Here is a 72089-nt window from a genome sequence, read left to right as displayed (position 1 = left end):
TATGGCAGTTTAAGTCCGCTTGATACTGTAAGGCGTAAGCCATTGGTTTCCAAAGGAGATTTTATTTGTGTCGCCAGCATAGCCTATTGACAATTTATGTTGTAAATAGGCCTACCTTATAAGCCTACCTGTTGCTTAGGGAAGCTAACAGCTTTCTATAGGATCTAGTTTGTTAGTTACAGTTTTGTCATAACTCCCTGATGCATTTTTGCATTTAGAATAGCCAGAGCGTGGATATCTCAATCGGAAAATTAAACAATATCGGGTGCCATGGACTAGGCTGGGTGAACCCAGCCTGATCTGCCCGCTATTTATTTTTTGATTTCTTAAAAGATTGAGCTTGGTCTGGTGAAAGCCAGACTAGCCATGGACCTCAGTTACACAATGCAAGGGAACATGAATCAGCCTATATTTGCACGAACAATAACGGACAACAGTTCTTCAACTTTGGCCCGTTAAAATGTGTATTGAACAGTCTAGCGACGCATTTCATCAAGGCCCATTTGGACATGTCAGTTATTTGCACCACTGGTTACATGTAAAACAGCATTTCGTTTCAGACTACTGTTACTTAATTTGTGCATTAACAATAACGTTTCAGACTACTGTTACTTAATTTGTGCATTGACAATGAAGTATTACATGAACTAAAGATGACTAAAATCTTATGTAGAAGAAGAAACATTCACAAAAAATCCATCCATCAAAAAATGACCTTTGTTTTTGATAGCTGTTGAAAACGGCATGGAACTGACAGAGATGTTTTTGTTCATAAACAAACAAACAAACAAATAAATACATAAATAACATGCTGATACCTTTTGCTTTTCCCAAATACAATGTAGCCTACAGGTGTAAATGACCTTTCATCAATCAGTTGCAATGGATGAACTGTGATGAACTGCCCTACTTGTGAATGTTTAGAGATTTTAAAGGTTTTATAACAATGCTACATCTTCTTTGGCTATTCTACAATCTATTCAACTTTTCAGCACCAGTAGGCTACTTTCTGTGCAGCCGCACACACACACTCAGGCATGCCAAACAAGCATACACAAAAGTTTCAAGAGTGGGGGATGGAGTAAAATATGGAGGCAAATTGAAGTGTGATTTATTTTCGCGGAACGGCTGTACAGGACTGAGCGGCGGTCATATTTTGTACCGCTATGCGGTACATCTAGTTTAGTCTATGTCCAGTATTTAATCCTCATTCTCGAAAATGATTTTTTGACATTGACATTTTTTTCAGTTTACGCCGACGTAAAGGCAACTGCATTGTGTCGACGCAGAAGCATTCTATTCACCAGCACATCAGTGAGGGTGTTTACGTCGTATGCATCCACGCACAAATGTATGGGCGTACAAATAGCAGTCGCTTTCAAAATAAAAACAACGATATTGATTTGCATGCATTATCTCTATGCTAGGCTCTTGACTATTGTTCTTTCACGGACCTTACGCGGGCCGGTCAGGGAAAGCCCACGGGCCGTATGTGGCCCGCGGGCCGTATGTTGCCCATGTATGGTCTAACCGTTCATGTGCCGTTAAAAACGGCGTAAATACGGCGACCCATCAGGCCAGCACTATAACTCAGAGCGTGGTAAACAAAATCGGATATTTCAGGTAGTAAATGCTCCCGTTAAGAACCAAACCAGATTTGGTTCAAATCTACACACCTATGGCTACTGAAAAATGTAAGGTTCATTTGGCAAATGTTATTTTGAAGTGTTAAAAAACATCGTTGTTTTAGAATTTCTGAACAAAAGTGGTGATAATTGGAGGTGTTACGATAGCCTTGAAGCTAATCTTCTTTCCACTTTTCCGACATACGGTCAATACATTGAAAACCTCTGAAATGATTATCGTTAGTGCCGTTTTTCATACAATGCTATTGTAGGCTACATAGCTTTGTTCATGAGTTTCCGTGCTGGCTGGACTGAGCTTCTTATCCAAACAATACGGTTATCCCCCTACGGTGCATTAGCTTCACTACAACCGGTCATGCTAAACATTATTTTTACGGGAACCTAACGAAATGTACGAGGTAGGCGAGTCTTGTTTTGCCTTTTATTGTTTATGTAGATAACACAGAAGCTACAATATCGGCACAGGATATATGCTATATAAAGTTATGGTATTTCAAAAAAATCCTAAAATGAATGGGCTTCTATGGGGGTTAGCAGAGAAGTGGTCCCTCAGCCTCCATTGATATCTTCTACTTCTGGGAATTCGCCTGCCCCCTTGGTCCCCACTCATAACGGTCAAAAAGTGTGGAACCCTGGACACTTTTCGCCCTCAACGGACGCCATTTTGGCTACATAGCGGAAGGGGAGGGAGCATTTTCAAACTCGTGGTAATTGTGGTTGAGAAAGCTGAAGCAGCAGCAGTGGAAAACACACTTTACAGAGGTACAATTAAGTTATAACATAAACTGTTCATGTTTTGACACAGTACGACCATGTCACTGTGGAATAGAGGAAACCAATTAAGTTATATTTAAATGTAGCAATCGTCATTTCCGTTAAGTGCACGGAGTTGGTGTTCGATATGAGATGACACTATTCTGTTAAAATTCATGCACTCTGCCAGTAAGCACACAGGGCGCTGCATGAAAGTGTACTCACAGAGTACGCCATTTGAGACACGGGGCCCTATCGTAAAAGTCAAAAGCGCATGGTCACTTGTCAAAAGCTTATTTAATTTTAGTGGGATGTCCAGTCCACATTGGAAGTGTTTTCGTTATCAAACGTTGGGCGGATGACGCAACAAGGCGTTCTTAGGTTTCTTAAACAGTTATGGGTGTGTTTTGGGTGTAACATCATTTAAACCAATGACAATGACATCTGTCATTCCCTTTAGTCAGCGGCGCATTTGAGGGAATCTGCTTGCACGCGAGACCGTATGGAACAGTTAAACATGTTACATACTCAACGTTCCCGACCGGTAGTGCGACAATGTGACGTCAAAATGACGTAGATCTTTCTGGCGCGCCAGGATTTTGGCCGGGTAGCGCACACAGGGTTGGGTAGTAGGGGATTACATGTAATCTGGATTACGTAATCAGATTACAAAAATCAAGTAACTATAATCAGCCCAGATTACAGTACAATAAAAAAATTGTGTAATCAGATTAGTTACATTGTTCGGGATTACCTGATTACATTTTATCATGTAAACAATACAACTTTTTTATGATAGCCTAGCTATCTTTTAATTTGACAAGACATTCACTTTTTAGACTTTTTTAAGATATAGTTAAGAACAAAATTATTCATACCCCTGGCAAATATTAATTTCCTCTTGACCAATATGTTTGTTCTTACTTAAAATTACACTTGCAATACTACACTACAATGTGGTAAAAACATGGAATAAAAAAAAAGTATTTTTATCTTTTTTAACATTTTTATGAAAAATTGCGTATTCCAAATTTTTCATACACTTTTTAAACAATCACTGGAAACATCTTTATTTACCACCACAGCTCTCAAAATGGTTCATAATACCCACCAAGCCTCTTCATGTCTCCACAATGATTGTAGACTGCACCTTTTTAGCAATCTGCTCACTTTTTTGATGGATTGAGGTCCGCTCTAAAATGTTGATATTGTTCTCTGTTAACCATTTCTTGCCTTGTTTGGCTGTATGTTTTGGATCATTGTGTGGTTTAATGTTCAAATGCTGCCTTTTGGGGCAGCCATGGCCTACTGGTTAGGGCTTCGGCCTTTGGGCTTGCCGGTTCGACTTCACTAATTCACGGATTGGGATAAATGCAGAGACCAAATGTCCCTCACGGGATCAAAAGATATACTTACTTACTAACTTACATACTTTTGGGGCAGGTTTCTCGGCACACTGCCTGATCTTTTCCTCCTAATCTTAATTTAGCCTCTTGTTTTAGTGCTACTGTTTACTTTGATAAAGTCACCAGGTCGCCCTGGTTGAAAAACATCCCAAAATAATAATTTTCTCACCCCCACAAATGAAATGGACATGGTGTCATTTGGGTTTAATGCTTCCCTTTTTTATGCCAATCTCAGGCCCTGGGTCAAAAAAATCCAGCGAAAGCTAAATTCTTTGTCCAGGTGTGCCCTTATAAAGGTTAAATTGAGTTGTGCATGTTTGGAGAAGAGTGGAGAAAAATAGAATGAGAATTCTTTCATCAATTCTGTGGTGGTGTCTTTTGGGCATATTTATTGAAGTAATCTAAAAGTAATCCTAAAGTAATCAGATTACGTTACATGTTTTTGGTAATCCAACTGATTATGTTACTGATTACAAAAATTACCATGTAATTTGTAGTCAGTAATGGATTACATTTCAAAGTAATCTGACCCAACCCTGAGCGCACAGTAGCGCACCACTCTATTTTTTTCAGCTGAGCGTGCCAAACCGGAAACCGGAAGATGGACTGGGTCGAGGGCAAGCGAGAGTTGCTGTTCGGAGGACTGTTTTGTTACAGATATCTACTAAGACCTGAACAAAATATCTTTCCACTTTAGGAAACGCAGCCAGCTGCTAGCTAGCTAGCCAGCTAACTAAAATGTTTAAAGGAACCGTATGTAAGAAATGTAATTCAATTAATCATAAAATGGCCCTGATTTGTCACTAGACATTAGGAAATCATGCTAATTTCAAATACTTATATCACTGACAACAGTAGTCCGGCCAGGATATCGTCATTTAAAAAAGTGAAGTTGCAGCCCTCAACTGATGTTGATGTTTACATATTTGTGTTTTAGCCTGATCCGCCACCCTCCACCTATCTATTAATCACAAAGTCAGTTGCCAGCTCTGCTCTAGTTACCACATCTGCGGTGTACACCGCTCTACAGTATTTTGAAAGTGATTGTAGTACCAGTTTTGGCCAAAATCCTACATACGGTTCCTTTAAATTATTACAATTTCCCTCGGGGTGACTAAAGTATAGATTTATATATCCATCTATCTATCTACAGTATCTATCTATCTATCTATCTATCTATCTGCACACACCTTGGAACAGATGGTAATGATGTTAGTTGTGAATAGCATCAACCGAAGTCTGAAGTACCATCACAGAGGATAGCTTTTACCATAGACAGTGGTTTTTACTGCCATTGACGCCAATGAGAGGGAGTTAAGTCATTTAGAGATGAGTGACCGTCGCAGAAAGTGCATCATAACAAAGGGACGCCAGACCCTCTTGTAACCTAACAGCTGTACTCGGTGATACTGCAGACTCGGAAAATTAGTTAGAAAATAAGGCAGAAAAACGTCAAGTTTCCTAATTACTTCCTTATGTTGGAATGTGTAAAAATGTACAAAATAATCAAGAGGATGCCTTCTTGTATGTGATTTCTGCAACAGTGATAGCCTACTGCAAACGTGTTGATAGCCTATTGTTGATTTTTATGCTGTAGTGTATGTCACACAGTAGCCTAGCCTACAGAAAACACTTAATTGATGTGATATAATGATAACTTGTTAAATGTATGCCTACAATGGTTTATGAAACATCATAGTCATTTATTTCGTCAGTCATCATGTTCATGTTAATAAATAGGAAGGACATTTAAACCATAGCCATAAACCAAAATTTTGCGTATTATCTGCCGTGAGCCCTATGCGTGAGTCACGAGCTCCTCCCAGCTGACTCTGGCAGATCACGTGGACAGTGAGTTTAATAAATAAATGTGAAAGTGAAACTAACTTCACCGTGGTGTCAGTCAACGACAAAACAGTTATACACAGTTAGTTACTTTCACTATTGACTAATGTAACAGAGGTCGTAATTCGTCCGCCGCTCACGGCCCTCGAACCCGCCACCTCAACACACACCGGCATGGGAGTCGAACGCTCTAACCACTGAGCTAAAAGCCCAGGCTTCCAACTCAGCAGTTAGTTGCCTTTACTGCTTCAGAGTGGCTGCCTACCCAGATAGCAATTTCCTATGGGCCGGATCCGCATAAAAGCCTTTAGATCCGCCTGTAGCGGACATACGGTATCTGACTGTGGGCCAGGTCTGCTCCTGATACAGGTTTCAGCTCTGCTAGCAATGCTGTTTTATCACCGGTTTACAGATTTGTCCCAGGTCCAATTTCCGCAACTCAACTGGAAGTCAGGAGATGCTTTTAAAATACAAAACACTGATTTGGCCCAAACCTGTGATACGGATATGAGCCGAAGGACCATTTTTTCACAGCAGACCCAGGTGGTAATGATATTAATTAAGGTGCTGATTCTGCTAAATTGACTGTCCTTTCCCTACTTCATTGTCAACTGGCTGCTAAAGAAAAAAAAGGTATTTTGGAATGGCACAAATTTAGAAACCATGGGGGTGCACTATGTTCCCATGGCCACTTAATTTCTACAGTAAGGCTGGAAAAGAAGATATAGTTGGCTCAATATTGATCATATGTTCGTTTCATTATTTTTATTATTACCTAGCAGTGGTAAAAGTAGTCAATTGTTGTTTGTGTCAGATCTAACAGTGCTATGAGACAACCCCATATTCTTTCCACGCATGCAGAAGTCCAAGCAGTAACGTTAATCAAGGTTCTTTGGTTTGCTCACTATCAATCTTTTGACATGATTTGCCAGCCTGGGGTTGGACTAGGACAGCCCAACTTTTCAAGGTAGGTTATCTGCTTTTTATCTCTGTTTTATTCAGAGACAACAACAAGCAACCGAGCGATTGATAACTTTAAGGTTATACTATTATTTTCCAGCAATATGGGCTAGCCTACTACCTTAGCTTAAGCAAAACAGCCATCACAATAACTATTTTGGAAAAAACATTGATAACGCTAAAAGGATCACTGATGATAAAAAACGAGTGTAATTGTGACTACCTATTTTCAAAAAGGAATAAATGGCTAATGTTTATTTTGTGTTTCAGATTGACCATGGAGATGACTGAGGAAGACAGCCTGAATATCGATGGGAACAGTGGAATTAACACGACTTAAACTTTGTCTGGGATTGCACTTCTACAGCCAGGTTGTTGAATAAAAAAATAATTAGACAATTAGGGAAAACGTTACGAACTTTAGCCTGGGTGAACCTATAACGAACCTGTTAGCAAATGTGTAGCAAACAGATTTTTCAGGATAATTAGGCCTAATTACCAATCACATTTCACATGTCAAATAAAGCCAGCTGATGTCTGATAAACGGGTCCGTACCACACACAATAAGCGGACCCGTATTGCATATGATAAGCAGATCTGGAACACGTCAGTAACACAGACTACCATACGGAACTGGGCCAGTCTTAGCCCTTATTGGTACCAGATCCGTCAAACGGATCCAGACCAATTTTGGACCGATGTGCGTTTGGACGCCGGATCAGGTCCATTATGCAGATCCGTGCCGGACGTTGTGGTAGGTGTGGCCCAGTTCCGTTCCAGTGTTTGTTTGCTATCTGGGTATGGACACGCACAAACATGTCCTCCTTAAAACAACCCTTAACGTTAGTTTTCAAAACTGTGTCCGAGTGGTTAGTGGTGTTCGTTGATTATTAAAATCAAATATATCGGCGCAATGTATGATTTCCAGCCGTGTTATTTGCTAAAATCTAAACCTCCGCTCAATATTTGAGCCTGAAGCATAGATAGTAAAAGAAGGTCTCGCGGAAAGTCTACAAACCAAATGTAAACAGCCCCCGTTTCCGTTTCCGGTGGAGCAGTAATATCAATGTGCAATGAGTCTTCCAACAGAAATCAATGGGATTAACACGACAGAAACTGTATTTCACTACGCTACTTGTTTTGGAACATCAACGAACACCACTAACCACTCGGTGAGTTGCAGTTTTGAAAAAACGAACGTTAAGGGTTGTTTCAAGTACATGTTTGTGCATGCCCGTTGGCAGCCACTCTGAAGTAGTCAAAGGCGATTCAAAACGAGTCAGAAAAGTCGAGACAGGACCCATCGTCAAAATTTCTATGTCCACCACTCTAGTTCATCCAAAACAAACCAGAAAAGGGACTCAATGTGCTAAATACCGGAATTATCCTTTAAGGTTAGGGGTGTGAGGATTTACACGAGCAACTAGCATGCTAGCTCAGTTCGACCTCCGTTACACTCACCTCCCTAAATCCTCACGAATTTGAGTTTAATGTCGACATGTCGAGTTTAATCTCGTCATGGCAAAAATATTTTTTTTCTTCATGTGTGGCCCTAATACTCCGTCGTAGTTGAACTCGGGCACGGTACGGTTGGGCTTAAGATCGCGCCTATGCAAAGATTCTAGATCACAGCAGCTCAACTGCGCCTGGGTACAGTTTGATAGTATGCAGTGTGAGTGTAGACCAAGAACGGGAGAGAACCGTACTCCGGCATGGTACAGGTGAACTGTTCCCAGTGTGAGTACACCCTAACTCTGTCAATGACAGCCCAGTTACTGTCACCCCAAAAAACATAAGCCAGTGCTCCGTTAACAATGTTTTGATGTTAGCAAACGAGACCACATGAACTTTTTTTACATATCGTCAGTGTTATCTGAATGCATAGGTGACCAAAACTTAGCTTGACATCCGCCGCCCCGATGATATCTATGTTTCTGTCAATTAAAACTTGCAGATGGATTTCGGGGGTTGAAGGGACAACCAGTCGCTGCTATTAGCTCAGAGCAGTTAGCTTGCTAACATTTCAGACATTCAGGCTGTACCATTGTTGTCAGTGAAGTCAGTATTTGAAAATAACATGTTTCCATAATCTCTGACAGGGGCGCTGGTAGATCATTTGGGCCCTGTGACAGACAATAATTCTGGGCCCCCTGATAATATATAGTATTATTGGGGGGGGGGGGGGGGGCAAGGTTTCATGTCTAACCCTTTCGACTAAAGGAAAGGCTCCTTGAAACCCCAGGAATCTTACCACACAAGACAACAAGGGTTCTGAAAATATAAACACCCAAAGCCACCTCTTTCTCGGCTGGACAAAAAAACAAAGTCTCGGCTGGGCCTATTTGGCCTGCTTCTGATTTACTGGATTACCTATGGCAGGAGCAGCAGACATTGCTGGCGTTGGCTCTGTGTGTGTTCTGCCCGGTCCCTGTAGTGTTCTCTCATTAACACAGTACCCACTCGAGCTGCTGTCCTCAATCACAGTGAACACCCCAGATTGCACTACCTCCGAGTAATGACTCATGTATTACTTAAGTCGCCACAACACCACAGGTTACTGTTGCATGCACTACCATTGAGTCTAATGAGTCCTCTATAATAATGTCTGCTGGATTCAAAAAGTGGGAAGAGAGAGAGAGAGGAAGTGGAAGGGAGGTAAGGAGAGGGAGGGAGAAAGAACAATGAGGGAAAAAAACACTTCCTCTGTAACCTCTCTGAACTGGCTGAGCCAGAAACACATTAAAAGCTAATAAATCTGGTACCACACAGGTATGTATAAGGTTATCGTAAACAAACATTTTTATGAAAGGAAAGAAGGCAGTCAGTTGTATAAGAGTAAATTGAAAGAGCATGGATAAACTGTGGCGTCACATGCATTGTTTTGACTCCAGGTCATACTTGCCCTGGATTAATGTGGCTGAAATGCTCCAGGTGATGGAACACTGAAATTGAAACTGCTGAAACAAAAAAAATTACTTACAACTCAGGTGCATCACTTGTGTTGTGTAGAATACATCTCTGTCACTGATGAAAAAAAAATACAACATGATCTTCTCATCCAGTTTATGAGCTCATATCGACAAAATGCCAAGGGTAAATTTGATTTAAGAAAATGGCCTAAAAAACAACATAACAGTTTAATGCTGGAAAAGGCTCAGATGTTGAAAAACATTTTTAGAGTTTGGCTCAAAGTGAACATTTCTGCTCTTTGCCTGTTTACAGGTCCTTTCATGATGTATTTAATAATGTTTGTGATATCATTGTTTTTCCATGAATGCAATTTCCATGATGACGTGGAAAGCAATGACATGTTGTATGTACTGTATACCATGGAGATGTAGCGCTAGATTCTGTGTTGGACAAGGCAGCTGTCACCTTTGTGATTATGGATAAGACAAGCCATCTGTCAGTTTGAGGCCCTTGTTGGGTGAGGACAACCATCACAAATGCCTATGCGTTGCAGTTGAGAAGAATCTGTTCTCCACAAGACTGTTTTGGATGATTACTGACTCAGTCGCTGGAAACTGTCCAGATGAATCATGTGCTCACTGAAGGATCTAGGGTAGCGAGACAGACATCCTGCCTTCACTGCTGAAAGAATATAAATAAACAGTATTAACATATGGATATAATGGGGCTCTCCACATTGGGTCATCCTGCTGAATGATTTTCAGTGCACAGAATTTTATGACAGTATTTCCATAAACGTAGTGTGAATGTACAAATTAAAGCTCTACAAGGTATAGAATGGTTTGAAATAAAGCAGGCAAATTCTTTTCTCTTGCAGCCAGACTTTGTTATACAGAAAAGCTGGTTGTATGTTGATGTTATGGTCAAAGACTTGGCTTAGGAGCTAAACAGTGGAGCACATTTTTCAAGTGAGTAAGTTGGTCAGTTATTATGACACTGAATAGGGCAGTAGTTGTATGTGAGGGCAGATATGTAAAACCATCATGGAAACAGAAAGCTTCATGTGTGTACGTCTAAGACACTAATTTATTGGTGTGTTTATTGAAGCTAAAATAATAGTTGGTTGACAAATATGATTTTCTCCTTTTTTGGATCACAGTAAAAGAAATCTGGGAAAAATCTGCTGCTTGGCTATGTAAAAGTTTTATACTACTTCACTGTGTAAAAATATCACATCAGGTCCCACACATATGGGGAACATTTGGAGATGTCCTGGCACCAAATCATAAACCACAATAAAGGGAGATAGGCTCTGCTCATTCGTCTTTTTGGCTTGCTGTAAATTTTGTGCACATTTAGTCCTAATTATTGTGTGACATCTCAGGTCATTGGAAATTTGGAATCCAGGCTTCACATACAATACAAAGGGGTGTTTATACAGCCCATGCATACATCTAGATGCCATTTTCTCCTGATTTGGAATCACCATGAAAGAGACACAATTAACAGACTAAACTGAATGTACTTCTTTTGAAAAGGGGCATACTCAACAGAAGTCAAAATATTGCAAAGAATAGACTAAAAAGACAGCACATTCACATTGCTGTATTCAATCACTTTTACTCTAAATTCCCATATCTCATAGCTCAGTCCTCATCAGTAAATCATATTAGTATATAACAAAATGAAATGTTTTGTTCTCAGGGTCAAATTATCTGGTCAGTGGAGACCTAATCATTTAGCGATCAGAACTGATTTTGATTTCCAATTATAACAGTCCACCAAGGAATAGCTGAAGATGTAGGTTAGCTCTATGGCACAAGGTTAAAGATGCCTTAGACAGTTGATACCAGAGAGACCAGACTCACTCTTTATCTAGTTTGGTCTGATTGTGTGGTAGGTTGTAGGTGTCAGAGACATTTTCAAGAACAGGGTTCACATAAATATTCTTTGGACCTGATTCCCAGATCCATGCATGAATAAAAGTCAGAGGGACGTCTGGAGTGGGTTTCTGGCCAAAGTGTGATTTCCCCTCTGGCACAGATTGCTTGCCTCTCTTCTCTGAGAATGAAGGTGATCCAAAGCCATTACCCTCTCAGGCAGGATAAGTCTTGAGTCCACAGCAATGCTCTTCTATTTCACTTGAATGCCCTATACAAACTACCATAAACTTATGTCAACATCAGAAAAGCATTTGCTTAATGTGAGTTTGCTATAAAATAGTGACAGCATGTTCATTTGTACTCCTGACATACTTTAAGATTGTGGCATCCAAGCCAAATTCCCATTGAACCATTTCAGTCCTGCACTGTCCCCAAACGCAGTAAACCTCAACAGTTTGTTGGCACAGGATGCAAGAGAGCTGTGCCATCTCATTGGTGTGAAGATAGCAGCCATAAATTAGCCACATTTTGTGCAATTACCCACCAAGGTAGTGCCAGCACATTTTTTCCAACCATTATCAGCAGGGATGCCTGTTAAATTTTAACACTGAAAATAGTGGATGTGTTGGGTTTTTGCAGGTCTGGACAAAGAGTCCCATTGTTGTTCTGCTTTTGGAAAAACCTGAAGCACATGGCAGAGTGGAGCCAGACCCCAACACTAGCGGAGCGGCTATTCTGTCACAGAGTGCTGGGGGTTGGTGAGGGATCTCAGTGAGACGGGCATACAGTATACAATCCAGTCTAGGACACAGGGCTGAGAAAGAAACAGACTGAGATCAATGATAGCACAATGTGATGTCAGACATTGCTGGTTGCCTTGGTGGTCTCATTGTGTACCAGCCTGGGGATTGAACAGTTTTTTTTTTTTTTTTTTTTTTTTAGTTAAATGTAATCTTCTCACTGAGCAACACAAGGAAGGCAGCAATATGGAATTAGACTGTTTTCCATTTTGTCACTTGTAAACTGTTTCAAGTCTTCAGAAGACGGGGATAAAATATGGCTCTTTGACAGGCAGCTTGTTCAAATAAACGCTGCAAAAAATCTTGACAAGAAAACTGTACAGTTGAGAAAAAAAGTATTTACTTTTTTTGCATGACAACAGAAAAACAAGCTCCTGTCTTTGAAACTAAATTTCATGCAAGAAAATAGACAAGACAGATTGCTCCTTTGTATTCGTACATATATGTCCCATTTAATATCCCTTTATAGCATGTATGTATGTCACTGTAGAAAGTCCCAGACACAGCAGAGCTCCTGCCTTGCCTCATGTACATGCATTTTGGCAGATTAAATTTGAATCCAAAATGGCCAAATGTCTTATATTGCATATTATATATTCAAATGACTATCTTAAAACAGAACTTTATGGTAATATTGCTTTTTTTATTTAAAACCCCTACCTTAAATCATACTTTAAACATTGTATTGTCATACTGAACTCCTAGAAATGTAAGTGTGTGACTAAATGTCTCACTTAAACTGATTTTGACATGCAGCATAATTTGTTTTATGTAGCATAAAAATATGCCTTTTCCTGTCTAAGCAGATTAGAATAACAAAGTAGGACATGTACAAAATCTCCACAACCTTATCATGTCTTGTTAAACTACATATGCGTGAGGCATGGGAAACATTTCTGAGGCATATGTTAGTGTGAAGCAAACTTAAAAACACACAAAGTCAGAGAGCCAGTCTCGAAAACAATATTATTTACACTTTATAATTAAGTTTACTGTAAACGTTTCCTGGCAAAAATATTTCCAGGAGTGTGTGTAACAAAAAAATGAACTGACACAAAAGAGTCTACATGACATCAAAGTCTGGTGAAAACCACAAAGGCATGTTTTGAAACATTCTAATTAGGTTTAGGCTGTCCTGGATGGTAAACAGTCTACTAAGAACTCAACGTTGGTGTATGATACTAGAGGGCCACTGTCAGCCATGCCGTAGAGCGTGGATGTCTTGCCTAACTTTAGCACGGACGCTGCTAGCTTTAACAATAACTTTAGTATGCAAATATGCAGTTCTACAGAAGTAGACACTTTCGGCACCAGGTTTCTAATTAAAAAAATCAGACTGAGCAGAATAGATCAGGCATAAACACTTTAATCCATACAATCTTTCTGCAGTCATTTTTGTTCCCAAGTATATGGACTCTAATGGTAATTTAAACCTCATCGGGAGTTACCCAGAAAGGTGAAGATGAAAGGAAAGTCTGTTGGAAATATTTGATCTATTGTTTGAAGCTGCTGTTAATCAATGATGGAAAGATGGCACCATCCCTATTCAAAATGTAGTGGGATGTTCAATCAATACTGATATTAGCATGTATTTATGTATCACAACAGTACACAGTTCTTAATGGGTGTTGTTGTCCAAAACAAGTTGAGCATTCTTCTCTTTGTGTGCGTCTTGGGAGGTTGTTACCATAAATATAAAGTCATAACAACTATGCAGAACAGTTTGTCTTTAGTTACTCCTGATATTCTCATAAAATGGAATGTGGAGACACACTATCTAATAATAAGGGTATTGTGAAATAATAGCACTGGAGACATTTTCATTATAGCGTTGTGCTGTCCTTACCTACCTAAATGATTCATTAACGGAACACACATTTAGAGGGTGTGCTGTCACAGGGAGTGGAGGAGGAAAGAAAAGAGTCAACTGTGCACTTTTATTGAACTGAAATGAACTGATTCATCATAAGCTCCAGGATCAGCTCCCCTTGGGCTTACCTTTCACAGTGGCCTGATGCCAAGTCTCCATCTTAACCCAGTATAAAAATAAATGAGAAGCAAAGGGGCCAGAGTCCAAAGCCAAAGGATATTGTTTGATTCAACCTCAACCCTCTAGGAGGCAATTTAAACAACTCTGCATGCTAATCAGCCTCTTATAAAAGCACACGCTGGAAGCAGTCCCACTCCCTTCCAGTAGCGACAGAGCCGAGGGGAATTGAAAAGATCTGAAGTGAAACTCAAATTGGGCCCCTGTCTGTGAAAACATTACACTCCAAAGGGGAGACAAACACAGAGTATGAGGTGGAAAAGGAAATGGGTATTCGTATTGTCTTAAATATGCGCTCTTTGGTGTATTTCTGAGTCAGTTCTGTTCAACTGTACTCCCTGTTCCAGAGTGTTCTGAGGGGGGACGTGGTTGCCCTATATGGGGTATGTCGAGCTGTATGAGTGATTGTTTGTAGAATTGGTAACTGCCACACTGTCAGCATCCTCTAATATTATTATTAATGTTCGGTAATCATGTTAGATTAAATACATTTCCAATCACCTGCATCCCATTCATAAATGAGCAGACTGTAAATCTTTATTAGAATGCCTGGATGTGATTGGGTTTTGATTAATGATACATCATACTAATTCAGGCACTCCCACATTGCTTTTAAATTGAGAATAAGTGGCCATCTCATATCTCTATTTTTCCAAAGCCCTGGATTTCCAGTGTACAGACTTCACTGACACTGTATAAATGTTTTTTGGATTGATCCATGACCATCTTGAAGAATGGACATGCACATTAAGAATAAGATATTTTATGTTTTGAGGTAGTCTAACTATGGTTTGGGGGGAAGAGGTGTGAATTCACACATTGTGAATTCAGGTGATGGAAGAAGTTCAGCACCAAACCATGGAATGCCTTCCTCCTCCTCCTCAGTCACCACCCCCTGTGAGCAATGAACAAGGTCAGTGGAGAGCCACATTTCTGCCCATGCGTACCAGCTCCCCAGCTAATTCAATAAATGAATATTCCCCTGGTATTTGTTGTGACCACTGAAATATGATAGTCTTCATCCTGCCCAGCACACTGGACCCACAGGTCAGCTGGTGGGAGATCAGAGACTTTCTTGACTCCTTTGAGTTAAATAAATTGGGTCTGACTGTTCCTAAAAAAGGCTTCCCCCTTTGGAAATCAATACCACCTTGTTGTTTTGTTTTAGATGGACCTCCTGTCTTGTTCTTTTCATTAGCCCCTGAACTCAGGTCTGTGCCGCAAACTGAATTGTTTCTTTGTGCATTGTTAGGAGTGGCCCAATCCCCTTCATTGTGAACATAACATTTGTCAAGTTAAGGGTCGATGACAAGATGTAGGAGTTACCAATATAGACTAATTAGGTGTTTAAGTATCTCTAATATCTCTTGTCACCATTGGGCAAGTGAAAAATTATAGCTGCTGAGCCAGGTGAAGGGAAATAGTTGTGATATTTCGGTTTCGGTTTACAAGAGACGGGTGCTAAGAATCCTTATATTTTGGCCTTCTCACTGATTTTTCTCTATGCTCCCTTTATAAAGTCCAGTAATATTTTAAATATGACTGTAGAGGAGAAACAATCCCACTTCAGAGTTCCTGAAGCCAGCTATCAAAAAAACTTACAGGGCTAACTCTTTCAGGAACCACTTCTACAATTTGCTATTATAAATCTGCTTATCCGCTTTATCTGGGAACATCTACAGGATCATACCACACCAAGGCTTTGACGGAAGATTTATTTATTTTGACTTTGTAACACAACGATCAGTCCGTCTCCAGGAAGTGTGAGCTTTGCTTTTGTTTTTCATCTTCCGCAAGGGACATTTTCATATGATCATATGTCCTATCTCTTTTTAGTCTTGTGGTTTGCCTTGTTTTACTGTTTAAAGAGATTAAGGAAACAATTTAAATGTATCACACACCACATAAATGGGGATATGTCAGCACTGACCAAGATGGCATGATCTAGACCGCATCAAGAGGATTTGTGCCCAGTATCATGTTCATCTCCACACTAACACTGGCACCGCTCTCTGCGTTATCATGAGGAACGAAAGTCCAGAGGCCTTTTCCTTATGAAAGCTGTCATGCCTCACGGCATTAGAGTTCAGAAATGGCATGGAAATATGACGGCACACTGACCCCTACTGTTATAACACAGGGACTAAAAACTGAACTAAAGGACATGCATTGGACAGAGATGGCTTCATGGTGTACTGCTTTTTTCTAATGGGTTTGTCCTTCAATTCAATATCACATCAGTAAATGTATGATTCTTCTCTTGATGTCAATTATGGTTTAGTTGGGAGTCTTTGTTAGTGTGTGTGTTAGGATTGTGGTGGTGGTAGTGGTGGTGGTGGTGGTGTGTGTGTGGTGTGTGTGTGTGTGTGTGCGACTGCGTGCGTGTGTGTGTGTGTGTGTGGGAGGGGGGAGTTGGGTGTTGTTGGGCAAAAGTCACCTGGGAGAAAACAAACACACTTCAAAAACATGAAATGACAAAACTTGAAAAAGGTTTCCCTTTTGTTCCTTTTAAATGGTTGACATTTGCTGAAACAAAGCAGCGTCATATCTGAGACACATTTACATCAAATAATAATAAGCCAGTCTGAATCACATGGCTCTACTGGGGAAAATTAGACTTGGTAAAGTGCCATTGTAGATCCATCTGTCATAGTACGCCATGAGACTGGAGAACATCAAAACTCTGAAATGTTCCCTTTGAGCCTCTGCCCAGCTCCTCATAATTAATATTATGTTATACTTCACAAAGCTCTGAACCCATCAAGACAGTGACAATGTGAGTTACATTAGATCTTGATTGCTGAAAAATAATTTAGGGACCATCCCAGAAGAGCCTCTTTCTTGCCGTTGACTTTGATGTGGCTTGGGGTTACCCAGAGGAGGGATTCTTCTTGGATGGCTGTGCTCAGGAGACAGAAACCAGAGCAACATATCACACAGCCTTGGGGTGTGGTCGCACGCTAACCTCTCCATGGTGTAACAGGCATTCAAATGAATGTCGCAGTTGGAGACACTCATAATGTGGAATGTCAGGCCTAATGCAAGTGGATGTCTCTCACTCCATGGAGGTCATGGACACGCACAAATACACAAAAGACACAAGACAGCACGACACATAAAGACTAGAGAGCTCATTATATTTGGATAACATCAAGGAAAATATTTGTTTGCATTAATATGACACTTGTACACTTGTATACAAAATATAATCAGTATCATTAAAAGAGCAAATGAGCTCTGAATAAATTTGTTCCCTTCAGAGTGAAAATTAGAGGCCCAAAACAAGCACAAATGCTGCTATGATCTAAATCGCATCCATAAGGCTGGATGTACACTACAGGCCTGCTGTGATCCAGACTGATCTAAATGCCATCCAGGCTGGATGTAAACTGCAGGACTGATGAAGCACAAGCACATAAGCATAAACAAATGTGAAGGTCATGTCTTACAGGAACACAGCGCTCTAGTGAAGGACACACTCTAGTGGAGGAGGCAGGAACGGCACAACTCATTATTTGTTCAATTGAATCACATTCAGAGAACTCACACGATAACCTTCTCATGGACATCAGTGAATTATTGTATCCACTTGTGTGTGTGTGTGTGTGCGCAATATATATGGAGCAGGCTTGTGCACAATTCAGAATTGAATTGAGAATGACTCCTAAATTCCAATTCAATTCTTGAATTTGAATTGAATTTGAATTAAGGTCAAAAACAGGATGTAGAATTACAATTCGAATTTGAATTAAAGGAAGTAGAATTGAAATTCAATGAAATTCGAAGAAATTCATATAATTTAAGGGTAGTGTTTTACAATGAACCCTCACAGTATATGTCAGATATGATAGCATTAAACACACAACTTGTAACTTAAAACAGTAACAAATTATATTTCCACACTGTAAAACATAATAGTTTTACTTACTTAAAATGTTATAGTAAGTAGAATTCAGGTTTTGTCTTTTGTTGAGATTACTTGCGTAAAATGAGTGTTACTTCATTTTGAGGTAGAAAAGTGAACAATAAAGTAAACTATACTTGAATTGCTGAAGTTTGTGCTACACTGTAAAATTAGTTTATAATCTTAGTTAACCTGTTAACAAAAGCATGCAAACTGATTGTCTATGCAATTCCCATTCCAGATTTGTCTGTAATGTCAAGTTGTGCAAACAAATGCTCACTTAGTGTAGTGCACTTACAGTACAGTACACAGAATTGTTATTTAAACTAACTTGGTCATTACAATTACAAGTAGAGTATACTGTATGTTTATTTAACACAAAAGGTGTATTGAAGTTGTGCTAATGAAGTTGTGCTAAACTAATGTCACAGTTCAGCTAACTGATATGACAAAAATGCATTTCCAGAATACCACAGACCCCGCCTACATATTGTTTAAGGGATCACATATTAATCTTTCCTGAAATTCAATCTTAAGTTACAATAACAAAGTGACAGTGACACTAAAGGCTATATATAGTGTTGTTGTGTAATTGATATGTGATTTATATTGATACATCACCCCATCAATGACTATCCAAAACAGACCAAACCTGTGAGTAGAACTAGTGCTGACAGTTATAGACAGACACAGATCTGTAGCTGGAAACCATACATACAGGTACCCTGTCTCTGCTAAGTTACTGAGGCTAAATGTGAGCTTGATTAGGATTTTTATGGGTGCTCTCCTTGCAAACGTATGTTGCTATTTGACATGGTGGTATTAGTGGCTGTCCATTACATGCACTCTCCTCTCTGGTCAGGATATTAATATCAAACCCAATGCCTTCACAACATCATGGATACACTGAAATGCCAAAATCAGGCCTTTGAATGAAGTGGTAAAACAAAGTCCTGACTCACTGTGGACATCAAAGATTAGGGGGTTCCCTGAACCGCTGGACAAACCCAGGTGTGTGCCACATATTGGTGGTACATAGTGAGGTCTCCCCTTCATTGTGCAGTACTTTCAGAGTGTAGTAAAACAAAATACCAATGTAACATGTTGCTGAAGTTCTACCCACAGCATTAGAGTGGTTTGGATAGTCATCCACATAAATTACACACCAACAGTATATATTTGTATATTTGTCACTGTCACTTATAATTTAAGATTGAATTTCAGTAAGGATTAATATGTGATATCTTTACAAATATGTGGGCCAGGGCAGTGGCATTCTGGAAGTGCAGAATGTAACATCAGTTAGCACACCTTGTGTTTACACAATATACTTTACTTGTAATGACCAAGTTAGGTTAAATAGGAATTCTCCTTAGTGTAAGTGTACTACACAAAGTAAGCATTTGTTTGCACAACTTCGAATTCCTATCCCAGATTAGTCTGTAATTTCAAGGCAATCGGTTTGCATGTTTTTTTTTTTTTAAACTACAGTTAACTAACAGGTTAAGTAAGGTTAACTAACTAACTAACTTCACAGTATAGCAAAACTTAAGCAATTCAAGTATAGTTTACTCAATTTAAATGATCATGTTCACTTAAATTACTCCTTTTAGCCAAGTTATTTAAAAAAGCAAAATCAACATAATCAACAAAAGACAAAAACTGAGTTATACTAACTAAACATTTTAAGTAAGAATAGCTATTCAATTTTACAATCCAAAGTAACTTTCCCAAAACTGAATGCATGTGATATTCAAAACATTCTTCCTGTTGTTTGACTGTGGAATTGCATTGAATTGCCATGAATTTAATTCCACTTCCTGTCATTCCAATTCCAATTCAAATTCAACTTCCTGTGGGGCGGAGCCAATTCAATTCAAATTCCAATTCGTGAATTGAATGGAGATCCATTCTAAAATTCGGAATTTTGCACAAGCCTGATATGGAGTAGAGTATAGAGTAGAGTGAGAAAACTGCAGTCAAATAGATGTGAAGACAAACAATAATAGTTCTGTGTAGGAATAATTCTGCTCCTGTGCCAATTGCATTATAATGTGTCGTTTATGAACATTTACAAACATCAAGACATAGATTGTTTGCTAATTCTGTTTTTCAGCACTGTGAGATGAGTAAGTGAGATGATTTAAAAATCTGTCACCTTTGTGCATTGTGTCCTACAAAGATAAATGTGTGCCCAGAGGATTTGAGAAGGAAACCTAAGATCTCTCATCTGCATAGTATACTGCACTGGATCAATAGAGGGGCAACAAGCCCTGCACTTCAAATGAGCTTCTGTTCTGGCTGTGAGATCCAACAATGCCTTTAATGGTCGAGTGCCTTACAAGCCATTCAGAGTGTTACAGATACAGTACATGTTGTCAAATGTCGTTAATGAATTTCTGTTCTGTTGGCTTTTTGATCTTTTTTAGATCAAAACATGCTGATTCAAGCCTGCAAGACATGGATGATACAGTATTATGCACGCCACAAATAGCAGTCAATTAGCACATATTGTCTTTCATAGATCAACACCTGTAGGAGATAATTATAGAATGTAAAGTGAAGTATAGCTCATGGATTTCACACATAAACCATGTTGTATTTTGTATCTCTGCTTCATACCATTTGAATAATAGATCTACTACAGTTCCGCCAAATATCATGTTGAGTCTTAAGTTATTTACAAAGACCAAGGAAGTAGTACGATTATGGATTTTTAGGGGAATATTGTCTGAGATCCTCTTTGGATAAATATCATCACATCAGTCAAAATCTTTATCCTTTATCAAACATGAATGTGCTGGGTAAATGATAAAAAGGTTTTTTGTAAGATGAAGCAGCCATGGAGCGTGCAAAAGTGTAGTGAAATACTTCTGTAATACACAAAACCTGTGGAGCCCTTGTGCTTACAGAAATTATGTGATAAGTAGTTCAACATCAATGCATCTTGATGTTTGCACAGCAAAAATCAAACATTAATGACCAACTTCTAAACCCCTTATCTTTAAGCCCTCACCAATTTAGTGCTTTTTTAAACCACTGTCTTGATTGTGCCTTTGTCCAGATGAAATAAAGATTGAACCCATTTTTCATCCACTCATTCTAATTCATCAAAGGAAAATGATTCGAGCATTTTAGTACCATTTTACAACTAATCTGAAATAAATGGCTAATTTTATCCTTTCAGATTTTGAAAAATCTTTCAAATGATCTTCTTAAAGCACTATAGACTTGATGTGTACCTGCGAGTTGTGAAGACAGCTGGGTGTGTGTCCTAAAGCCCAGTAGTGGCCTGTGGCTGAGTGCATTTGGCCTGTCAGGGGACATTCCCCTGGATGGGTCTGCTTCTCTATCAGTGCTGTGGAGCTGTCACCAGGGCTCCTTTTGCCTTGATTCATAGGCAGTGGAGGATGTCAAGCCAGCTGTGAGAGCATGGCTCACGTCTAGGAAGCTTTCATTTCAGGGACCAAAAGAGGGCAGCATATCTCCACTGGCTATGTGAGATAAACATGGTAAAACATGAATCATAGTAAAACATAAAACCTTCTAAAATAGTATTATTTGTACAACATGACATGTATGATGTAGGGAGCATATATGTGAAACTTTTGTGGATTCCAAGTCTTTCAAGAAATGATACAAAATAGTAGCAATGATGCACTCAAGAGATTGGTTTGGAAATGATTTACATGACTCTAACTCTTCAGATCGTTCTATATTTTCTAAATAAACATTTTCAGTAAATTTTAGTTTATAGCTGTTGGCGTGGTAATATTCTTCCTATTCTGATCTTTTCCCCCTGAAATGTTTTCAATTAGGTGTTCCTGAGATGCAGTGAGTCATTTCCATTTCTCATGAAATCTGTAAAGATGTATGGAAATCTAGCGTTATTAGACCAGAGGGCGAGGATGAGAAGCCAGGTTTCTCAGTGAATTTTTGTGCGCTCTCTCCAAAGTAATTCCCAGACCCCGAGAATATCTCCGTTCTTTGATTCTTCCCGTTAATACCACTGCATCCACACAGCTCTCTGGTCTGGGCCAGACAAACCAGACAGAGTCCAGTGACTGTCCATGGTTGTGAGGCAAGAAGGGTTCATTTTCACCACTGAAAATTCACTCTGCATGGCAGTACATGTAGAATTAAATTGATTTTAAAATATAGTTGTGGCTGGCCACATCAGATAAGGTCAATGCACATAACGAATTGATGACTTTTGTGGAAAGCCAGCTGTTATCCCAGATAAGCCATTCACCTCATAGTAGAAGTTGCATTGCCGGAAAGACTGGACTGTGGTTCCTAAGCAACAGCAAAGTTCTGACAGCTCATTGGTTATCCAGCATTCATTCAGACTTCATATCTAGTTATACTGAAGAAAAATTAAGATAAAATGTGCTCTCATTAACTTTTCAAATAAATGAATGACCCAGAATAATGACCATTATAACACACACAGAACATGAAATTATTGGTAATGGCCCCCTGTTATGCCTCTCCTCATACATTCTGGGAATTATTAAAAAATATATATTTTTGACTTTATACCTTTATTCATCTCTCCCCCACAATATCTCTCTCTCTCTCTCTCTCTGAAACTTAGCAGTAGTCTGCAGAAGAGGCTGCCTATCACTCTGATACAACTCTCTAGCCTTGTCTTGCCCTGTGCTTTGGCCAGTGGGACCATTCAGACACAGTTTAAGTCAAAAGGCACAGCCAAAAGGAACGAGTGCAAATCAATACATCCCTCTCGGCAGCCCGAGTCAGCAAAGCGGCTGTTAGGGGCTCAGCCCAGCACCGCCTCAGTGCTCAATCTCTCTGCCACTTTACCCAGGAACTTGCATGTCCTGCCTCCTCCCCGAGACAGGCACATCAGGACCCTCCATCAAACCGACAGGGGAAATTCTCGGCGAGCCTCCTCTTCAGCAACAGCCTTTTAAATTACACAACCGCAATGCCTCCTCAGGTGCCACTGAAACAGCTCCTCTGCTCTGTGTGCCGCTGAAACACTTCTCAGCCTCCACCATCACTCTGCTCCTCAAGCCTGTGTGTGTGTGTGTGTGTGTGTGTGTGTGTGTGTGTGCTGCTGCCTGTGGATGACTTATGAATGGCCTGCTGTCGCTTTTGTCATTGTGTTTGATTTACTTATTGATGTATTGCATTTTATGTGAAGTGCTGTTAGTGCATGTGAAAGTGCGGTGCTCAAACCTACTGTACAGTAATCATGTGGTGAGCTTTATGTTATGTTTATGTATGTTATGTGTGTATTTGGCTGTTACAAGTCTCCCTGATTAATGTTCATATTGCTTATCTCTCTTTCTTTGATATGTGTATTGTCATGTTCTTCATTGTACTTGGCTCACATATCCATCTATTCTGAGGAAATGGATTAATTGCCTCATTAATTTACCAAAGAGCAGCTGGTTAGATCCCAACTTAGATAATTACCCTGGAGCTCCTGAAATTCATTTAAGAGTGGCAATTAGTAAACGGCAGCTTATCCATCTCTTTAGCAATGCCAGCAACAAATGTAGTCAAAGTTTTAAATTCATACTTCTACGTAAATCATCCACTCACATACATTGATACAGGTATTGCTGTCTTGTGCAAAGTCAAAATACATTTTCACAGTGAGCAATGAGATGTCCCATTCTAAAGATATGGTTAACATATTGAAGGAAATCCGTCTCCTTTAAAGTCCATATCTGAATATGCCAAAGAGAAAGCAAAGAGACAACTACACACCACAGCAGCCCGAGGCCAAACTCAGGGTTTTCAGATGACTGGTGTACAGATCTGGGCAGTTCCAGCAGTAAACCATTGCATGTTTATGCAGCACTGCAGGGGAGCAAAACCCTTTCACTCGCCCTGTCTTTGTGACAAAGGGAGGAGGCCCCTCTAAGCTACAGGGGAATTGCCTCCTGCAAGAGCTGCATGCACTAAACAGTAATCAAAATGATATGTACGGCACATTTCGCCACTATAAATCTCTACACCATAGCTACTTCAGCAAATGGCCTAGTTTATAACTGGCCACAAGAAGAGCATTTCATATTATTTTATGTATATACAAGCCAGTGATTGATGATAAATTGAAGGTTTGTTATGGTCTCTTATATATTTCATCATTTTTCTTCAAAGAAGGCAGAGCCTTAACAACCTCCCCTGAGTCTGGAATACAGTCCTGTTAATCAATCATAGACATCCCAAACATGCCCATCTCAGCCAAGAGACTGGGCTAAACACTTCTGTTCTCTTCTAGTAGAACGGTCCAGCTGAATAATTTAGTCATTTTTAGACTCAAAGGCATTGTGCAGGGGATGTTACACATAAAGGCTTGAGTAGGACTTAAGTATAAGTATAAGTATATATACTCTTTTGATCCCGTGAGGGAAATTTGATCTCTGCATTTATCCCAATCCATGAATTTGTGAAACACACTCAGCACACAGTGAGGCACACACTAATCCCGGCGCAGTGATCTGCCTGCAACCACAGTGGCGCTTGGGGAGCAGTGAGGGGTTAGGTGCCTTGCTCAAGGACACTTCAGCCGTGGCCCACTGGTCGGGGCTCGAACCGGCAACCCTCCTGTTACAAGTCCAGAGTGCTAACCAGAGTGCTAACTTCACACCATCATAGGAAACAGAAGGTGTGTTGAGTGCTTTATTTACAAGAACCCAGAGTAAATATATATGCAAATAAAGTTGTATTTTTAAAATGAATTTAAATATATTTCAGCTCCAGTCTAGTCGCGTGTCCAGTCTATGGGAATACTTTTACCATATGCAGTAAAGGTTAATGCCACCAAGTCATGATTGTAATTGGTGTCAAAGAGCCTCGGAAATTCCACATAATTTAAGAGCTTAATAGAACTTAGAATTACATTTTACATCCATCATGATTTATTTTATCATCATATAAAACATATAATTCAAGGAAAGACCAGGATTCTCTCTCCCAAAATGGTGGGTCAGTTTTTCAGTTATTACCAGCACAACAGCTTTTCGATTTCAGCAGGGTTATCATGGGAAAAAAACTACCTTTTCGCTGGTTGTGACCACTGGTATCCACATTGCTCTGGATTATGTACAAGGTGTTATGTCCACTTCACATCCACTTCAAAGGCAGAGCGTAAGGCAGCAGCCTTTAGTTTAGAGGCAACAGTTTGGATGCAAACGCTTTGGAAGATTCTCTCTCTCTCTTCTCTCTCCCTTCCTCTCTTTCTGCTTATCAAAAATGCCATTCCTATCATAAATGAGCAACAATCGACAAGAATAATATTTTCTCTGGATGTATTAAATTGTGCCCAACTGATAATCCATCATTCATCCAGCATCTTGTAGAGGAAATGGAAGATAGCTTCATTAGTTGGAACTAAAAATAAAATCGCTAAGCACATGAAAGAGAAAAATGTAAGTGTATTACAACACATCATGCTTATACACATATTGTGAGCAGCCAGACACTACCTGTCAGTCACCTGTTACTGTGCTGTAGGGCATGTACTAAGTGTGATGCTTTTCGGGTGAATCTGCTGACGCTGTGAGTGAACATTATTCTCTGTCCAGCATGTCTGAATGTGTCCCTCCCCAGGCCCTTTTGCACACTGAGAGGAGAGCTGAGAGGAGGCAAGCCAGAGCTTTAAAGGGGGTACACAGACTCAGTCTGCAGCCATGCATCACTTAATGGCCGGGAGTGAGCAATAGCCAGAAGCAGGATGTAAGATCTGTCAGCGTTGATGCCATTAGTGGCAGGAAGAGAACCCTGCATATTTAGACGTGTTGTTGTGTACTGTGCACTCCCCCAGCAGACAGCCCCATTGAAGGCGAGGTCGGTTGACTTAATTGGACCACATGGTGAAACAGCGGAGGCCAATTACAGTGCCGCCGGGGTGCACTGAAAGTCAGACCTTACTTATGGATCCATGGAGAAAAAGAGTCCCTATTTCTCTGTTTTGACATTCTAAACTTCAATGAAAACCTTTTAAACAAAATGAATGCTCACTTCTCAGATAAACACGATGTGGACATCTGATGCTCCAATAATGTGACGACCTGTGTCTTCAAAGTTTGGAGTATGAATGTTTTATGTACATTTTCATTTCATGTTCAAGGACACTGAAGAAAAGTTTTACTTAAGGAAGCATATTTTATTTTTACTACATGGCATATAGAGCCTCCTATTTCATAAATATGATCGAGATTACTCTTATCATAGGCATGTAAATGAGAAGATTCTTAAGATGTCAGACAGCTGATAACCTCACACTTAATTAGATTACAGAGGATAGGGCAGATGCTTGAGGAGGTTTTACTACCATTTAGCACTTACGTTATGAACAAGCCTATCATTTATAGGAATGTAATTTAGCCCCAGTGCATTTACCTCTTTCATCTTTCTCATGCATGGGCAGAATTAAAAGTAAAAATTCTGTTTTGCCGGTAGGTCACATAGAATGTCACATACTCAATGTAGTCTCCTTCACTACTGCCTTTGATTCAGTGACTTTAATATCTCCTTATACATGCAATATCACATGCCTTTAATAGCCAGTGATTTAATTACCAGCAAAGACAAATAAAAATAATATAGCCAATTAACCTTGTAGTTATCTTGGAATGCTTGGCATGCTAGCAATATGTGTGTTTTGACAGGATCAAAGCAGATCAGCTAGTTTTTTTGCGTAGATGGAGCTATCCATTATATTTGATGCATATTTTAACTGCCCTGGACTGGTACATGTCTCTGAAAACAGCTGCAATACCACCAAAAAATTGCAGATCCAGGGTTTTAGAAATAGTGTGGGTGCTTATTTTTCTGCAACCCTTCCATTTGACTTGCGTCTCTCTGAACTAGGAGACAGCTGCTAAGAGAATTGACAAAATGTGGGGTAGAATAACAAACGACGGCGTGCTGCAGCAGTCCTCTGACGTGACGTGTGTTCCCAAGCACCAGTGTCAGACCGCATAGCCGGAGCATTGCAATTCACATGTTGCTAGTCACCACCTCTACATCAGCAACGGCCGCAATGCATCCACAATGAGTGAAGTCCTTGTTAATCTTAATGAAGCTCTGGGGGTGGGGGTGGGGTCCACAGCCACTGGGATGGGTTGAGCATGTTTCCCACTTATAAGCCATGCCTGCCGCACTCAACCGGGGTAGCGATCACAAGGAATAATGAGATTAATTAACATCCCATTCACAAGCATATATTAGATGTGAAAGGGGGGAAATCAGTGGCTGTTTATTCTATTCCCGCTTTGTGATGTGATGTGGTCTGTTGGTTTAGTTGTGTCATGGAGGTGACATTGAGGTGATTATGAATGATTCATGTGGCACTGGACGCCTTATGAATGTCAGCCACTGTTTCCTCAGGCAGTTCAGGCTGGGCCAAGGCTTCTGAGGGCATCTCCCTCATCATCAACACACACACAAACACACACACACACACACACACACACACATGCACACACACACACATAGAGAGGGAGGGAGAGAGAGACAGTGATGAAGGAAGAGGAACTGAATAATAGACTGAAGGGTGACATTATATGGTCACAAACACTGTGAACCACAGGCAAGCATGCCATTGATATAAATTACCACATCAAGCCATGAAAAAGGACATTTTGTACTCTGACTGATGATTTCATTAAATGATTCATCGTTGATCTCTCCATGTATGCTTGATATTTATGAATCATTTCCAGAGCTGTACATTTGCCTTGGAATTTAGGCAAAGTATAGTTTTTTTTAATCAAATAATTAGCATTTATCATACTATGTTCTCTCCCTCCACAAAAGCACACAATATCCTGTCCTAATACCAATGATAAAAGGTTATGTGTCCCCCTCAGCCTGCTCTTGGCTGGCTTATCATTTAAAAGATAGGGCATATAATCTATCACTGTCGGCCCTCTCTCTCCCCCCGATGTCCTCTTGTGTTACTGTATCTTCACCAGTCGTGCATTTCTCTGGCTGATCTGTCCTTTGTGCCCCTTTCCTTCATTTTCAGCTCTCTGCTCTGGCAGGGGAGACGGATAACTCTGCATCAAACACCCAAACGCAAAACTTGGGTGGTGGCGTGACTGTGCTTCTGTCAAAACAGTTCTGTTTTACTGACAATTTTGCATTGACTTTATTGATCTACAGTACCCAGAATTCTTTTTGGCTTGTGTATATCTGAGTACATTGTGTTTTTGGTCAATCTAATTCAGTCAGCTAATTTAATTCCGCACCAAATTATTTAAAGTTCTAAAGGGGGAAAAGAGTCCATTTAAAAAAAAAAGAAATGATGAAGCTTTTGTAATAGTGTGGTACAGAATATTTATCAAACAGAATGGAATCACTCCAACAAGTTCTACATAGAATTGCTCAAAGCTGCAAGATTATTTTAGAACAACTGTCAAATTTTTTTTTTAAAGATTTACAGTAATTTGTTAGCCTGGAATTCCAGACCCAAATCTAGAAAGATGTAAGGGTCTGGCTACGAGTAATGAAAATGGCCCAACTTGAGGGGCGGCACCAAGCATGCATTTGAAAATATCACTGCACGCAATTGGATAACACAACGACCAATGTTTACTGACTGATTCTGGACTTCGGCGTTGCAGCGCTGTCTTCATCTGTTTAGCTCGCCTCTGGCCTATATCAGATACAGCGATGTGATTGGTGCAGCTCGGCTCCATGAGCATTGCTGAGCAAATTCAAATTGTGCTTTCGCGAGAACTCTGGATTACCTGGGTAGTAATTTGTTGCATTATAGGCAGTATTTCCTTATTTCCTTGTTGCATTATTGGCAATATTTCCTTCACAATTTCCTTTTCCGCACACAATATAATTAATCTCTCATTTCTACTAAAAGGACATAACAATAGGACATGACAACATGGCTTATGTGTTCTATATAGCCATCCCATGTGTAAGACTCTTCATCTAGATTGCCAGCACTCGCTGCATGGTAAGAGGACATACAGTAATTGGTTGTTAAGCCATCTAAGCACACAGACTTGTGAGGCTGATGAACTGATGAGAGATGCACATCTAATCAGGAGGGAGGGCCTCTCAAGCGAAGGATGCACTGGGAGTCGGATGAGGAGACTGACTGACATGGAGACCCAAGGGAAAGCCTGCTCTGAAACCCAGGCAGACACCTGCAGGATGATAGTGTCTATCAGCCAAGAGCAGACTATAGAAATGAATCAGGACTCATTCTATTCTTCATTAGTCTACCATTTAAAAGTGAAAGGGTTTTATACAATCAGTGAGACATCGTATGATAAATAAACGCTGTGTGAACGATGCAGGACTTATTATCATCTCTGGAGATCAAATACACAGAGGATGTCATTGTTGGGTCTGCTCAGCGCTGTCCCTTCTTGGAGGCAAACAGACCAAAGAGATAAGCTATAATGGAAGTCATTGCTTATTTGAATTATGCTGTTGTTGATGCCTGCAGGCAAGACATTGACCTATTGTGTATGATGATGTCATACCACTGAAGGTACCTTCACACTGGAATGCATCCCAGAGAATCTTTTGCTTTGCTATAAGTGGGGCTGTTGTGCATTTTAGTGTAGAGGTATGAATCCGCACACCGCTGTGGTTCACATTTTTACACAGGGTTAGCATACATATTTAAAACAAATGGCAGATGCGCTGGTTCGAAATGTTTTCATCATGTCAAACACAGTAACACTGGATGTGAACGACCCTCCCTCTCACATACCCCAGCTGGGTGTGCTGCTGAGCGCTTTAATGAGCCATCAAAAGAATTCAAATGGACAAAAACTATATCCATAATCTCCCCCCATTAATTAGATGGGAACCACAGTCATCAAAGCAAAAGAGACGACCTCCCCTCTGTGGGAACTTGAAATAAGTAGGGAAATTCTGTTTTAAGGCCCGTCGGCCATTTCCCTGTAGGCAGAAATGCATAAATGGTAAAGATATCCACAGGCAAGAAATTAAAACATCAGATCCTCTAATATTAAATACTGGATATGAAAGACAGTCCTCTAGATGCCCAGTCTTAACTTTCCCTCCAACAATTCACAATTTTTAGCTCTAAAAATTTGCATCATAAAGAGTAGCAATTATTGACTATGAATGCTAATTTGAAAATAAATGATTAAAATAGTATTAAAAATCCTTTCCCTTTCCTCTGTTCCAGAACAGAATTGCTATTCTTTGGAACACCCTGCTGTTTCAGAGGGAAATCTACACCCTGCATTTCCCTGGAGCCTATACAGCATTGTTACCTGCTTACTGGTCAGCCATAAAGCTGCCCAAAGCCTTCTATTTGTATGCAATCAGGTATACCTAATGCGGCTGATTGGAGCTTACCAGAGAGTGAGCAAGCACTTGGTTCTTAATGGAAACGTTGCCGAGCACTCCTGCTCATACTGCGTCATGGAGCTGAGGACCTAGGTTCAGGAGAACATTATACGCCAATAGATCAATTACTGTTGGATTTGACACAAACAAACAACAAAACATGTTCCGTATCTCTGACTAAAATAGATGTTTTTTTTCTCTTCTGATGCCATAACCAAAAGGTCAGTCCACTATACTGCAATCAAATAAAGGCTTTTATAAGATGGATATCTCAATTGACTTTACAAAAAGCACCTTTCATATCAGCACTACACAGAGAACTTAGTAAATATGCTTTCTGAAGGAGGTGATTTGCCCATGGCAGGGATGTCCACAGTGAGGAAGGGAGGAAAGGCACCTTGTACCCACAGTATGCTCTGACTACAGATCAGTTTATGAGCCAGCAAGAACGGCCGAGCACACTGAGGACAGCCAGCACCACAGACAATGACTCTAAGCACAGTGTAGTTGTGGATGTAGTGAAGTGGCTTTGACATCAGAGAAAAATGTGGTAATTACATGATAGATCAGAATAACTTGTGCCATATACATGAAGCAATTTGTCACGAGGCCATGGTAGCTGCACTCTTATATCTGTTTTAATAGAATTGCCATATGGAATACAGACACATGAAAGGAACTGCTGGAGCAACACAATTAATCCAGCAGGCCAATGATGTACAGCAGATTTCACACAGCACTCTGACTGTACACCTACCAGTTCTCCTCATGTTTGACTCCAATTCACATGACAATGCTGCACGTGAAATTAACGATCCTGACATTTTGCCAGCTAATTTCGTGAAAAACACAATGACATTTGGCAGGCATAATGGCTCCATATGAGTGGTTTCTTGACTTTTGTTATAAATGGGGGTGAATAATAAAGTCTTCTCTCCTACTCTCTACTTTGATCCAGAAATGTGTTGTATATGAGTGCAGATTTGGGGTCAGCTCAAATTATAAGTTCAAGTTCAGCACATCAGGCCCCCTTTAAAAAACTGGTCTCAAAATCTAAAACAATAGTCTGTAGGCCTACTGCACGTATTGCTCTATTGTGGTCTAAATATTACATTCTTTAGTTTTGTTCCCTCCTCATCCACCAAGAACAAACCCAGCAAATATCAATGTTTGGATGTGGAGACAGAAGTCAACACATGGGAGAATTTTTGAATTATGTGAGATCACACTGTGAGACACTCTTTGTTTTACTGCATATTCATTTCCTCTCATTGCTGCCATGTACTGTAGGCTATTCACTTGGCTAAGGTCTTTTTGATAGTGAATGGATTGAGCCAAAAGATGTGTGACAGTGATCTATTCAATTCCCTGTCTCACAGTCAGTGTCCAGGCCCTTTTAAACTGATGATATCAGCCTAAAGGTGGTTCAATAACTAATTTAACCCCCAACCTCTTGTCAAAGATGATATATCAATCTATGTCTTTAACTCAAATATTTGTGACATAGGAGTTTCCAGTAACTTCTACAGTTCCCAGAAGGAGACTACAGTAGCTAACACTCCAACAATTAGGGAATGTTTTTTTTGAAAGCACAGCCTACAACTTTATAGACAAATGCTGTGTTTCATTTACAGTTTGAGGGGATTCTCTGGGGAATACTTCACATCAAGGCTGATTCAAAAATAAAATAATAATAACCATAATCTTACAGAATATGTAGTGCACTGCATGTGATGGGCAGTTATGGCCACGCAGTTGGTTTATGGAGAGTGTGCAGTAATCCATTGGCTGCAGGGTTCGTAATTTTCATTCAACAGTCCAATAGCAGCTGGAGAGAGAGAGAGAGAGAGAGAGAGAGAGGGAGAGAGACCATAATCGGTTATAGCAACCTTGTATGATTTTCGGAGAATGCGAAGATTTCATGACAGTGAAACGTTTTTCTCTCTGTTGATTCAAACCTGTCGCGGACTACTACGTGAAGGCTATTTAAAAGCAAGATGTGCAGAATGATTGTATTCGTATGGGCTTAAAGACGTGATAGGGACATCTTCCCGAGGGCTCCTATTCGCTTCCTGCGAAATTTTCTCTCAATTTCATCCCGGACCACTGAAAACGAGACTGATGGTGCCTCTTCTCTAGGGGTAAGTTTTGTTTGCTACATGACTTTACGATTAGGCTATATATTTTTGACAAGTGATAAACGAAATTATTTCCCACTGCATTCATTTTCTTTGTCTATTCAGACTACTTTTCAAAATACCGAGGCTATTCGCACATTGACAACCTGTTTTGCTGTGACTGATAAAACAGACAAGACAAAGCAATGTCTATGCTGTCAATAGGCGGGTTTACTCATAGACTTAAAATGCACTGCTTATCAAATCTTATCAATCGTTACATAGTAGCCTCTTTGTGCAGTAGCCTATGTGATGCGACCAGGTTGCCTCGTGAGAGAAGGCACATGCTCGTGGACCGGTGAGGCTATCTTGCGGCTGTGCGAAAGCATCTTTTCCTGAATGTCCCGTCTGAGTAAATCGTGAACTTGTTTATGATTCTAAAATATAAGAACGCATATATAGTTGCCGTTAAATGTACCCACAACGCCGCCCAATATAGGCTATATTTATGTGACACATAATTTCCACCTTTGTAAAAAATAATTTCAATATTATTCTGTAACACATTTAGAAACATGTGCAGTTCTCATTTGAATATGATCTACCATAGGACTGGATTTAGACTGGCATCGGCACATGAAGTCTATGCACCACAAGGTGGTACTATGGACATTTATTATACCTTGTAAGGCTCATTAGGATTTTTTTTCACAATAAAGGAAGGTTCATATAGATTACCGCTTGAGCCAGTTTGAAGATACATGTAAGATATACAGTAGGCATCCAGCAAAATATCCATGCTGCTATGGAGGTGAATAAAAGTGACTGCTTATGTCAAGGAGCAGCTTCACTGCCTATTAGTGGGCTTGGTCACTGACCCTCCTCACATGTTCTCAAATGCAACAGATCATCATAGTGGCATTCATGGTCTATATCATCAGATTTGTTTATCATGGTATTATAGCCACATGTTTGCTTTTTGTTTATATGAGTCACATATTTAAAATGTACTATATTTAGGCCCCAACCAAATGTATGGATTAGAAGTGTGGAACTGCATAGAATGACAGATACACCACAATACCTTCTAAAAACACCTGACCGAAAGAGAAGTTGAGGGAAAGGAAGGAATGCCATAGAATGTCCTTTGTGAAAATGGGATTTCACTGGTGGACATGAGAAAACTAATTAAAATGGCCTGGACTCATGGCTCAACTTCTTTATTCTGAAATACTGCTGACCACTTGACACCTTTCTGAGGCAGTGAGGAGAAAATGTATTATCCCTGAAAATTAAATTACCTGCAGCGGTTGATACATTTTGACATCATTCCATAGACCTGCTCTGAAATGGCACCTTTAAATAATAATCTGCTGTTAGACTGACAAGCAAAATGGCTACAGACCATAAGCAAAGAATGATCTCCTTTTGATGATATGCTAGCACACTGATGCAGTAGAGTAGATGAAACTGTTTGTTGCAGAATCTGTTTTTACCTGTCCTCCAACATGCATTCACCTTCTTGCATCTTGAATCTGATTCTGCACCACTCTCTAGCATGATTTGAAATGCAAAGAAGCCTAGGGTGGATGATTGAACATGTTAGAAGGATATGTTGATGCTTATACTTGATTAAATAGAGTAAGCCTCAAAGGCAGTGCTTTGTTGCTGTGTTACAGTAAGGACTGTGATGTATTCTGCACCTAATTCACACTATTGTGCCTTGAGATGTGGCACAAAGGGACACAGTTATATAAATCAATAGTCACAGATGAGATCTAGCTAACAGCCCTCCTCTTCAGTAGCATCTCTGACAGTTTTGTTAATGGAGGAGAACATTAATAAATGACTGCTGACTGATTTCATCTGATTTATGGAGGCCTTTCTTTCTATGACATTCTTTGTGAGCAGATGCTGCAATGTTCAAAATTCGGTAATTTGACTGCAAAATCAGATGCCTTATTATTGATACGATTGTTCATGTTACATTGCCTGCCTCTTGAAAACAGTGTTTAATTAATGACAGAAAAGGCAGCTTACAGATAAATATTTGTTTTGACTTTGCTGAGGGGACTTTGCTCTGAGTGAATTTCATACACTGCACATGAGCAGGTACAGTTGGGCTATATACAGTAAGGAAGAACAGCAAAATGTAAACAAAGGCTGTTGACAAAAATAGACCACACTGATGAGGATATTAGACTGGAAAATGTTTTTTTCTCTCTCTGAAATGCCTCAGTGTTTGTCATCCTCCACTCTGGGTACATGCACCCTCCTGAATGCCAAACACGATGCTGCTCTGCAGGGCACGGTGTAAATCATTATTTCAGGCTGCCTGTTCTCTCTCACCCACAGGCTGATCATTTGGGCTGGAATTAAGTCAGGGAAGTAATTGCAGCCGAAAAGACAGAGAATTACATCTCCCCCCCTGTCAACACAAGGGCAAGGCTCTGTCAAAGATTCCCTGACATGGAGCTCACTGAACTGGCCCATCTGACCGGGGAACCTGCCGTCTGTCAATCTGATGTTATAAGGCTAAAGTGAGGCGACTGGTGCTCCACTGCACACCCCTCATGCAGCAGGGGACTATGTCAAAGCCAAGGGAAAGCGTATGGCTACCTATTACTCTCTCACTGCTTGGCGTGATGCGGAATGTCAGTGTGTTCCTCTGGATGGCTGCCTTGGCCCTGAGATTCACTGTCACTCATTGTCAACAAGCACAATTCTCGGTCGTCACCACAAACTATGGGAAACTGCGTGGATTAAAGACCCCCTTACCCAATGAGATCCTGGGCCCTGTGGAACAGTACCTGGGGATCCCATATGCTCTGCCCCCTACGGGGGAAAGGAGATTCCAGGCCCCAGAACCCCCCGCCTCCTGGCCTGGCATACGGAATGCTACTCAGTTTGCTCCAGTTTGTCCGCAGTACCTAGAAGACCGCTTCCTGCTCAGCGACATGCTACCAGTGTGGTTCACTGCCAATCTGGACACAGTGGCCACCTACGTGCAGGACCAGAGTGAGGACTGCTTGTACCTGAACATCTACGTGCCCACAGAGGAAGGTAGGCGTTTTTATTCCTGTAAATGTTGTTGATAAATTAGTCAGCCATCAGTGAAGAGAGCATATTGTTTGTAAATATTTGACGCCAAAGTACCAGAAGTCTGAATTCATCTGCCTCAGGTATAAATAGTCCTACATGAAACCACTTCAGTGTCTAAAAGACAGATCTCACTGCCATCTACACATAGGAGTATCACCTACACAGTCTGCCAAATGACATCATATCAATAGGGAGTGATCACAATGATTTATTCACTACATTTTAGTATGTCTTTATGTAATAGAAATACTGCATGATATTATTTTTAGTCTGCAGGTAAAAGCTGTCATCTAGAAAACATAACCAGCTATCACAAAAAATACAGAAACCAGTCTTTCATTCTCCTGAAACCAGAACAACAGATTGTCTGAAAAAAAAAAAGATTCTTAAAACGATTCCTTAAAATTATAGCGATATTGACAAAGTAGGATGATGTGGCAGGTATTCAATGCATATTAAGTAATTAAAATGCTCCATGACTACCAGAGTTAGTATAGCCTACAGACTGTGTCCTCTGTTCCTTTCATGACGCATGGATCTAGACTTGGTAACGCTGTCTGGTATGACATAGTCCAGGCTCTCAATAGCAGGATTACACATCATTCCTCCTCAGAAAACTTCTTACATTCTCACCCTGTAGCCTCTGATGACAGGGTTGTAGCAGCATTCTGTTTGTAAAACTGTGTTGTGCTGCGTGTTGTGTTTTGGACCTCCTGACACCCAGAAACCATATAGGATATGGAATACGATGTTCCTGTATATGCCTATTCCTGTATATTCAGCTATACATGGTGCAAGATGACTAAGGTTTTGTCCAATTAATTTCACTTATACGCTTGTTCCTTCTGAAAATCATGTTGTGACGCATTAGAGGGGTAGACAACAGCATCCAAGGCATGGCAGGTGTGATAGCACAGAGTATGGACACACAATTGTGACAGCTTGCTCCATTGATGTTTTATTCAAAGGAGGTGGTGCACCTAAATGTTGGTTTCCAACATGCAGATAAATGCATGAGTAAGACAAATATTTAAGGATGCTGTGTGTGTTCTTTATTTGGAATACATATTATAAACTATCTGTGCTCTACAGATACGTTTTTTTATCACAGTTAGCCTGCAGCTACAATTTGAACACTGTTTAGTTGGAGCAACAGATCATAAAAGTCCAAGAAGACAGATATGCCTTCCTGACAATTATGATGTGTCTGCACAGCATAGACAGGAGGAGGTACACTCCCAGTCTTGACAAACGTAGTAAAAAGACTATATCGCTTGCAGCATCATTAGTGCAGTTTTGTCTGATGAGCTCTTAAAGCAATTTAATATCCTTGCAGCTCCTCAAGATCTGGAGGTCACCGGCGCAATATCTTACAGTATTTTGTAGCCCACCAAAGTCAAATGTAATTCTTGCAAGGTTGAATGTAATTGCCTTATGTTACTCCATCGGACAATAGTTCCTTGCCTTTCCTTATCCATAAAAGAAGAAAATTCAATTTAATACAGCCTGAAAAGCACATATGGCTAGAACCCCATTTTCAGATGATGTTGTAGGGAAGAAAAGCTACCTTATAGCCTGCCAACATTTGACAACAAACAAAGCAAAGGCAGCACAGTAGCTGCTGTAAACAAGCTAAAGCAAATATGGTAACCCAAGTACATTTGTGCTTCTGAAGTGTCAGTGTTGGCTACTTGCCACAGTGATGAAGTAGTCTAGCACAATATATGAACATCATACACCTTATGAACTGAGTGTTCTGGCTCGGTTTGTGTTGGCTTTAGATGGTCAGAAACATCTTTGTGACATCAAGTTAGCAGGCAGAGATGCCTGCTAACGTATAAAGATGAGAAGGTGATCTACAGTAGGCATGATCACAAAGATGACAGGGTGATCTACAGTAGGTATGATCACAAAGATGACAGGGTGATCTACAGTAGGTATGATCACAAAGATGAGGGTGATCTATAGTAGGTATCATCAAAGATGACAGGGTGATCACATTTTCGTTCCCGTCTCCACCAGAAGGGATGTCTAAATGCATCTGGAAAATGTGGAAACATTTGAACTTTGAATGGAAAGGGACAGTGCTTTGACAATACTGGAGACAACAGTGGTGGGCTTGTGTGATAGGGACAAGAAAAGTCAATCTCAGCATGTCTCCAGTTTGTTTTGAAGGTGTTTACTTGAGGCTTCAGTTCAGCTCCACAGATCCACAACAGTATGGGAACATTTGTCCTTCTTGGATACAAGAAAGTACAACATACTGTAGCTGTCTGTTTCTGTGTTGCCATAAGGGAATGTAAATCCTGTGAAGTGTTAACCTGAGCTGAGGTTACTGCTTTAGTATGCAGGTCTTACAAGAAGTGTACAAAATTAGCCTGACGTCGTCATACTCAAATTCTAGTCAGAATATGAGTCTGATACTGCTCCATTGGGACGTAATTATGGGGCTTGCTTCAACCGATACAGGGGGGGAATGCCTCTGCACTCAATTGGATAGACCTAACCAATCAGAGCAACAAAATAGCTTACCGTAAGGTGTAGGAAGAACACACACGAACCATCCTTCTGCTCCTATATCCCCTCTGTTTTAAAAAATAATTCTGTTGAACAGTGATATGCTACAAACACGTTAAACAGCTGGAAAAGGCTGTCGCAAATCCCTCAAACAGGTGGTCAATCAGAGATTTCAAACGAACGAGGGAACATGTCGCAATGCAACAGCGCTGTTTTCCCTTGATGAAAGTGAAACCACCAGTTTTTCCACATCTCAACTTTGGCCAAAGTTTTCAGAAATAATCGTTTTCCGTGATAGAAATTCATTAAATAATATGAATTTTCCATATGGGGTCTTAAAAGCCATGTATCCTTCTAGCCACAGCGTTTTTGTTCCAAACATAAGCCTAATCTAAGCGTGCTCAGATGACGTGATAGACCAGGCGCTGTTGCTCACCTGTCCATCATCGTAAAGCCTGATTTGATTGGTCCGCCCGATACTTGCCCCACAATGGAGCAATGCCAGACCGAACTTCCCGTGGGGCGGGACTAAGTTCGGAATGGCACCCAGGCTAGTACAAAATGGCATGTTTTGACAAATCACACACTCATTCTTTAATTACACTTTAGAAATTGATTACTAAAGTGTAATCAATCTAATTGACATTTGAAATGTTTTGTATGTGCTGTTTTGCAAAAGAAATGTTCAGAAGTTACCAGAAGTGCACAGTCTACACAGTGTTCAATATCATAATGTTAAAGAATCAACAAACACTGCAACAAGACTAGTAGTCTGCTATATTCCACATGACAGAGTGGGGTTGCCAACTGTTAGAACAGTCTTAACACAGTATTGTGTGGCTGAAATATTATTAGTATTAAATGCAGTCAATGTATAGTGGTTTGTATAGTAAATATGAAATGTAGTCAAGGTATCGTGGTGAGTAAAGTAAATATGAAATGCAGTCAAGGTATAGTGGTTTGTATAGTAAAATGCAGTCAGTTTGCCTTTTAGCAAACATAGAATTACCAAACATTTACATGCAGCCTAGTGCTGTACAGCCTAATGTTACTCATTGTTAGTTGATTGGGTTTTAGCATTATTTGTCAACAATAACGGCCATTTGGGCATTCCAGTCACTGCAACATGTTTGTGTGTGTTGCTTGAATGTGCTGAAATGAGAAACTAAAAACTTCAACAAGTCTGGTAGCAACTGTTGCTGATCTAGTGTAGTGGAGCTTAGCCAGAGGTCTGCTGTTGGCCACAGACAGGAACATGGACCGGGCCAGCAGCTGAACTTCAGCCAGTAACGTTTGCTGTAAAAGCCCATGAGTCTGGAGTGGATGAAGTCCATGCAGTTAGTTGGGACTGCAAATACTGCTCAAACAAATGGTGGGTGCAGCTGTGTAGTCCTGTGTACCCTGTGGAGCTTGTTAAAGACAAACCTGCTGGAATGCCTACCATTAAGCCACTTCGGTAACTGGCCCGTGAATCCTCGACTTTGGAGCAGTTTCATCTGTCACTACCAGTTACAGTATGTCCATGGTGTCAAGAGAGCAAACTGCTAGAGAGTGGAAAGAAGGAATGCATTATCAGTTTGGCCAGATCATCATCTCTGTCAGAGATGAGGCAAGATGGCCAAGGATTGTTATGAACGATTTGAAGAGGTGACTGGCCTGCATTTACAGTATAGCCAATAGACAATATATAGTGTCAATTGTGATGAGTATAAGTCATGTTAATTTTGGTCATCCAGTCCCAAAACTAATGCAGATTATGTCAGCTGTGTGTGAAACACTAGTTTGCTACAGTAACTCATGCTGGCCATGCAGAAGTGGCAACATCTAAAATTGCTACTTCTATACAAAAGTTGCGACCAAAAGTGAAAATACTCAAAGAAAAACAGCAATCTGTCAGGCTTAATCTACAGGTCAGATTGAGTAATTTTGTAGTGTTATATGGGCTGGATAGATTCAATGAAGTGTGAGGGCAATTGATATCTGAGCTCAACAGGCAATCAAATGATACCACCCCACCCCCTTCCATGCTCCTGAAGCAATGTGTTGATCATCTGGAAATGTTTGTGGTTTGCTCCGAGCCACTAATGATAGTTGCAAACAATAATATGGTTATAATATGGTCATAATATGGTTATAATATGGTCATAATATGTGACCAGATCTGACGAAATGAGTCACAAGTCGCACATACTAATTTTGAGATACAGGCCGATTACTTCAGAAACCATTAAACATGTAGATTCTTCTTTTTTGGTGTTATATAAAAGAAGAGGCACTTAAAATTGATTTCCCAAAGTTTCATAGTCAAGACAATGGTCAGTTCATTACAAATGAAAACATTTAAGACAATGTAGTCAATGCTTTATCATCTGCAGTGATTGGCTGGTGCTTTGCAAGGAAATGCACTCTGTCACTGGCATCAGCTATGATATCGGTCCACCTAATTCTGTCATTCACGTTTGGGCCTTCAGTGAGGTCTGACATTTCTGTCCAGTGACTGGTCCCCCTACTTGGTAAAGGCTACATAATCAGTTAGACCTGTAGAGCTAGTCATCTTGTTTGTATCAATGTCCCCAGTCCCCAGTGGGGATCCCTATTCTCATTTGCATTGAATATACTTTATATTTTAATTATTTCAAAAGATGCCAGTTTTGTATATGGAGATATACTGTAAGCTCATGCCTTTAGTTGTTGTCATATTTTGGTCAATGCTACCAGCCATCCACCTCTGCAATGGCATTTTACTTTGTATTTGGCCATTCATAGGATAATTAGCTGATGATCATATAGGATTATTCTCTAATTAGTTAGTTGATTCAATCATGAAGCTACGGTATGCAGTGAACCATCCCTGTTTGTCACTATTAACTTCTGTAATGAACACGCTACACTGAAAGTATTGTGGAGTTGTAGAACCTTTTGGATTGTTGTAATCCCTGAATTTGCTATCTAACAGGTATGCACTGAAAAGTTATCTTTTCACAACTCCATTTTGTCCTGAGCATCATTGTGTGGTTGGAAACTGAGTGGAGATTACCATGGGGAAGCCACAGAGCCATTTCTGCAGGTGTGCTCTCCGACTGGCAAAGAGTTAACAGGGAACTATTACTCTGCCAAGCTGTCAGCAGCTGTATCAAGCAGGCACACGTTAAGCTTGATATCACCCTTCTGACAATTGTAAGCAGCAGTGTCCCTGTTATGTGTCATGCCCACATTAAATGTTCATCTGACCACAGTCCTGTGGTCTGAGGCATGTAGGCAGTGAGATTTTGACAACCCTAATCTACCCACCGGGCTGCCTTCAGCATACCATTTACACCAGACACCAATCCTTTGGGTGAGTGTGTAGTGTATCATGTTTTTTTTTTTACTAATTATTTCAGTATGCGTGCAATAATGACTCTGGGAATGTTACTGGAGACTACTTTTTGCAAATGTTTTGGTGAATGCCCAGCTTAGAGGAAAACTTCATTTTCAAACTCACTGACATGCTCTAGGTCAACTCACTGCAGACTATGAGGGGAGAGGGGATGAATGATGTGAGGCAGTGCTGTTGCTAGATGACACTTGGCTTCAAGCTGTGTTTAAGGACTCAAGTGTCCGTAGACTAGGATGCCTATGGGAATGGGCATGTACAGTAGTACAAATCCTCTGCTTTACATTTTTTCCATTATCCTTTTGTGTGTTTTTTTCTCTGTCATCTTTGCTGGGAACAACCTGTTCATCCTTTCTCAGGTCTCAGATCAGCGACTTCTAATATAGAAGTGGCATTTCACTAAAACATAAACAATCGTACTCACCGTGGCCTGTTTTAACAGCTCAGGAATGAGTTTCACACTATACATCTCAGACTACTTTGCCTCTCGCAATCTCACCAGTCTGCCTAGATCCTCTAAATTCTGTCACAGTGGGTTCATTTTCTCCATGGGACATAGCATTAAATCAAACAGTGGGAGTGTTAAGATAAAATTGTTTTCTCAGGCTGTAGCTTTTTAATACCTCTCAGAAATGTGTAGGGGCTGAGAAGAGCTATTTCCAAAAGGAGGCTTTTCACTCTTCATAACAAACATCACAACAACTGAATCTAGTGAGGCATTACTTATATATATTCTCATAGCAAGTAATAGGCATACCAATACTGTTTGTGGAGTCATGTTGCTCTCAGGATTCGAGTGTGCACACTATGATTGTTTCAAGAGTGTAGAGAAACTGTGTAAGCACACTATTTTCACATCTGCAGAATGGGCTCTGTTGAACGAGCACAGTTTCCCCCATTATGTTCATGCAAGCATTACACGCTGCTCTAAAACCATTTGTAATTTTCATTTAATGTCTGGTTATTTTTTCTAGCAGACAAAAAGTGCAATTAGCTACTAAAGGTTTGCTTTATCAGGGTCTTTGCAGAGACAGTAAGAGGGGAATTTTCTCATTGTGAATTAATCAGTAAAGAGATGCGTGGCCCGGGGGAAGCAGTCTCTCATATTAAACTGTAAACATCATCCACTGGTGTCCTTGAATATTCAACACTTGGGTGAAATTGTGCCATTCCAGACAGCAAGGTTGAAGTACATTTCCTTTTCATTTTGTTGTGCACAGTGTATTTGACGTCAGAATGCACTGCCCACACTTGAAGCTGATTTCAACCCCAACTTCCCCCCTCTTTGTGTCTCCACTTAGTGCATGTTACGGAGTTCAGGCTTAATCGTATTGAGTAGCCCCTTTTTGGATCTTTTTCTTTTTCGGATAAATTAGCATATAGATGAGCAGTGGTGCCTTGCAACATGTACCAAAGGTTATCTGCAAATGAGTGCAAAAATGGCATCCAGGTCTAAGAGAGCCTGTGTCCCTTTGGAAATGAAATGACTTGTTTTAGTTATTTCATAAATATTAGCAGAACCTATGGATCCTAATGGAAAATGAAATATAGTACCGTAAAATATATGATGCTGTTTATGTTGTTAAGTCAGACGTGTTTTCTTCATTTACAGATATCCATGATGAGAATGGTCTGAAGCCGGTGATGGTGTATATTCATGGTGGATCATATATAGAAGGTACCGGGAACATGATCGATGGCAGCATCCTGGCAAGCTATGGAAATGTCATTGTAGTCACCATCAACTACAGACTTGGAGTTTTAGGTGAGAATTTCCCCTTGATCTTCATCGTCCCCCTCTGTCTGGGTGACAGTCTGCTCAATGCCAGTGTCAACTTCACTGTTCTTCTACACCAAACATTAGAAAAACAACTCTGGTCCATTCCAGTGACGTGTACAAAATACTAATGGTTTTGTGAGCATTATTTATAAATGCAGTTCAGACTTCAGAGTCATTTGTGTAGACTCAGATGTTTTTAGCATCTATTGGCACTATTTACCTGGCTACCTGTGTACACCGTTTCAGTAGCCTAAGCAGAAGACTGTTCTTTGAACACCAGATGAGAGATTTTGTGCTGTTATTTTTAAAGCATGTAATACATTTGGGAAAACAGACCACAACAAGATGGTTTTATGTTCCAGCGGTTTTGCTTAAATGGAAAAGGCAATGGATTTATAAAGGCTATACCTGTATAATATAAAGCAAGCATAAAACAGTGGAAATTTAGAAAATCCATAGTGATGTGAAATGTTCAAGGTAAAGTAATCTAGATGCCCAAATCCTCATTTTCTGTGCTTCAGGTAGATCAGAAACAACTGATGCAGTTAGTAAAGCCTTTGTGCAAAGCTTAGGCATTACTGTGGTTTTGCCTTCTATTTCCTTCCTATGAATATGAATTCTGGGTTAAATATATATTACTAATAGAGTGGTGGTGTTAAAATCTAACAAAAAACAATACTTGTGTTACTTTTCTTGTGTATAGTTTTTTTTTCTTTCATGGTTGACATGCTGATTACTTCTGTCTCCTTGGTGATCTCTCCCCTTGGGCTCTCAGTAAATATCATCTACTGTAATAGTTGTGGATGAAAGAAGGTGATTGACAATGGGAGATATAAATGAATGGAGTTGATGAACAAGTGCGGCTCCGGTGCATGGAGCCCATAAATGAATAGCAGCCCTGCTCTGACCTTTCCCTGCTCCGCATAGAACTGTGTGGAGAAGTGGGAATGAGGGTTCAAGTCTTTTAATCAGATGAAATCAAATCAAAGCAGAACATATTGAAACAATAAAGCAAATACAAATTATGTAGATTAAAAGGCAATGGCTCATATTAAAAGGGTATTGATAAACTGCTGATGTTTAATATAACCCTCAGCTTTTGCATTGGGAGTTTAGGTTTGGATAAAGCTGATTCTGATTCTGAATTGAACAAAAAAAGAAGAAATTGCCTAGATACATATTATTTTTTCAACTTGTAGACAGTTGGCATGGGTGAGTCTTTACGCTGTGATGTTGATACCCAAGCAGTTCTCCCTCACCAGCATCACTTATTGATAGGGACAAGGCTGCTATTGAACTCTGCAAGGGTACTCATCCATTTTCACATTGATTAGAAAAAGCTGGCATTGGTTGAGTTATCTGCACACCCTCTGCTCTGAGGCAAGGCTCACTCTTGACAGCTGTAGCCATCTTGAGACAGGAAAGATGCCTCTGAGTATCATTTTGCCTCCATGAAGTAAAACAGAAGACAGCGGCCTTAAATCAGCTGTGCTACTCTTTCCAAGGCCTTGGTTTGTATGGGTCAATGCCTCATTAGGGCATGGCAAAAACTAGCTGTGTGTTTATGACTCGGGAATAAATTGCATAGTGAAAGTCCTACATCACAGGAGAAGATTTCAATTAACCTTTATCAAAGGCTGGGTTGGAGTCAGGTGATTTATGCACCATAGGTGAAGGTCACTGAGACCTCATTTTATTTGGGTGCTTGGCGCTGCTGGGCTGGAATTATCAATGTGCTCAGGCATGGCAGACCACTCACTTGATTGGCAAAATTGGTTAGATCAAACAGTCCAATGCAGCAGGGGACTCCTGATAGGCACGGTTATGGGTCCGTGTCAATTAGACCTTTGCTGACATTTTTCCTCACCCTTCGGTAATGTTAAGCAGTCCTGGGCAGGACAGATTTCCCTCTGACTGAGTCCAACGGTGTTCTCTCAGAGGGATTGCTCTTATTTCCTGGATGTCCTTCTCTGCATTTGGTGTGAAATGAAGAGGGACTTCAATTTAATTACACAGCAAGATTATCGTAGGAAAGCAGAACACTGACTTGCATTGTCATTGAGATCCCAATCGAGGTGATAATCCTTGGACAGTGACACAATGGCAGCCAACAAATTTCACAGGTTGATTAAAGTGTCATTAGAATGACAAGGAAAACACAGAGCTTAGTTTGGCAGGTTATACTTGTAGTATTTAGTAGTCAAATAGGATACTTCTTATGAGCTCGCTGCATAATACAGCTATTATACCAATCTTGTACACTGTTGATGAGGTTTATAATTATTTAAGTACAATTGACATGACTGATAACTACCGGTAATAACATTTGATTTTTAGGCATTTCTAGACTTTTTCTCATGATTTTAGAGTACCATGACAGGCTCTCTTAAATCTCTACTGACTCTTCTATAGAGCTGTAGTTTTTCTCAGCTGAAGAGCTTTTCACTCTGAAGACATCTCCAACATGTAACTGCATTCTGATGACATCTCCAACATGTAACTGCTCACTCTGATGACATCTCCAACATGTAACTGCTCACTCACTAGTTACAGTGGTTTTTGTTCATTCTTAACTCATTTTAGAAGCCTATAGCCCCTCAAATAAATAGACTAGATTAAAACAGAACATATTGAAAATAATGAATTTATTTATAAGGAATTAAACATACTAAGTATTATGGATAACCACGTGAACTCGTTACCCTTTTAACCATGAATTTGCATTCAATTCATACATGAGTCAGAATGACCATAGCCGCCTGCCCCAGATGGACATGTGATGCTGCATGGAGCTGCAGTTACTCCTGTCTGTGGCTGAGAGGCTGGTCATCATGGGCTGAGAGAATTCAATTCACATGCATCTCATTCTGTCCTGACATTTTAATGCTATAACTGCACTATACTACTGTACTAACTATAACTGGGATTTACCAATGAATTTATAATAATCTAATTAGATATGTACAAAATATGTTAATTGTAAACAAAATATCCCTGTTTTTCAGAAATGGAGATATGTATTATTGATGTACATTTTACAAGATGACAGGATATAAAGTAAAACTTTGATGACCTTGTTATATGGTTTCACTGTGAGATACAAGACGTTTCTGTTATGTTTGTGTCTTACAGTGGCTGTTTTATATCAGCTGGTGAATAAGGTCTTTCTGGTGCATTTACCGAGCCTGTAGAAGGAGAAATGTCACTTGCGATGGATCACTTCCTCTGGTGTAATGGCAAATTCTATTGGATCGCTATCAATGCAAGGACACCCCCATCAGTTAGAATCAGGAGAAAGGCAAACTTTTATGTGTTCGGCTCAGTAAAGGCAAGATGACAGTTATAAGATGAGATGAATGTACTACCTTCAGGGCTTCGTTGCCATGAGATACTGTCACATTAAATATAAACATTTTTAAATGCTTTTGTCCTGACTCAAGCTGAATCATTATTGATGACTGAATCATCACTGAATCATTTTAAGATTTCTGTATAATTCTGCTCATAATTCAGTTCTTATATTTCTTTTAGGCTTTCTTAGTACAGGGGATCAAGCTGCAAAAGGAAACTATGGATTACTTGATCAAATCCAGGCACTCAGATGGATAAAGGAAAACATTCAAGCTTTTAACGGTGATCCAAAGAGGGTGACAATATTTGGATCTGGAGCAGGAGCCTCTTGTGTCAGCCTGCTGACACTTTCACACTACTCAGAAGGTAGAATACAGTGCTACATTACAATCAATTTAGACCCATATACGCGTACCCACATATTTTCAGGACAATTTTCTGTGTTTGGGTCTTTCATCCACACATAAACAGCCTTTATATGGCTCTCATTAGAATTCCATATACTCATAGTGTAGCAAATTAGCATTAGCTATATAAACCTTGATATCAGTTTGTCTATTTAAGCTGTATCTGTCTCTATCAAATAAACTGTAAATAATCAATCTTGTGTAACACATGTGGACAGAATTGAAATAATAAAAGCTGATAGAAAAATATCAGTTTCAAAAATATCTGGATACGTGTAAACGCGTGTAAAATCATTAAAGTCTGGTTATTTTCAAATGCCTGCTTCTTAATTTCCCTTTCTTTTCCACAGATCTTTTCCAAAAGGCTATTATTCAGAGTGGCACAGCTCTGTCAAGCTGGGCTGTGAACTACCAGCCGGCCAAATATACACGGATGCTGGCGGAGAAGGTTGGATGCAACATGGCGGATACAGTTGAGCTGGTTGAGTGCCTCCAAAACAAAAACTACAAGGAGCTCATCGAGCAGAGTGTCACTCCTGCTAAGTATCACATTGCCTTTGGGCCTGTTATTGACGGGGATGTGATCCCAGATGATCCACAGATCTTAATGGAGCAAGGGGAGTTCTTGAATTATGACATCATGCTGGGAGTGAATCAAGGAGAGGGCTTCAAGTTTGTGGATGGCGTTGTTGACAGTGAGGACGGCGTGCCTGGGAATGAGTTTGATTTCGCTGTGGTGGATTTTGTTGATCATTTGTATGGCTACCCAGAGGCCAAATATACTCTACGGGAAACCATCAAGTTCATGTACACAGATTGGGCTGACAAAGAGAACCCAGAGACGCGCAGGAAAACCCTGGTGGCGCTCTTCACTGACCACCAGTGGGTGGCGCCAGCGGTGGCTACAGCCGACCTGCACGCCCAGTATGGCTCACCCACCTACTTCTACGCCTTCTACCACCACTGCCAGAGCGACATGAAGCCCAGCTGGGCTGACTCAGCGCATGGAGATGAAGTTCCCTACGTGTTTGGGATCCCCATGATCGGCCCCACCGACCTCTTCAACTGCAACTTCTCCAAAAATGATGTCATGCTGAGTGCTGTGGTAATGACGTATTGGACTAATTTTGCCAAGACTGGGTAAGTGTGTTTTGATGTTTGATATTTTGTGATTTTACATCAGCGAAGTTAATGCTTAGTCAGCTTTTCTATGCATTTCTAAAACGATTTTAAATTCTTAATGCAATCTTACATTATTCAGATGGTTTTAACAAGAGAAAATGTACTATATACCAGTGTTGCAATTATACAAATATGTTTCTTTCGATTGTAGAGATCCTAATCAGCCTGTGCCCCAGGACACAAAGTTCATCCACACCAAACCGAACCGTTTTGAAGAAGTGGCCTGGTCGAAGTACAACCCCAAAGACCAGCTGTATCTGCACATCGGACTGAAGCCACGCGTTCGAGATCACTACAGAGCCACTAAAGTTGCATTCTGGTTAGAACTTGTGCCACATCTACACAACATCAATGAACTCTTTCAGTACGTGTCCACCACGACCAAGATCCCTCCCCAGGACACCACTCCCTTCTCCTACACCAAGCGCCTGTCTGGGAAGCTGTGGCCCTCCACCACACGGCACCCCGTCACCCCCAACACAAACAACAAGCAAGTCACTGACCAGCAGACGCCAGACAAGGAGGAGACCAGCGTAATCATCGAGACCAGGCGGGACTACTCCACGGAGCTGAGCGTGACTATCGCCGTGGGCGCCTCGCTGCTCTTCCTCAACATCCTGGCCTTCGCCGCGCTCTACTACAAGAAGGACAAGCACCGGCACGAGTCGAGCCGGCGGCTCAGCCCCCAGAGGAACCTCAGCAACGACATCGCGCACATCCAGAACGAGGAGCTCATGTCCCTGCAGATGAAGCAGCTGGAGCACGAGCACGAGTGCGAGTCGCTGCAGGCGCACGACACGCTCCGGCTCACCTGCCCGCCCGACTACACGCTCACGCTGCGCCGCTCCCCCGACGACGTCCCGCTAATGACGCCCAAAACCATCACCATGATCCCCAACTCGCTGGCAGCCATGCAGCCTCTGCACCCCTACAGCCCTTTCAACTCACAGAACAACACCAGCATCCCCCACGGACACTCCACCACCAGAGTATAACTCAGCCGCAGACTGTGCCATGCGCCATCTCAGACTATTTCGATCTAAAATATGTACAGTATATATCTGTGTCTGAGCAAAGACACATAAATGTTATTTTGTTACGGATTGTACTTATGAATAACAAAAAAGTGAACTTGACTAACATTAAAATATAAAAGGTGAATGTAGAAAATTTTTAGCATTCGTATCTTATTTTGTGGAGAGACAGAGAGTGAGGCTCACTGGACTGAAACCCAATAGAACAGGTTGAGTTTTCTCCAGTGTACTAAAGTGTTGAGACCACTATTAACTGAGTGAGAACAGCGCTCTGTGTTCTCTCTCTCAGTGCCATGAGGATGTCAGTGTTTCAATACTTTTGGAACATCAAGCCCAAGTTGTTTACCTCTGATGTGGGAGGAGTTAATCAAGCGCCTGGTATGCACACTGCATGACTTTTAGAATGGTAGAACCCATGGTTTGGGTTTCATACTGGACACTTCTACTTTTGATAGCAATCCTTAGGAAATTACAAAGTTAAGATGATGATTTCTTTATAAGAATACCTGGGCAATTGGCAATCTATGTGATCCTTTGGGCAGATCACAAGAAAACGATCATGTGTTGTTTGGGGTTTCTGTAGGAGAGAGGATTGTAGACTTGCATCAGCTTAAGAAAGTGATCATTATTTTTGCATATAGTCATGTTATGTTTAATATCAGAACAATATATGTGCATAACCCAGTAGATGTGATCATTTGTAGAGCAATGATGCGGACAGAATGTAGATAACACATGCTTTACACATTTCAACAACAAAATCAGGTTGTAGTGCAGTGATATCTAATTAATTTCTTTTTTCATGAAGCGATAGTAATGTGATTTCCCAGCCTGGACTGTATAATTTAAATCTTTGTATAAAATATGTATATAATGGTGAGCACAATGGCAAAACAAAAATGAAATGCTTTTAATGTTGCTTTGCATCAAAATGTGATTTAAAAGGGCCTGTGATTTTTGATCTAATTGTCTGTAAATGGCAGTGTCCCCACCCCCACGAAAATCCTTATTATGTTTTATTTGTTCTCTATACCCATTTGCCACATTGCATGATTTTGTGATTTTTTTATGCCATCTGTTTTTCATCCTTTTTCAAAAACACAGTGCTGGTTGATTCCCATTTAAACCATGCTTTGTGTGTATCAATAGTTTTGAGGCTATCCAGATGGATTACATTTTGTTTTATCTAAGGCATCAAAAGGCTAATTACTAGATCATATGCATCTTGAGAAGCATCACATTTTTGTATTGGGAATAAAAGAATGTTACTTAATTTAGTTATTTTTGCCAAACAGTGTTGCTTCAGCATAAAATAATTGCTTTGTATATTATACAAAGTTGTAGTGAATTGTGACATCAGTAATAGACATGTGTATATATAAAACAAATGAAGTATTACTTTTTAAAAAACATAAAATTTCAGGATAATTACTGTATTCTTCTGATAGTTTTTAATTGACAAAGATTAGAGTGATAACCTGTGACTGATATCACATCTAAATGGTAGGCTTTCAGTGCCACACTGGACAATTGGCGAACCTCCATACTGTAACATACGGTATAAGTCAAGTGAGCTATGTAGCTAACAAAATTTCATTATTACTCAATGTTAAGTGGCATTTTAAATGTTTGATTGATTTCCCACATTAATGTCAACACTGAGGGAATCAGGGTGAAATATAAGATATTGTATTTAATTTTTGGTTTAATTTCTCTTTTGGTTTCTAGGTGATATTGATTGGGTTAACTTTGAGCTGGTCAAATGTATAAGACTGCTGATTTTTCTAAAATAAAATATCATAGATTTTATATGGTGCACTCCCTGTGTGTGTTTTGTAAACCTCTCAATGGAAATATTGAAATCCAATACTGGAAAGGAGCTGTTTTTACTTTCACAATAATTTATTTTATAAAAACAAGTTTTATACTATTCAATATGATTATGATCTATTTTTTTCCCATGTGATATTTGGGGACACAAAAGTAGCTCATCCCATAGCTTTAGTTGGCATTGCCTTGTTTGATTGTGCTGGGCACATCACAAATGTGTCACTCGATTGATAATGGTGTAACAAATTATACATTATTATGAGAGGCAAATGGCTTTTCTCCATGCTAAAATGTCATGTATAATTATCACTGCAGAGCAAGTGATGAGTTGACCGATGAAGGAGAGTGTGTGAAAACAGACTAAACTGCTACTCAGTGAGCAGGCTAAGAATAGACTCCGAACACTACCTCCCTGCCTAGATAAAGTATCTGAAGAGTCTACACTGACCCTTTGTGTGAGCGCATGTAATCTGGACAGAGCAGAGCACTTTTTACCTGTTGAAGGCGTGTTCCATACTTGTCCATAGGGCCATTGGATTTTGTCCATCCTACTACTTTGTTGTTCAGTGTCAATTATTGGCTCTCCTCAGGGGAATTTCAATTGGCTGGAAAAGGACCAAAACACAAAGGGACTTGTAGTAGTGCAATTACACACGTCTACACATTCATTGAGGAGATTTACAGTAGCCAAGCAGCCGCTTCAATTTAACAGAAGGTGAGAGCAGGTGCTGTTTATGCAGTGTTTATATTTTGGAGCTTGCCAGAGACTGATAGATGGTTGTATTTTTATTACTAGTGAGAATGGTTGGAGTTTTCAAAGAGTGTCAGACAGACAGATGCATTTAGTGTGTATGTCTCTGGCATATGATAGACAGGCGGTAAACAACAGTGATGTTGTTTTGAATGAATGTATATTGTCATATATTAACATTAAAATGCTTTAGTGCTGTGGTGTTGTACAGAAAAGCCACTTTAAAAGTCTCCATGAAGTGGCCAGTGGATGAATATATACCCTTAAAGCCACACATTATGCACACAGCGTTGTCCATGTTGTGGAGGCTGATGCATTGTGAGGTTTGACTGTGGCTTGCCAGTCTCTGAGGGACCTCTCGGTGGGTTTTTAATCCAGCTGATGAAGTCTCTGGAGTGAGACCAGTGGGAGAGGCCTGCCTCTTATTACTTCTGTCTGCCCAGGGGGAGTGGGGTGAGAAGATAGAAGACTGGATTGCATATTATTGCTCATCCAAGCCCTTAAAACTGAAGATTCGCCCTGCTGGATAAATGGAATTCATAATAGTCACTCTCATAATAGCCGTATAAAAATGAGAGGAGGCCTCTTAGTGTGCGCGTGCCCTAATTCTGGCATATTTCACAGCGGAAAACAAACGAGAGGGATATCTCCTGCTTAGAGACATCACTCTAGTGCTGTGGCATTTCTGTGGCCAGTGGATCACTGTTACACACATCATTGTTATTGACATCTTCCTGATGACTTTTTCCATCAGCGTAATAGAGGCTCATTTTCATTAGCCTGTGTGGACACTGGAGATCTCCTCAGCGTGCCCGATGACACCGGAGGAAGATGACTTTTACAGGGCACAATCATTCATCCTTTTGATAGCAGACAAACTCTTTGTTGCAGAATAAATGGCTATAACATTATCTGATGCCCTTGAGCTGCTCTTCAAAGAATCCGAGGCTCAAAGACCCAGTGGTTCAGATGGAGACAACAGGCTTAGCTTTGAAAACAATCAAATGGAGTCACACTGCATAATGGTGGGACAAAACTCTGTACTGTCACATAGACATGCTGATTATAGCGATGAAGGCTGTCTGTTGTCAATCTGCATGCTTCATTTTGGTTTTCATCTTTTGTACCACAGCTTAAATGTTAAATAGTCTTAATTGTTGCTAAGCATCTCAAGTATGTTCAGTGTTTAATGGTAATAAAACGGTAGAACATATGGTCCTCAGGAGAAGAAATAGCTAGGAATATTAACCACATTTTTTCATTGAGCAGAGTCCAGAGGCTATGCATGTATGCTGCCCTGAATTACAATGAGTCATCTTTTAATGCTGTCTTTTGTGTTAGGCATTTCAGCGTCCTCAAAAGGCCAGTTGTTAGTGTTAATTTGGTTGTTAGTGTTTTAAATTACACTATTCTAAAAGCATTGATTGAAAAATTGAGAGCTAGTTATATCAATCAATCAATCAAATTTAATTTACATAGCACCTTTCATGCATAATCTTGATACATGCTGAACAATAAGCACCGCTCTCACTGATATTTAAAAAGGCTACAAGCTATTTTAAAAGACTTTAAAATTTCAATGTTATTTTCTGCTGGCTTATATTTGCCTTTTTGTCTCTCGCTCAGTAGAAAGAATGAATTACTTAACTGATTAATTAAAAAACTAGAACTCACCCAATTTGTACAGCTGAATTAAAAGGGTGGCTGTGGACACATCAAGTGTAAATGCTATTGATGTATAGACATGATGGGCGTTTTGGTAGACTCTTGCCTTTCTAGCGTTTTCCTCTGACAGTGCCTGAGTGACTGTCTGATATGGAGCCGTAGGATATAAAAGATGTGTTTGTGTCTGCTAGGTAAGAAGTGAAAGATCAATGTCTATCATATTACCTCTTGATCTCTGAAAACTATTTACCACCTGCCTGTGCCCTGAGCAATTCACTGGTGAAATGGTAAATCATATGTGGTCTATAAAATATGGTGTTGCAATAGGAACTTGGAGGTTCATGTTTAGTATGTTTTATCCTCATATTAAGCAAGGCGCATGTGTAATGGCTCTCTGGATTTTGTGAGCACATGTCTACTTCAAGCCATTCAAGATTGGGCCGTTGTACTAATCAGCCCTTTCCAATTGATTTGCTGTCCAGGAGCAGTGGATAGAACTCCTGCTGCCCTGCCCTGTCAGAACAGTGATTTCCCTAGTCACCATCTTGCTGTTACATGGTGTATGTTTTCAGCAGAGGGGTTTATTCTACTGTCACTTTAGGTGAGCTGTACGCAGGCATGCGCTGTGCTTTCTGCATACATCGCCGGGAATATAAAGGAACAAAAAAACCTTATATGGTTGAGCGCTCAGTTGCTTGACGAAGCAGAGTAGCAAGTTGGATTTACTATGCACCCTTCCTAACTAGAGAAGGACGAAGACAACAAATAGAAATCAAATTGAGAGTGAGAGCCTGAACCCCTCTGACATTCCAAATGGGTTACATCAAACAGAACCTGCTAGTAAACACAAGAGTGTGGAGGGCGTATAACAACTCAGCCTCAGCCAGCCATTTTCTCAGCAGCAGTGCACTCAAGTTCCCCTTACAACATCACTGCTTCAGTTCTGCTTCGGAATTGTAAAGTAGGCTCCGGCTTTTAGTTGTGATGGTAAAATTGAAAAAGAGCATATGCCAAGGACAATGTAACCACAGACATGGTTATGCATGTGACCGGACTTTCAATCTAATTTTTCATGCCTTTTAGTCACTTAAAAAGCGTGATGTACCTCAGGGAAGAGATGGAAATGCGTTGTGATTGCTCCCAATAGCACACTATTGGTGAAGATGACTATTACAGAGGCTGTTCTGGATTCAAGCCAATGAAAAGCTGTGATGTGTTTGTCAAGCGCATGGGGAAGGATAAGGGGCCTTCATCACCGAGTCCGCCACAGCTTCACTCATTCTTTCTCGTTATACCATGTCACATTGGCGAGCTTGAGTATGCGACAGCATCACTCTCGTTAAGTAGAAGCATGCATCACCAAGGAGCTGCTGGAGCAGCTTCAACAGATGAAGAATGTTGAGTCTAATCTGTATTTTCTCCATCTGGCTTGTTTCCCACCTCAAAAGAAAGGAGGAGAAAATAATCTATTTTCCCTCAATAAACCCACAGGAAAGGTACCATCACAACAAAGAATTTTAAAGTGATTTTCTTTCACCAGGCCTTTATAGTGAGTCTTTCCTGCGAGTATCCTGGAACAGCTTAGGATAAGACAAGTAACAGATCAATACTTATGCATTACAGCCTGTGCCATGGATCTAAAGTCATTGCACTTCAACCCGTGATCATTACCAAGCTTGTTGCCTCCTGATTCACCCTACTGAATACCGGCCACCCTTGGAAGGTCAAATCACTCACCTTTAATGATGGCCTGCCAATCAGCAAGCCCCATCACTTTTACACATCACGGCAAATCTCGCACTTGCTTGCTTGCACGTTGGCGCATTGCATCATTCTGTTTACTGAACATGAACACATCCCTCACAGTCGCTGCCCAGTCTTGGCAGAAAGCATTAACTGGACCACAAACACACACCTCCATCATAAGCAACCAGAAAACATATGTTCCAATATATAGAATTTTATAAAATGCTTCACAATGTGCAGATGTGCATACTGCCAATATGACTTTTCAGATATTATTGAAAATGCAGCAAATGCTCCAAATGGTTTGAAAGAGTAATATTCAAACTACATCTGCACTGGGCATCAAATGTGATATATCAGATACTGGGGTGTCAAAAAAAGTGACAGATTTGTTTATCTGGCTTCCAGAATCAAAGAGCACACAGATAGAGTGAAGAAGTGCTTTTGGCACAATGAGCACCATATTTGCTGTCCACACACCACGATGAGCACCACATGTGCTGTCCACACACCTCTGCCATCTAGCTCTCCGCACAGGAGCATTGCAAATAGAGCACCTCAGAGCCCCACCAAAGCAACACATATTACAGTGGTGAATGTTGACCAGCATAATAACATGGACAGCGCACCTGTCAGGTCTAATTTTGCCTTGTCGGTGCTTTGCTGTTCCAACTTTATAATGAACCCTGCTATACTGTCATGATAATAAAGCTGACAGCCTTGCCAGGAGACAAGTAGAATAAAAGGCCAGTTACCATTGTTTTGTTCTTGATAGACTTATAATTCATATTTATTTACATCATATTCAGTTTGATTTGAATGATGCTCATGCACAGAAAGATTATGATCATGTAACCTTGATGCCTGTCAAAAACCTTTGTTTTCTCTTCAAGTGGCACATTCCTTGCAGTGTGACAGCCTTATGTAAATCTCTTGAGTGCATTCAAAAGCCAGCTACCGGAAAAGCATGCACTGCAATGTACCCTACCACATTTGTGATCACTAGTCTAAATTCCTATATCTATGGAGGACCAAACCTGACGCAGGAAGAGCATTTGGTTTGAGCAGCGCTTTGACAAATCCTCTGAGTTCTGCGATGGCTTGCCGTGACTCAGCTGAACCCATCCTAAAAATAATGCTAAAATAAAAATAAAAACAAAAATAATCTTCAGACAATGTTAGTCTTCGGTAGGAAATGACCTCTGGAGTTAAAGGTTAGGAGCCTGTTGCAATTACCATTCAGGGGATATACAGTGCAAGCTTTAATATCTGCCAAAGTAATTTAGTCTGAGAAATTGCGCTGTGTCTTTCCCAGGAATGTGCTTGACCTTTCTGCATATGGAGTAGGATGCTTCAAGAAGCATTCTGTCTAATTTGCTCTCCAAACAAACTATCTGGCAGTGCAGAGCACCACTGGCATCATTTCAAATGGACATGTGACATTAGCTCAAATTCAAAGAAAAACATGGGTTTTTTTTCAGTCAGTTTGCTGTTCTGTTTTGTATTTTTTTTATTTTTATATGTTATATTCTATTCTGTTGTATACTGCAATTTTTTTTATATAAATGGTTAAAACTGTTACTGAGTTATTATTTTCGCTTGAATTGATTTAATAAAAACATGCAATCCCAGAAAAAAGCTCAATATTCATGTCATGAAGGCTCGCAAACAAGCAAGACACACATATTTGTCAGTAGTAGCGATTTGAAGAGGATTATTCCAGAGAGAGAATTCATGGAAACATGCTAGTGTGTTAATCCTGGAGTCACAGTTTGACTACTGGCACTGCTGTTGCGGGGATTACTAGGGACAAAGAATCATGGCCCACGAGACACACAAACTGCCTAACAGCATCCCCAGGCTGTACTGTATTTAGTCAAAAACGAAAGCTGCACACAATTGTGAAGTGAGATTCAAAGGACATTAGGTGACATTTAATTGAAATACACTTGAAAAGCGACGGCTGAGGTGGACACATGCTGAGGTAATGGAGCACTTAACAACCTCAGCTGATGGACTACAATCATGGAGTCTGAACAAACAGGAAGCTATTCTTAAAGACTAATATGAAGCCATGGAAACAACAACAACAACAACAGAATGAATGATCCCTAATTGATGAGGAAAGACACATGCATATGCCCCAGGGTGGAAGTCTGATGTAGCCTACTCTAATATTCACTGTTTTCATTTTTCACTTTGTACTTCAGTCATAAAAAGGTCAGGGAGAAAATAAGTGAACACATTTTCCTGTCACTTAGAGAGTGTTGCTTACCTCTAAAATGTGAGATTGTTGATAATTCTAACTGACTGCAATTTACTAAATCCTTTGCTTTTGTTGGACTGGGTTCATTTTGATTTGTTTAAATTGATTACATTTATTATGCACAAAAAAGAAATACCAAATAAAGTCCATGTGATTAAATGAATTCACAGCTAGGTACTTGTATAGGAATTGAGATATCTTATACCATGTAGGAGCAGAAAGATCTGCATTTGGAGCAAATCTGTAATGCTTAAAAGTGAGCAGTCCCATAGTGAAGTGAGTTAAGAAAGGGTTCTAAAGTATTCATAAAACCTCTATAATGATTGCCATAAAAAATTGACAGTGCAAATAGTATATATAAATGTAAATAAATTATATATATAAATAATCCATTGTCTTGTCCTAATAAAAACAAAGCCTGCATTCAAATAATAACCACAAACTAGCATCCACATTATAAACCAAATATCCATGATCAATATATCAAATATAAGCCAAATATGAAAACAAAAGTATTTAATAACAGCAAGACTGTTGGTTGGTTTAATCTTTGTGAAAACTGCTTGCATTTGCATGATGCGGATAATGTTGTGTATTCATTGTGCATCTATAGTCCTCCAGGAAATGACACCACTTTGTCATGATAAGAAATAAGATTCTCATGAGTGGCAGGTTTATGAACATACATTTGTTACAGTGTAAATCAGCGCCTCCAGTTATAGCCAATGAGGCAGCATTTAATGATGGTCTAGAGCACCTTGCCCAAATGTATGAATTTACTCCATCATATAAAAATTTGATGCTCTGGGTCTCATTATCTAGCACAGCCAACTGGAGAAGTGGAGCAAAAGTCAAGGACACGCCATTACAGGGACACTACAGGGAGGAAATGGAGCTGGGAGCCCTTTGGTTCCCTTACCCCACCAGTCACTTTTTTCATGGGTTCATGTGTCTTTGTTCTGCGGCAGGACCTATAAAAAGCTCCTGTGGGTTTTGAGAATTTAATACAGATCTTTCAGGTAGCCATCATCACTTGTGTGCCATACTAGGGCTGTGCATAGGAAATACACCTTCTTTAATCTACAGTCTCTTTTATATGGACAGAATACCCCTGTGGTTTGTGTGGCTGTTCTTTGGCGCGGTTCTGCTCTTTATAAATGCAGGTGTCTATGACTTCACTCTTGGCCAGTATCTTTTACTGCAGTTGTCCACTGGGAAATGGAAGCTTGTCTTGCATATTGTATTAGTGAGAAGGGATGTTGGGGAAAGAAACCTCAACAATAGGCGTCCTATCACTGAAATGAAGCATAAAATTCACCTGTGGAAACCTGATAATATGAGGGATTTTAAGGTCTTTTGCTTTGAGTCTGGGCTTGTCATGCATATAAAGGCTGGAATGTTGGCACAGAGATTATGCTTCCGTGTTCGGTGGAGGGGTCATAGGCTGAACACTGTCATCCCTCCCGGTCAATCAGCTCACACAACAGACTGACTGGTCTGTAACACATCTTTTGGAAATGCATTGTTAAGTTCAAGACCAAGACCAATAACATGTTTTGATTCATAATTCCTGTGTCACCTGATATTTTCTAAAGCCCTTAAGGAGAGCATATAACCAAAGATTCAACTCACTTGACATAGCATTAGTTCCACATCTGTACCCTCCATGCCTTTCCTCCATACACTGTTCTGTCTGCACGTTTCATATTACCTTTGCCTTGAGTTTTTAAAAGGTCCAAGTATCTCTGTTCCTCTGGATGTCTTTGTTTTGCTTTGTGAACAGGTGTCCTTGCCAATCATCTTTTTAAGCAAGATGGTTCAGTTGCCCCACGCAGTCATAAACCATGGTAGTGATAAGCCACTCAGTTCTACTGTATCTAAAAGCTAGCATAGTGACAAAGAAATCATGTATTCCACTGAATAGAACTGAAGGTATTCAGAAGCAAAGACCTCAGTTTCTTTCAAGCTGCAAATGGCCTCAGTACTCTCTCATGCTATCCCTTCAAGTTCACACAGAAAATTAATATGTCCATGCAATTTATGCAAATGTACGTCTTTTCGGTGCATGCGAGAAGCATGCTCATTGTAACTGACATGACACCCATGAGTTCTTTGATTTAGGCATTATTGTTAATAGTTGTTTTGAATTCTTAACTGGCAAAAATAGACATGTTTTATCAGTGGCAATATCCTCTAATAAAATAGGCTGACTGCCCAATGGTCCATGAAATAAGTTTTTCCATTACCTTAAGGACCAACTGACCATGGCACAGATATTGAAGTCACTTATTTGAAAATTGTCATGCATTTACTTCATGTAATTTAGATACTGGGGTCCATGCAGCAAAAACAAAGTAAATTGAACCCCATTCATACCAGTCAATTGAGACATTAATTTATTTTGTTTGTTACCATCCCATCATTATGTTATCATGAATTATGTCCTAAAGCTTTATTATTCTTGTTGATGCATTATGACACATTGTTTGTGGATTATTAGGATCTTTACACTGTAGCAAAACAACAGTGGTGTAGGAAGGTGTCTGATTGTTAGGAATTAAGATTTTAAATTAAACTGTTTCACGGTCCAGAGGATCTTTATCCAAAGTCTGTACCAAACTGTGTTTTTGTGTCCTAACAGGCTTGACAGCAAGAACCCAGGGGTGGGTTTCCCAAAAGCATAGTTAGCACCTATGTTAGCAAAGTACATCATTGTAACTATGTAAGAACGACACAATTGTTTCCCAAAACGATAGTTTGAACTATGGTGGTGCAACTTAGGCTACATAGTCCGATGCATCGTTAAGCTACACAAGTCTTTCCCAAAACCATAGTTCCAATGAACGATTTGATCAGTCAGTTGAGAATATGTAGCCTTTGATTTTAACAGTCATGGATTGGTGGGATAATATGATTTGCACAATAGGTAAACAATTGGTGAGCATATTGTAGTCAAAATCTGCACTTCAACCCAGATTTTACCTCATGGACAGATGAGTGCCATAAGCTACACACTGCAGGTTGTCATTTGTCTTAACGCCTTGCACCACAGAGATGTAATGGGATAGATGAATAGACAATAAATAACAATAGATTGCACAACTGCCTCACCAGCACATGTATACAAATTCATTTAAAGCAGGCGTTAATTGAAGGTCATCCTATATGAACCAATGAATTAACTTGATGCATCTGATTAAAAAAAAAAAAAAACACGATGATTCACGGATTACACTAAGGTAGTCCATCATTAAGTCATTTGTTATTTGCTGGTGTGCCAGTCCACGTGATACTATACGTCATTAACCACCTGGTCCAGACTACTGAAGTTTGGAAACTATCATGGTTCAAACTACGTATGTTAGTAGGCTACGACGGTTTTGGGGAACAGTGGTCATTTTGATGTTGGTTAGTTAAACGATGCATTGTAGGCATGTAGGCCTAATAAAAAGCTAACCTCCGTAGTTGTATGTGAAATTCACATAGCATTCTACGGCTAACATACTAGTTCAAAACTTTTTTCCATTGAAAGTTTGTAAATAATAAACTAGCCCATTAAAATATGACAGAAGCATCCAACTTTAACACTGAACAAAAAAAAAATAAGTATGTAGGCTAATCATATGAATGTAATGAATGCATTGGTCTAATCAAGTAACAGTAGAGACATTACATTATCCTATTTATTAATAGACGAAAGATTAATATGTAAGGGATAATGGACGACACAGTGTAAAGGTAGAAGAAGTTAAAACACTCTAGGTTGTAATGCAACCACGAACCATAAAACAACGTATACATAACAAAAATGTTCATTAGCTGCCTCAACATTTTGTGGAATGGAACTTATGTGTTATAACGCATGCTTAACAATCTTTGTCTCACAACCTTTTTCCAGTCAGGGCATGTCATTTCGAATAATGAAGGCTGCCATCAATTATCCATATTCTGTTCATTGCCCTGACTTACAAAAAAACTGCTTGGACCAGCAAGGACTTGACATTATTCTGATTTGAGTGGGAAAAGAATACTGGATTTTAAAGAAAAAATACTGTACTTTTGAAGCCTGTTTAATTAAAAGGGTTGTTATTGATTCATAAAACCATTAAAGTTGTCTAGGAGAAAACAAGTCAAGCCATATTACATTTGCAGAAGCAGCAAAAGAAAAAAAATCAGAACATGATTTGCATCTTATAAGTTCTCATTTTCACATAGATATCAAGGTCATTTTTCACTGTCATTTCTCCTTTCACTGGTGCAACTTCCAGAGAGCCTCTCTCAGACAAGCTACTTGCTCGGAATTCACAGTGTAATTATCTGTGCTGATGACACCTCAATGATTTATGTCATTATTCTTCCTGGGGAAAAATGTAAATCTGTATAATAGGTGTCAGATTCAGGTTCAGTATGAGAACCTTAACACAGTGATTGATTTTCTGCTGTCTTTAACTTAGGCTCGAGCCATAGATCAACCAGTCCCTCTTTTCCACCACATCAAAGAGAAGAGTGAGACTGACCAAATTAATCAAAGGTATTCTGAAATAATTCTTGGACGGAGTATATTTTTGCACTGAGATAATGTGACCGATTATGTGGTTGAAAAGTTAGTAACAATGCCAAACATGTTATTATTATAATTGTTCCTGCATTTAAAATCTTTTTAAGCAGTTGTTGTCTGCTTCTCAGTGGATTGGTGAGAATTGGGATCATGTGAAATATTTGCCCCATCCAGCCACATACATTTAGTGACTGCATTTCATAAGAAAGGATAATTATAATGAAAAGGAGTTTTACTCGGAAAACAACAAGGTCAAAAACAATACGTGTGTGTGTTTGGTAGCTTACCTTACATCTGACCATGATTGCGGAGGCCTATAGGCAAAAATGTTTCTGGGTGAACATTGGTTTGCATTAAGCACAGATCATTGTTTACATTACACAAACTTAGTCAGGGCAAATAAACTACTGTAGACATTAGTTTAAACACTCAAACCTTTCAGCTAGCCAATAGGCCAACTGTCACAACAACAGTTTACAGACTTGGTGACTGGGACTGACCCCAACTACATAAGTTCTGTCCGTGAGTCAGAAACAAAATATATAATGTTTTAAGGAAAGTACACACCATAGAACACTGCTTCTGTGACGGCTTCTATTACTTTGACCTTCTGACCATGGAGTCAGAGAGTAGTGAGGTGCAGCACTTGAATAACAATATGGGTAAGAATAAATTTAACTAAAATAAATTGGCCTTTAAGGCAAATAAGATAATGTTAGAGGAACAAACTTGGTGGAACAAACTATGGAGAAAAATAGGAAGAGAGAATGTATCCTATAAGAGGATGATCACCATTCTCTGTCTGCCTGGTGGCACGTGGAGTCATTTTCACAGACAATTCAATATCTCAGACTTTCTGTCTCAGAGGAACTACTGGAACCTCAGTGACAATTGAATATCTCAGACTTTCTGTCTCAGAGGAACTACTGGAACCTCAGTGACAATTGAATATCTCAGACTTTCTGTCTCAGAGGAACTACTGGAACCTCAGTGACATTTCATTTGATTATAACACTAAGATAGGTAAAACAGTTTACAGACCACATAAGTGCTGTCCATGAGTCAGAAACAAAATATTTAATGATTTCAGGAAGGTAGACACTAGATAGAACACTGCTTCTGTGGTTGCTTGTACTTCTGACGTTCTGACCCTTGAGTCAGAAAGTAGTGAATTATAACCAATTCAGCACTTGAAGTCAGAAAGTAGTGAATTATAACCAATTCAGCACTTGAATAACAATATGGGGTTACAATAGATAGAATAAATGAAAGTATTTCTACCTGTCCATTAACTGGCAAACCTTTATTGCCAATAACTAAAAGTTAGAGGAATACACTTGACATTGACTTGGGTCATAGAAACACCTCCTATGGACTAAGCAATATTAGCCACAGACTGGACATCCTCATATGCATTCATTCATCCAGTGTCATGCAGGCTACTTCATACTTTTACATGAAATAACTACTGATAATTCACACTTTCATGTAATTCGAGTTTAAGGTAAATACGTCTTGGGAATGTAGGACAGTGCACCGATGGTAAAGGAGTTTTGACTCAAATTTTATGATTGATATGATTGATTCTACCTTGCGATTATAAAAACTGGGGAGTGGGCTATCACTGGAAGTTCTGTTCATGTATATTTAGAAGTATTAGAAACACAACTGTTGAAGAATAAGCAATACTAACACTAAAAAGTAATTATCTCTTTCCAATATTTAATATGGTCTGCTCCTTAGTTTGACATCTTCACTAAATGTACCTTCTTTAAATAACTGTCTATGCCAACTCCAACGGGTTTGCATAATTTGAAGACAAAAAAAAATATTTCTTCATTTCAAGAGTCCTACATAGTTGGGTTGGAGCACAGCATTTATAAAGGCCTTTCAAGGCCACAGACACAGAAATTGGTGACACTATTTCATTTGAAATGGTTTAAGCTGCCAACACGAAACTGACTTATTCTAAACACTGCACCAGCAATCAGGCAGGAAAGATCAAAGAGGCTACATCCAGTAGGCCTATGCCGCTTTTGAAGAAAACGGAATTACCGATGCAATTAAAACAGACTCATGACAACCCATTTCTATTTGTTTACAGATTTGTCTGAATAGGTCAGCCCTATGCTGTCTGTACTGTATGTGGGTGTCTGTATTGTTGTGGCCAGAAAGTCATGAATAAAAGTAAAACAAAAAGACTATAAGGTTTATAACACAGCAATTGCATTACATTAACAGTTTCCATTAAAGTTTGATATATATATACATATGCATAGGTATGTACATATACAAAGACATTTAGTTTATGTTTTTGTGTCCATTTCCCCCACAGTTCCCCACAGACACTCATATAAGAAGCTTTATGTAAGACAGCTGCCATTAGGAGGGTTGATGAGGAAAACAGAGTGGGAGGTAATTCTTGGTTGGTAGAAAATGGAACATGGGTCACTGCAGAACCAGTGTTAACATCACAGCTCTAGATTAGCAAATGGGAACAATATTAACAAAATTGCTTCAGGTGTCACATTGGAGTATGTTGTTTCAAAAATTACATTGGGCTTGAATGATTCAAGCAAACATGAAGAACCTTGAAGTACTTTCCAACTGACTAAATACAAAAGGCTTTCATGCTTTTGTTAAAGAAGAAATTAAGCGTGAAGATTAATGTCATGGTGTAAAACATTACAGAGCCTTGTTTTTACTAGATGGATTGATTTTTATGTAATCATTACTTTATTCACATATATAGAATCAATTCATTGCAATTTTACTCACATATGATAATCATCTCATCTTTATACTGAAGCTGTTACTGGTTTAGTATGAGACATCTCTTCGTCATAGAGAAAAATACACATACATTGCTCTAATAAAAGGTGTTTGACACGTTTTTTGGTACAAATGGTATTTCTGAATTTAGCCTAGTATCATGCTTGTAACATGCAAGTTTTGCTGTTTCGAGTATATCAGCATATCAGTAAATTAATTCATGTTGCCAATGTTTATCTTGCATTACAACGGAAACACTGTTATAACATCATTAATATTGCACCCTTTTGACTGTCAAGGAAGACCGTACATGATTCCCAGTTACTCTCAGTGATAAAGTACAGTAAGTAAATGTACAGTGCTGTATTGCAGTGTCCCAGGGGGAGTGTACTGTGTTGCCACTTGTGTTGAAATGCCATTTGAGAAAGTGTTAAATAAAACATAGCATTCTCTAAGCAGGTTATAACACACTTTATAAAAAATAACTGCTGAAATCTGAATAGTTAACAATGTTGATTGAGGTGCTGGGAGATGCTGTGAGATCAAAGCACTTTGACTGTTTAAATATTAATGGATTGCAATTACAGACTTTCCCCACAAGAATATTTAACACTTACAGTCACTTTACTTCTAACTTCATGTGGCCAACTTAAAGACAAACCCTAAGCTTGTCTTTTTTAATTAGAGTGTGTTAACTCTAGTCTGCTTATAAGTATATCCTTATGCCATGGAATGGGGGGGGGGGGGGGGGGTGCAAAAGGATCATCTTAGGACAATAAAAATATGTAATATGTAATATTATTTTGATTATTGATTGATATTACAACAAATCACAGCTTACCTTACTTCAAAAGCTGTTATTTGTCCAGATTGAATCCTTTTGGCCAAATGAACCATAGCAACAGCATCAACAACATGAGTGTAGTTGTTATTGTTTTGTCTTTGTATTGCCAAATAACATGTAACAAGGGTAAAAATTAAAGTCATCAGAATATATTGTTTGCATTTGTTTTGTATCTGGGGGGCAATTAGTGACTTACACAAAATGATGTTTAGCAGTCTTTTGAACTGCCTTACTCTCATTTCATTGCTCAGGTTATGATAAAGCACACAGGCGCATTTCTTCAAATACATTTAAAAAAACAAATAACAAGACATTGCAGATGACTTTGAATACTAAACACATACTGTACATCACCATTGTGCTGCCAGGGTGTCTCATACACTTCATGTGCTGTCTTGAGTTCACATGGTTTTTTTTAGCAGCACAGTGCTTTAATATTAGCATATTTATTTATGGATGACTGTGGGGTTTTATATTTTCAACAGTCACTTATCTTTCTAGAACAATCAAGGATTCTCTAAGATGAACATATATTACACATGGCTGCATGTAGATCTTTCAAATGGGAACAGCACATTGCTCTTATGCTACAGTGATTGAGGTGGTAGTGACACGTGTTCAGGCATCACGCAGAGACAGAAGACCTCCATTTAATGCCCATGAATCAGTCATTCCTCCACTCAGAAAGCAGGCCAATGTAAGGAGCCCAGGAGCACATCTGCTGAGACAGGGCAAAAACGGTGGTGGTTGGTAATGTGGAGAGTGCGGCACCTCCCCCACCTCCCCCTTACCTGTGCTCATTACTCCCCTGCTCCCTGCGTCCGTACAGTATGCTCCAGTTCCCCTCTCTCTGCCTTAAAGGTGCTCGCAGAGCGCCACGACTCTGCTCTCTGCTTTCCACACGCCTCTCCTCCGCTAATGTCAGCTTTTACAAGAAGAGCGCTGGAGTGAATTCATGTCTTCGGGGATGAGATCATGAGACAGAAAACGGCACAATCCTCCAACATCACTGACTAATAGAGCGGTGGCAGTGTTCAAGGTCATGTCACGATGGCACAGTGTGTACAAGAGAGGCGCGTGCTTGTAATGTGTTGCTTTATTTGGTGCTAAAGCCCTCCTCCCCGGAGATGGAGAGGAGCAGCACCTCCAGCAGTCCCTCAGAGAGCCAGACGGATGGCAGAGTGGACAGCACAAGGAGTCCCAGTCAATCATGTCCTGGGGATCACCCATGACGAGCTGGGTGCACATTTGGCAAATCCACTCTCCCACAATGAAGAGTCCCTGAACAGTTGGCCCTGAACAGCACAATCAAGCACACCAAGTTCTCCATCGTAAAACAGTCATCGTGCACAATGGCACCTTTGTGTGTTGATGAAACAAACACTGCTGCATAATGATTTAATGACTAGCACAGGTACATAGGAACAGCCGATAATGTATTCCACATTAGATTGTAGATACATGCAAAATAGGACAAAATGTCTTTTGAGGTCATTAGTCATATTGGCAGTGCTTTGGAAAAAAAATCGGTAAGTAGGGCATTTTGTGGAATTCCATTGTGTCTGGGTTAATTATGGAAATGTGTGTGCTCCTGGGCAGGTTTGCCTGCTCCTACCAAAATATACATTTTCATCACTGACTTTGATGTTTGTTGATTCTACAGTTTGTGTTCTAAATAGTTGCTATTCATATCCATGCTACATTGAAACACAAGTCATGTTTCAGCTACTACAAGCTGAATGATTCATCAGCAAGGAACAAGCAATATGGCTGTGTAGCTGCATATGCAAAATGTATTCCAGAACACTACTACATTTCCTCATTGATAAGGAGTAAATTAGCTTATTTCATTTCAGGAATGTTCCCATCATCAAATATGCAACCTTGTACATTCACCTGTTCTAATTCTGCTCATCTGAAAGGGAATGCAAATCTGTATACCGGCACCAGAGACTTTCTTCTCTGGCAGCCTCCACTGTTAAGCCAAGGCAGAGCTAATCTGATTCAGCCTCGCAACACCTTATGTATGTTTAATATCAGGCCATCAATAAATATGACCTACTGAAAGTTCAAAAGAAGAGTACAAATGTAGCACACAAGAAAGTGTGTTTCACTATGTCTTTTAACTGTGATACTGTAAGGTCTCTCTTTTTCATATGATATATTTTTTCATTTGAGTCATATTTTTGTTTATTCACTCTTAATGTTTATATATTTTTCAACAATATTTACTTTGGTCGATTTATAAACTAGGCATTCTGTGTGACAAAAGTGCCTCTGTGGGCAGGGTTAATGTGAGGTAAAATATTATCCTGCTTGGTGTGTTTCTGTAGTTTGTGTCTGTGTCCATATGAAAGTCCCACAGCTCCCCCTGCTGAATTACACTGCTTACAGCTTATCTACACAGAGGGGCACTACCAATGAAACCTAATCAGACCTTGAGAAACTGCTCTATTTCTGATCCAGTGCCCCTAAATCACCATTTACCTCCACACACACAGCATACCCTCCTCCATCTCCACATGACTGGCTCCCTACAACATATTCAGCCCTGTCCTTTCAGCTCCCGCAAAGTCATTTCCTAAATATCTCTGTCACAGAAATCAAAATGAACCGCACACATAAACACACAATGGTTTACCTCCATTTCCAGTATATGACAATGTATTACTAATGTCTCTACTTCCCATTAAAATGTAAACATTTAGATGTATGTGCTACATAGCTGAGCATCAGGCTTCTGAGGAATGTTCAACATTTATCAAGTTGTTTTGTCTGGTGGTGGCAGAGCATGAAGCCCAAGGGTAGGTAATAATATCTCAGATCTCTCTCATATTTCTCTTATCTTTCATGCACTGACAGCTTCTTGTATCCGTCTGTACACCACTGGATAAGTATATTTCCTCTGCTCACACTGACATCTTTATCAGTAGTCTTTTATCCTCGGGTTTTGTTTACAGCTCTTCTGTGCTCTGAACTGACATGCTGGAATAGAGATGCTGTAGGGTAAACATGGCCCTCTCTGTTTACTGACAAAGAGCACAAACAGATGCACATGTGTACACACAAGGACATGCATAAACAAATATGTGCATGCACCCGGCCACACACAGAAAACACATACTGTACACACACATACACACTCTCTCTCCCTCTCTCTCTCCTCTCTCTCTCTCTCACACACACACACACACACATTTCATACTGAAATGTAGCTACTGTATATATTTTTGTTGAAGATCTAGCTGAATGTTTCTCAATTTGCTGTCTTCTTCTGGGCAACAACACTATACCAATATCAGCAGGTGAAAGCTATCAAATTGCAGTGTGTGCAGACTCTTGTTTTGTTTATCATCAGTGGCCTGAATAATAGGCTGGAGGGATGGATGAAAGGTTTTGCATCACAGAGAGGAGCACACTCCTCGCCAAAGTTCCCCGGCACTCCCTCAGGGCCTGGCGAACTCTGTATCCTCACATCAGTCACAGACTGCTCCTTCAAGGTAGGCCAGTCACTCATAGCCCTGTTCTTAATTACCGTCTGGGGAGGAGAGCAAACCCACTGGATCCTCAGTAGCCAGGTGAGATATTCATAGCATCACCTGGGTTTATAAATATTCATGAATATGCACAGAGGAGTGTGTGTGGTGAATGGAGAAGTTGGTCTTTCCTAATAATGGAGGTGTGTGTGTGTGTGTGTGTGAGTGTGTGTGAGCGTGCGTGCTTTCGTTTGGGTAGGTTGAGGGGCGGGTGTACTAATTTTAAGGATGGATGACTGTATCACTTCCAGCATGGCAGATTTTAATTGTTAGCTATACAAATGTTGCTAATCAGAGATTCTCCCATTTCACAGTCTGATGGATGGGGATGGCAGACTCAGGGAGGTGACTGCAACCAAGGTTAATCTGAAACTTTTTTATCCAGACACTGTATTTTAACCACAATAAACCTACTACACACAAGGTCTAGCTGTCATGGCACTGATGGATACTCAGATTCATACTTCAGACAAAGAAAACTGAGCTTTACTGAGACATGCATTACATTTTAATGAGCATTAAGTGCACTCACAAGATGCATGTCAAATTACAAATAGGCAAAAAGATCTACTGTATGCCTGCCACTCAAAAAACTCTTCTTATTTTATATGTGGCATATTGAGTAAAGAAAGTGTTCCAGCTGTTATTTCCATACTCTACTGTAACAAAATAGCATGGGGTAATAATACGGAATATATCAGTCATGTTTTGACATTTTGGTGATTGTTAATCGCAAACTAAATAGGAACCAATGGAACGTGTTGCAAATAAAAAAAACATTTGGAGTGGTATATTTTTCTGTCAGTATAGCTCTTATAGCTAAGTAAAACCATTTTAGAATGGATTGGTTAGTTTAATGTTGGTTTAATCATTGTCATTACAACAATTGAAGTATGACAGCATTCAGATTTCACTTACACGGCAAGTTCGAGACAGAGCTAAGATACTATGCAGTATGCTGTCTTTAGAGCGTGATTCCTAATCCAGTAATGCAGTAACATTATTGAAATCAAGTGGAAGCTGTTATCAGACATCTTTATAACTTCACTATGTTTCAGAGATGTGACAGTGTACCAGTGTAACATGCAATGTCTTTGTTTTATCCATTATGTGTAATAAGATCTGTGCAAGGATGCAACTTCTAAATAGTCTATTTCATGATTACTGTCACAGCAAGGTGCAATTTAAATGGGTCAATCTCAGGATAAAAACGAACAAACAATAAACTAAGATGTTATACAATATTTGCAGAGTAAAGCTATAACTGTGACGGAATGGCATGATTTGAAATATACAGCAACTCTAGACCCTGCAAACAGGCTTGTGAATAAATGAACATCTCACCTCCCATCCAAGTGTCATCTGCAGCAAAGTGTTGTATCAGTATAAGTACAGTATATATACTCTTTTGATCCCGTGAGGGAAATTTGGTCTCTGCATTTATCCCAATCCGTGAATTAGTGAAACACACAGTGCACACACAGCACACACTAATCCCGGCGCAGTGAGCTGCCTGCAACAACAGCGGCGCTCGGGGAGCAGTGAGGGGTTAGGTGCCTTGCTCAAGGGCACTTCAGCCGTGCCTACTGGTCGGGGTTTGAACCGGCAACCCTCCGGTACAAGTCCGAAGCGCTAACCAGTAGGCCACGGCTGCCCCACGGCTGCCCCCATTATAAAGACTGTCTGAAACAGCCATGAAACAATTAATGAGGAATAATTAATTTGACTGGAGGTAAGATGGCATCAGCTGTGTTCCCTGATTTCAATTAAGAGTATACGTGCTGGGATATCTCTTTGTTCGATTCCACATCTTTGCAAAAATTAATGAAATACTTGACATCTCTCTGTTTCTAGCCTTGTGTAGATATGATTAAAAATCTTTGTGTAGAGCACAGTGTCTCTAATGACATTACCAACAAAGAAAACCAAAAATACAGTAAAAATAGACTGCTGTTATTCTAGTGCTGAAAAGTTTTAGGTATGAAAAGAAGGAGGCTGTGAAGCACAGTCAGGCGAGGCACAAGTTTTGAAAAGATGAAAGAATGAATAAGAAATGAAAGTGTTGTTGGTCCATCCAGGAACGGTGCATGGAGTTGCCTGAGGGTGCATCAACATACTCTCCCTGACTGAACACACAGGCCCCTCAGAAACGAAACCACTCCAAATGGACTGCACTGGAAGGAGACGCATGTCAGGAGAAGAGGACTTGCATTATGCAACTCAACTGTATTATTCTCCTCCCTCAAGTTTTATTGCATTCTGCCCCCCCCCCCCCCCGCCTAGCTATATGCACACAAGGTTGTAAATAGCTTTTCAATGGGAGGCAAATATTATAAATTCAGATCCAAGGACATCATAACCCAATGTTAGGAGAGGAATTCCTGACCTTGTATTGTACTGTATATGACTTTAGGCTACTGTATGCCTGGTGTAAATGTTAACTGTATCACTTTTTCAAGAAAATAAAACCAAAAGTGTGATTATGGGTTTTATTTGAATTCATAGATTTTCAGAATAAACAGAATATTGTCTTACTTTTGTTCAATGTTGCACACAAATTTGTTGTTAAAACTGTTTCAGACACACCTTGCATCAGATAGGCAACCTTCCTTGATTCAGCTGGTATAATCCATTCTGATAAATAATGGAAATTATTATGGTCTCTCAGTCTCTTCGCAGAGGTGACAGAAGATGAATGTGTCAGAGAGGCTAATTGTAAAAAGATCTGTTTTCAATTCATTATAAGAAATGTAAGCCATAAAAACACCAT

The 72089-nt window shown here is 39.9% G+C and overlaps 1 protein-coding gene and 1 long non-coding RNA gene across 8 annotated transcripts; both read left to right on the top strand.

Annotated features, from left to right (window-relative positions):
- The first annotated feature begins 6539 nt into the window (after nucleotides 1–6539).
- Nucleotides 6540–7009, top strand: LOC143099684 (uncharacterized). Its single transcript, XR_012981712.1, has 2 exons — nucleotides 6540–6617; nucleotides 6881–7009. It is a non-coding gene; the product is annotated as an uncharacterized LOC143099684 (long non-coding RNA).
- A 28181-nt stretch (nucleotides 7010–35190) lies between these two features.
- nlgn4xb (neuroligin 4 X-linked b) lies at nucleotides 35191–49312 on the top strand. 7 transcript variants are annotated; one of them, XM_076262601.1, is made up of 8 exons: nucleotides 35191–35689; nucleotides 38354–38379; nucleotides 39167–39198; nucleotides 41742–41760; nucleotides 43185–43362; nucleotides 46909–47094; nucleotides 47486–48275; nucleotides 48469–49312. In XM_076262601.1, exons 1-8 carry the CDS (start codon nucleotides 35191–35193, stop codon nucleotides 49310–49312), a joined length of 2574 nt encoding a protein of 857 aa, XP_076118716.1. The 7 variants fall into 7 exon arrangements, with proteins under 7 accessions (XP_076118716.1, XP_076118721.1, XP_076118722.1 ...); XM_076262606.1 differs by lacking the exons at nucleotides 38354–38379; nucleotides 39167–39198; nucleotides 41742–41760 and adding exons at nucleotides 37570–37591; nucleotides 39807–39838 and having other exon boundaries at nucleotides 35191–35665; nucleotides 43210–43362; XM_076262607.1 differs by lacking the exons at nucleotides 38354–38379; nucleotides 39167–39198; nucleotides 41742–41760 and adding exons at nucleotides 36861–36869; nucleotides 42632–42693 and having other exon boundaries at nucleotides 35191–35671; nucleotides 43236–43362.
- Nucleotides 49313–72089: the final 22777 nt, after the last annotated feature.

Source organism: Alosa pseudoharengus, unplaced genomic scaffold (assembly GCF_046254945.1).
Source record: "Alosa pseudoharengus isolate Yale_2024_CS ecotype anadromous, Long Island Sound unplaced genomic scaffold, YU_APseudo_1.1 YU_APseudo_1.1_scf_3, whole genome shotgun sequence".
Taxonomy (NCBI): Eukaryota; Metazoa; Chordata; class Actinopteri; order Clupeiformes; family Clupeidae; genus Alosa; species Alosa pseudoharengus.
Note: the sequence above shows the minus strand (reverse complement) of the source record. Positions and strands in the feature narration are given on the sequence as shown.

Coding starts and splice junctions, on each gene's coding strand:
- nlgn4xb (XM_076262601.1), top strand. CDS start 35,191: ATGTCAAAGCCAAGGGAAAGCGTATGGCTACCTATTACTCTCTCACTG. Junction 47,095..47,485: donor ACTTTCACACTACTCAGAAG/GTAGAATACAGT, acceptor TCTTTTCCACAG/ATCTTTTCCAAAAGGCTATT. Junction 48,276..48,468: donor ACTAATTTTGCCAAGACTGG/GTAAGTGTGTTT, acceptor TTTCGATTGTAG/AGATCCTAATCAGCCTGTGC.